Source organism: Hordeum vulgare, chromosome 3H, assembly GCF_904849725.1.
Source record: "Hordeum vulgare subsp. vulgare chromosome 3H, MorexV3_pseudomolecules_assembly, whole genome shotgun sequence".
NCBI classification, from domain to species: Eukaryota; Viridiplantae; Streptophyta; class Magnoliopsida; order Poales; family Poaceae; genus Hordeum; species Hordeum vulgare.
This window is the reverse complement of record NC_058520.1, coordinates 599,507,674-599,579,762: the sequence shown is the minus strand read 5'-3', so window position 1 is coordinate 599,579,762 and position 72,089 is coordinate 599,507,674. Positions and strand designations below refer to the sequence as shown.

General features: G+C 43.0%; 1 protein-coding gene, 1 long non-coding RNA gene and 1 pseudogene across 2 annotated transcripts; 2 read left to right on the top strand and 1 right to left on the bottom strand.

The window, feature by feature from the left end:
• Positions 1–50,085: 50,085 nt before the first annotated feature.
• LOC123440970 lies at positions 50,086–51,219 on the bottom strand. The gene is made up of 2 exons (XR_006630387.1): positions 51,074–51,219; positions 50,086–50,466 (listed from the first exon to the last, which is right to left on the bottom strand). It is a non-coding gene; the product is annotated as an uncharacterized LOC123440970 (long non-coding RNA).
• Positions 51,220–52,375: 1,156 nt separating this feature from the next.
• On the top strand, positions 52,376–53,314 carry LOC123440969 (proteasome activator subunit 4-like). The gene is made up of 3 exons (XM_045117506.1): positions 52,376–52,440; positions 52,551–52,630; positions 52,700–53,314. The coding sequence occupies exons 1-3, from the start codon at positions 52,400–52,402 to the stop codon at positions 52,999–53,001; spliced, it is 423 nt and encodes a 140-aa protein (XP_044973441.1). The 5' UTR covers positions 52,376–52,399; the 3' UTR covers positions 53,002–53,314.
• Positions 53,315–53,614: 300 nt separating this feature from the next.
• Positions 53,615–55,915, top strand: LOC123442190 (annotated as a pseudogene).
• The last annotated feature ends 16,174 nt before the right edge of the window (positions 55,916–72,089 follow it).

The window sequence follows — 72,089 nt, the reverse complement described above, 5'->3', positions numbered from 1 at the left end:
TAATGTATCTATATACTTGGTAAATGATGGGAGGCCTAGCCTTTTGCCGGGTGTCTTGTTCCGTTAGTGCCGCTTTAGTTACCGATTACCGGTATTTGATTCCATAATGATCGCTCCTAACACGTTCGGGGTTGTTATGGGGACCCCGTTGATAAATCGCGTAGTGTTAAGGCTTGTCCGGCAGGACCCAACTTTGGTTTTAATCTGCTAATCACATAATAATCTGCATAGGGAATAGCTACCCCGAGGTTTCTTAATCAACAACACGGGCCAGTGCTCCTCATGAGTGTTGGTCCAAACTGGTCTGCCTGCGGGGCCACCACAAGGAAACTTGAGGTTTGGTACCTGTAACTAGTTCCATCCGGCGTGTCCTGAGACTGAGATACGCGGCTCTTATCGGGGTCGTCGACACGTCGGGAGGTCCTGCTAGTCTTGTCTTGCCTTAGCGGTATATCTTGCGTATAGGAATCCCGGTGAAGCTTTGGTTTTCCCCAGAGTTGAGGTTTTCCTCTAAGGAATCCGACGAGATCACGAGATTCGTGATAGAGGATGCCTTTGTGGCCTGTGTTCGTTTGTGATGGACTAGTTGGAGCACCCCTGCAGGGTTTAATCTTTCGGAAAGCCGTGCCCGCGGTTATGTGGCAACTTGGAATATTTTGTTAACATCCGGTATTAGAGAACTTAAACATAAAATAATAAAAATGCCAACTGTGTGCGTAGCCGTGACTGTCCCTTCGAAGATCTCTCTTCGACCGGGAACACGGTGGGGTTATGAATGCCGTAGGTAGGTGTTCAGGATCACTTTCTGATCAATTATTCACGATCGTTAGCGTAGACCACTGTCACTTCTCCTTTGCGTAAGCTAGCCACTTATTCAATCTTAGGATGCAGCAGCCTGAAACACTTCACCCCTTCCTTACCCAATAACATGACTAGTTCTGGCACCAAGGTCTAGATTGCTGAGTCCCCGTGGCTCACGGATTCCTCCGAAACTCCCAGCAGGTACAGGTACCCCAAAGACAGATGATCCCGACGGCACCCAGCTGGCGTGGCAGTACGACGAGGAGACAGATCGCCTTTACATGAACTATCCAGAGGACTGAGCCGTGGTCGTGATCGTGGGCCTGCAGCGGGTAGCATAGCATTTTCCTTGTTTCGTAGTCCGTACCGGAACTACCCTGTTTGTATCTGCGTTGTACTCTGTATTATTAATAAGAAGACAGTTGAATCCCAGATTGTCTACTGTAATTATTATTATGTGCTATCTTTACTTGCTTGCGAAACGCTTAGATGCGCTTCTTTCCTATTCGGGGGCCTCGACCCCCAGATCGGAAAGGACCGCATCTTGGTCGTTACACTTAGGTACTATAGCAAACTTAAATTATAGTTGTGCTGATGTTGGGTTACTGTATTTTCAATCTTCCATGGCTAATACCCCCCTATACTATCCATAGTTTCATCAAAATAAGCAACCAACACAACAAAAACAGAATCTATTAACAGCAGACCAGTCTGTAGCAATCTGTATATTTAGTATACCTATGGTACTTCAAAAATTCTGAAACATTACGGCAGTCTGAAGAATTTGCGTAGAAATCAGAAGAAAAAAGAATCAACTCAAAAGCTCGTACAGAAACAAAATGAAAATTCTTTTTGTGAGCAGAAAGTTTTTGTCTTTTCCAACATGACCAAACGATCATCCCCAAGACTAATCATAATGGTTTTGCTTGGCACAAACGCAAAAAGAAACACAAAAAACACAATCATAACAGAATTATGAAAGTGTGGAAAACACAAAACAAAAAGAAAAAGGATAGATTCGTTTGGTTGCCTCCCAACAAGCGCTTTTGTTTAACGCCCTTAGCTAGGTGAAAGGTGATGAAATCACGTATAGTCATCTTTGGTGCCCAAACCATCAGTAGCCCTCATCATAGATTCATAAGGCAATCTTATTTTCTTTCTAGGAAAGTGCTCCATGCCCTTCTTTAAAGGAAATTGAAATCTAATATTCCCTTCCTTCATATCGATGATAGCACCAATAGTCCTTTGGAAAGGTCTACCAAGAATAGTGAGACATGAAGGATTGCAATCTATGTCAAGTACAATGAAATCCACGGACACATAGTTCTTATTTGCAACAATAAGAACATCATCGATCCTTCCCATGGGTTTCTTAACAGTAGAATCCGCAAGATGCAAATTAACAGAACACTCTTCAATCTCATGAAAACCAAGAATATCACATAAAGACTTTGGAATCGCGGAAACACTAGCACCAAAATCACACAAAGCATTGCACTCATAGTTTTTGATCTTGATTTTGATAGTAGGTTCCCACTCATCATGAAGTTTTCTAGGTATAGAGACTTCTAGTTCGAGCTTCTCTTGAAGAGATTTCATCATAGCATCCACGATATGCGCGGTAAAAGCTTTGCTTTGGCTATAAGCATGTGGAGAGTTTGAAATGGATTGCATCAAAGAAATGCATTGAAACAAGAAGCAATTATCATAATTGAATTCCTTGAAATCCAAAGTGGGAGTTTCATTACTACCCAAATTTTTGACTTCTTCTACTCCACTCTCCACACCTTTATCATCAAGATGGGTGGACTCCGAATCATTGGGGCGTTTTTCAACCAAAGTGGATTCATATCCAGCCCCTCCATCAATAGGTTTGACACGCGAAAACAAAGATTCAAGAGGAGACACACCAAGAAATTTAAGATCTTCGTGATTTGCATCACAAATTTCAGGTTTAGCTGCCATCTTATTGACTAAGGTAGCCTGCTTGTCAGAAATTTGGCCCACCAATTTTTCAAGGTGAGCAAGTTGAGAATTAAGTGCAAGGAAATCATTGGCCATATCATCAACCTATTTATTCAAACAGACCAAAAAGGAATTTTGCTCTTTTAATTCTCTACGGAAGTAACTATTTTGGTCAAACTGAGAAGACATGAAACCTTTGACATTAGTTTCAATCTCCTCCAATTTTTTGAAATAGTTTGGTTTAGCCATGAGGAAAGGTCTCTCACGAACAAACCTAAGAGCAGGCGGGCGAAAGGGAAAGGCAAAAAGCAAAAGAAAACGGCAAAGGAGAAAGGCAAATGAAAACGGCAAATATGAAGTGGGGGAGAGGAAAATGAGAGGCAACTGGCAACAAAAGTAAATGCAAGAGATGAGTTTGTGAGACCTACTTGGATAGATCTTGATCTCTCCTCCACGGCAACAGCGCCAGAAATACTTCTGATGTCAGCTGTGCTTCCCTGGCAACGGCACCAGGAATAGTCGTGTCGACAACACCAGGAGATGATCTTAGCCGGCGGAAAATACTTGGATATGTAAGCATCTTTGCACTTATCCCAAGAATCGATACTATTTTTAGGCAAAGAAGAAAACCAAGTTTTTGCGTGATCTCGCAGCGAGAAAGGAAAAAGTTTCAACTTAATCACATCACTATCCACATCTCTTTTCTTTTGCATATCACAAAGCTCAATGAAGGTATTGAGATGGGATGTGACATCTTCACTAGGAAGGCCAGAGAATTGCTCTTTCATAACAAGATTCAGCAAAGCTGCGTTGATTTCATACGATTCCGCACTAGTGGCGGGTGCAATCGGACTACTAATAAAATCATTATTATTAGTGTTCGAGAAGTCGCAAAGTTTGGTGTTTTCAGCCATGATGACTTCAACAAACAAACAAGCACACAAGAAAGCAACAAAACCGGCAAAGGCAAAAGAAAACGGCGAAGGAGAAAGGCAAATGAAAACGGCAAATGTGAAGTGGGGGAGAGGAAAACGAGAGGCAACTGGCAACAAAAGTAAATGCAAGAGATGAGTTTGTGAGACCTACTTGGATAGATCTAGATCTCTCCTCCCCGGCAACGGCGCCAGAAATACTTCTGATGTCAGCTGTGCTTCCCTGGCAACGGCGCCAGGAATAGTCGTGTCGACGGCACCAGGAATCCTTTTGTTACGGCTACGCCTTAAGGGACTTCCTAGGCAAATATGCAAAGGATTTCCCCCGTGGCCTTGGAGCCTTGCGTTGGTGTTCCCTCGAAGCGAAGGGTGATGTAGCACATCGGTGGTAAGTATTTCCCTCAGTTTCAGAACCAAGGTATCGATCTAGTGGAGGAGTATCACTAGATCTTGCATAAACACAAAAAGCTTGCTCCCAACGCTATGAAGGGGTTGTCAATCCCTTATAGATTGTTCGCCAAGTGAGAACTGAAAGCAACAAAGTAACAAAGCAAAGTAAAAGCGAAAGTGGAAAAGATAGATGTAAATAGACCCGGGGCCCGTAGTGTTTACTAGTGGCTTCTCTCATTAAAGCAAGTAGACAGTGGGTGAACAAATTACTGTTGAGCAATTGATAGAACCGCGCAAAGTCGTGACGTCATCTATGGCAATGATTATATCTATAGGCATCACGTCCAAAACAAGTAGACCGATACTGTCTACATCTACTACTATTACTCCACACGTTGACCGCTATCCAGCATGCATCTAGTGTATTAAGTCCAAAAGAACAGAGTAATGCCTTAAGCAAGATGACATGATGTAGATGGACAATCTCATATCAATGACAGAGCCCATCTTGTTATCCTTGGCAACTACTTAATGTGTGCCTTGCTGCCCCTACTGTCACTGGGAAAGGTCATCACATGGTAAGAACCCAAAACCAAGCACTTCTCCCATTGCAAGAATCATATATCTAGTTGTCCAAACAAAACCCAAGACTCGGAGAGACTTACAAGGATATCAAATCATGCATATAAGAAATCAGCAAAGACTCAAATATATATCATAGATAATTTGATCACAAATCCACAATTCATTGGATCTCGACAAACACACCGCCAAAGAAGATTACATCGGATAGATCTCCATGAAGATCATGGAGAACTTTGTATTGAAGATCCAAGAGAGAGAAGAAGCCATCTAGCTACTAACTACGGACCCGTAGGTCTGAAGTGAACTACTCACGAGTCATTGGCGGGGTGATGATGATGATGAAGAAGCCCTCCAACTCCAAAGTCCCCTCTGGCAGGGCGCCGGGAAGGGTCTCCAGATGAGATCTCGCGGAAACAAAAGCTTGCGGCGGTGGAAAAGTATTTTCGTGGATCCCCTGATTTTTTGCTGTATTTTAGGGAATATATAGGCCAAAGATCTAGGTTAGGGGGCGCTCAGGGAGGCCACATGCCCTGCCACCACCGCCTCCCCCTGGTGGCGGAGTGGGGGCTTGTGGGCTCCCTGGAGCCCTCCTGGCTTGGCCCACAGGCCCCCTGATCTTCTTCCTTTCGGGAAAAAAATCATTTCGGGGATTTTATTCCGTTTGGACTCCGTTCCAAAATCAGATCTCAAAAGAGCCAAAAACGCAGAAAAAACAGGAACTGGCACTTGGCACTGAATTAATAAGTTAGTCCCAAAAAAGATATAAAAGGTACATAAAACATCCAAAGATGACAAGATAACAGCGTGAAACCATAAAAAATTATAGATACGTTTGAGACGTATCACATCCCCTCTTTCGTCTTCAATCCATCGGTAATGTTACTTGGAGCTATATTTTTAATCACCACATGATATGTGTTTTGCTTGGAGCGTCGTGTATTATAGGAGTCTTTTCTTTTTGTTGTGTCACAATCATCCTTGCTGCACACCTTTTGAGAGAGACATGCACTCATCGTGAATTTGCTAGAATACTCATTGAGCTTCACTTATATCTTTTGAGTTAGGCAATTTAGCTTGCATGTGCTTCACTTATATCTTTTGAGTTTGGCAATTTAGCTCGCATGTGCTTCACTTATATCTTTTGAGCTATATAACTTTGCTCTTGTGCTTCACTTAGATCTTTTTAGAGAACGGCGATGTCATATTTTGAAGAAATAAAAACTCTCGATCTTCACTTATATCTTTTTGAGAGTGCTCTCTCTCTATAACTTTGTAATTGGCTTATGCTATGAAAGTAGTCCTAAAGATGATAGGCATCCAAAGAGGATATAATAAAAACTTCCATATTCAAGTGCATTGATTAGTAAGAGAAGTTTGATTCCTAACAATTAAGTTTTGAGACATGGATTTGGTGATATTAGAGTTATGTTAGTAGGGTGTTGTGAATCTAGAAATACTTGTGTTGAAGTTAGTGATTCCCGTAGCATGCGCGTATGGTGAACCGCTATATTAGGAAGTCAGAGCATAATTGATTTATTGATTGTCATCCTTTGTGTGGCGGTCGGGGTCACGCGATGGTTAACACCTACCAACCCTTCCCCTAGGAGTATGCGTTTAGCACTTTGTTTCGATTACTAATAAAACTTTCACGATAAGTATATGAGTTCTTCATGACTAATGTGAGTCCATGGTATAGATGCACTTTCACCTTCCACCGTTGCTAGCCTCTCTAGTGCTGCGCAACTTTCGCCGGTGAACAAACCCACCATATACCTTCCTCAAAACAGCCACCATACCTATCTATTATGGCATTTTCATAGCCATTCCGAGATATATTGCCACACAACTCCCACCGTTCCATCTCATGACATGTGCCGTCACTTTCATACTGCCATTGCATGATTGTAAGATAGCTAGCGAGATGTTTCAATGTCATACGCTAAGCTAGATCGTTGCACATCCCGGTACACTGCCGGAGGCATTTCCTGTTGGGGAACGTCGCATGGGAAACAAAAAATTTCCTACGCACACGAAGACCTATCATGGTGATGTCCATCTACGAGAGGGGATGAGTGATCTACGTACCCTTGTAGATCGTACAGCAGAAGCATTAGAGAACACGGTTGATGTAGTGGAACGTCCTCACGTCCCTCGATCCGCCCCGCGAACAATCCCGCGATCAGTCCCACGATCTAGTACCGAACGGACGGCACCTCCACGTTCAGCACACGTACAGCTCGACGATGATCTCGGCCTTCTTGATCCAGCAAGAGAGACGGAGAGGTAGAAGAGTTCTCCGGCAGCGTGACGGCGCTCCGGAGGTTGGTGGTGACCTTGTCTCAGCAGGGATCCGCCCGAGCTCCGCAGAAACGCGATCTAGAGGAAAAACCGTGGAGGTATGTGGTCGGGCTGCCGTGGAAAAGTCGTCTCAAATCAGCCCTAAAACCTCCGTATATATAGGTGGGAGGGAGGGGGGCCTTGCCTTGGGGTCCAAGGACCCTCAAGGAGTCGGCCGAGCCAAGGGGGAGGACTCTCCCCCCCCCCAAACCGAGTTGGACTTGGTTTGGTGGGAGGGAGTCCCCCTTCCTTCCCACTTCCTCCTTTTTTTTATTTCTCTCTTGATTTTCTTCTTCTTGGCGCATAGACCCTTTTGGGCTGTCCCACCAGCCCACTAAGGGCTGGTGTGCCACCCTCAAGGCCTGTGGGCTTCCCCGGGGTGGGTTGCCCCCCCGGTGAACTCCCGGAACCCATTCGTCATTCCCGGTACATTCCCGGTAACTCCGAAAACCTTCCGGTAATCAAATGAGGTCATCCTATATATCAATCTTCGTTTCCGGACCATTCCGGAAACCCTCGTGACGTCCGTGATCTCATCCGGGACTCCGAACAACATTCGGTAACCAACCATATAACTCAAATACGCATAAAACAACGTCGAACCTTAAGTGTGCAGACCCTGCGGGTTCGAGAACTATGTAGACATGACCCGAGAGACTACTCGGTCAATATCCAATAGCGGGACCTGGATGCCCATATTGGATCCTACATATTCTACGAAGATCTTATCGTTTGAACCTCAGTGCCAAGGATTCGTATAATCCCGTATGTCATTCCCTTTGTCCTTCGGTATGTTACTTGCCCGAGATTCGATCGTCAGTATCCGCATACCTATTTCAATCTCGTTTGCCGGCAAGTCTCTTTACTCGTTCCGTAATACAAGATCCCGCAACTTACACTAAGTTACATTGCTTGCAAGGCTTGTGTGTGATGTTGTATTACCGAGTGGGCCCCGAGATACCTCTCCGTCACACGGAGTGACAAATCCCAGTCTTGATCCATACTAACTCAACTAACACCTTCGGAGATACCTGTAGAGCATCTTTATAGTCACCCAGTTACGTTGCGACGTTTGATACACACAAAGCATTCCTCCGGTGTCAGTGAGTTATATGATCTCATGGTCATAGGAACAAATACTTGACACGCAGAAAACAGTAGCAACAAAATGACACGATCAACATGCTACGTCTATTAGTTTGGGTCTAGTCCATCACGTGATTCTCCCAATGACGTGATCCAGTTATCAAGCAACAACACCTTGTTCATAATCAGAAGACACTGACTATCATTGATCAACTGGCTAGCCAACTAGAGGCATGCTAGGGACGGTGTTTTTGTCTATGTATCCACACATGTAAATGAGTCTTCATTCAATACAATTATAGCATGGATAATAAACTATTATCTTGATACAGGAATTATAATAATAACTATATTTATTATTGCCTCTAGGGCATAATTCCAACATTTCCTATAGAGTCATCATTGTTATAAGCATTGAGTCGTGAGTAAATAAAAGTGTGATGATCATCATTATTAGAGCATTGTCCCATGTGAGGAAATAAAAAAAAGGCCAAAGATGCCCACCAAAAAAAATGATGAAAAGAGGCCAAAGAGCCCAAACAAAAAAAAGAAAGAAAAAGAGAGAAGGGACAATGCTACTATCTTTTTCCACACTTGTGCTTCACAATAGCACCATGTTCTTCATGATTGAGAGTCTCTTCTTTTGACACTTCCATATACTAGTGGGAATTTTCATTATATAACTTGGTTGTATATTCCAATGATGGGCTTCCTCAAAATTGCCCTAGGTCTTCATGAGCAAGCAAGTTGGGTGCACACCCACTAGTTTTCCTCTTGAGCTTTCACACACTTATAGCTCTAAGTGCATCCGTAGCATGGTAATCCCTACTCATTCACATTGATATCTATTGATGGTCATCTCCATAGCCCGTTGATACGCCGAGTCGATGTCACCATCTCCTCCTTTTTGCCTCACAACCTCCACCACACTCTATTCCACCTATAGTGCTATATCCATGGCTCACGCTCATGTATTGCATGAGAGTTGAAAAAGTTTGAGAAAGTAAGAGTGCGAAAACAATTACTTGGCCAATACCGGGGTTGTGCATGATTTCAATTCGTTGTGTGGAGATGATGGAGCATAGCCAGACTATATGATTTTGTAGGGATAACTTTCTTTAGCCTTGTTATTTCAAAAGTTCATGATCATCTTGCTAGTTTGCTTGAAGTATTATTGCTTTCATGTCAATAGTAAACTATTGTTTTGAATCTCACATATCTTAACATTCATGTCACAAGAAAGAATTTACAAAGGACAAATATGTTAGGTAGCATTCCACATCAAAAGTTCAGTCTTTATCACTTCCCTACTCGAGGACGAGCAGGAGTTAAGCTTGGGGATGCTTGATACGTCTCCAAGGTATCTATAATTTTTTATGATCCCTGCTATTATCTTGTCAACTTTGGATGTTTTGTATGCATGAATATGCTATTTTATATCTTTTTTGGGACTAACCTAATAACTCAGTGCCAAGTGCCAGTTCCTGTTTTTTTCCGTGTTTTTGACCCTTTTCAGAGGAGAATTTTAAATGGAGTCCAAACGGAATAAAATCTTCGGAATGATTTTTTCTGTAACAGAAGATATGCAGGGAACTTGAGAACCAAGGCAAAGGACCCCGGGGGAGGCCACAAGCCCCCTAGCCGCGGCCTGGGGGGCGCCTACCAGGCTTGTGGGCCCCCGTGGCTCCTTTTCCCTACTTCTTCCGCCTATAAATTCCCTAAAAATCCAAAACTGCCAGAGAGAGCCACGGAAATACTTTTCCGCCGCCGCAAGCTTCTGTCTCCACAAGATCCCATCTGGGGATCGTTCTGGTGCTCTGCCGGAGGGGGGATTCGGACACGGAGGGCTTCTTCATCAACACCATTGCCTCTCCGATGATGCGTGAGTAGTTCACCACAGACCTTCGGGTCCATAGCTAGTATCTAGATGGCTTCTTCTCTCTCTTGGATCTTCAATACAAAGTTCTCCATGATCTTCATGGAGATCTATCCGATGTAATCTTCTTTTGCTGTGTGTTTGTCGAGATCCGATGAATTGTGGATTTATGATCACATTATCTATGAATCTTATTTGAGTTTCTTCTGATCTCTCTTATGCATGATTTCATATCCTTGTAATGCTCTTCGAGTTGTGGGTTTTGTTTGGCCAACTTGATCTATAATTCTTGCAATGGGAGAAGTGCTTGGTTTTGGATTCATACCGTGCGATGTCCTCACCCAGTGACAGAAGGGGTAGCGAGGCATGCATCATGTTGTTGCCATCAAGGGTAAAAACATGGGGTTTTCATCATTGGTTTGAGATTATCCCTCTACATCATGTCATCTTGCTTAAAGCGTTACTCTGTTCGTCATGAACTCAATACAGTAGATGCATGCTGGATAGTGGTCGATGTGTGGAGTAATAGTAGTAGATGCAGAAAGTATCGGTCTACTTGTCTCGGACGTGATGCCTATATGTATGATCATTGCCTTAGATATCGTCATGACTTTGCGCGGTTTTATCAATTGCTCGACAGTAATTTGTTCACCCACCATGATATTTGCTATTTTGAGGGAAGCCTCTAGTGAACACTATGGCTCCCGGGTCTACTCCACACCATATTTTAAGCCTTGCACTTTTTACTTCATTGCACTTTCCGCCTTCAGATCTCACTTTGCAATCAATCTTGAAGGGATTGACAACCCCTTTGAAGCGTTGGGTGCAAGCTCGTTTGTGTTTGCGCAGGTACTCTAGACTTGACGAGACCCTCCTTCTGGATCGATACCTTGGTTCTCAAACCGAGGGAAATACTTACTGCTCCTGTGCTGCATCACCCTTTCCTCTTCAAGGGAAAAACCGACGCAAACAAGAGAAGTAGCAAGAAGAATTCCTGGCGTTGCCGGGGAAGGACTTTTGTTGCCGTAGCACTTATCCAAGTAACTATCGCAAACTCATCTCTTGCATTAACTTTTTTTGACTTTTGCCTCTCGTTTTCCTCTCCCCCACTTCTAAAAAACAAAATTTACAAAAATATTTGCCTTTTTCGTTTGCCTTTCCTTTGCTTGTGTGCTATGTGCCTTCAATATGCTTGCATCTTCGCTTGATAAAAATCTATTTATATGGATCCTCATCCACTTGCTAATCTCTTTAAGAGATCCATTTATGTTGAACCAATTGCTAGTGAGTTGCGTGCACTCATCTCTTGCATTTACTTTGTTTGCTAGTTGCCTCTCGTTTTCCTCTCCCCCACTTCACTAATTTGCCGCTGCCGGGGACGAAGATCAAGTCAAGAACTCATCCAAATAGGTGGCACAAACTCATCTCTTGCATTTACTTTGTTTGCTAGTTGCCTCTCGTTTTCCTCTCCCCCTCTTCACCAATTTGCCTTTTTTTGCCTTTTTCCGTTTGCCTTTTCGTTTGCCCTTTTCTCTCGCTTGCTTTCTGTTCGTCTGTGTGGGATAGTCTACCTGTCCTCATGGCTAGATCCACCACTTCGAACGATACTCCTGAGAGCGAAGTTCTCAATTTCAAACAAATTGAGGAAGAAAACTTAAAGGACGCCTGGTATAGGATTTGCAATGCTCAGAGTAGATCTACCCATAAGCAATCTACTACCGCCCTGCTTCGCAGTTTTTATGTGGGTGTTTCTCCTTGGAATAGGTATATTCTTGACACCATCGTAGGTGGAAATTTCTTGGGTAGCCATACAATTGATTCTTACGGAGCTGTAATAAATTTGGTAGGCTCACCCCACTCATGGTTAATGGAACCACCTTAACTCTGGAACATGTGATGCGTAGGCTGGACGTCATTGAAAATAAAGTTGCTACGATCGAACTCATTGAGAATTTGGATAAAAAGATCCACAATCAAATCACTTAGTACGGATCTAAGGTGGGAATGGTTTTGAAAAATTTAAAGGAGAAGGAACCCATAGTTAACGAAAAGCTAGGTCATGATTCCGCTAGGATTGGCAAACTAGAGGATGTTATAACCAACTTGGGTTCCGCTTTTGCTATTGTGCAGAATACTCCAAGCTTTGCCCACAATAAGGTCACCAAGTCTGTTTTTTGTTCCCAAAAATAGTGGTGAATCATCTAGCAAGAAATATGAAAACCTTAAGATGATAAGTGATCACGCTACTTATGGTTTGAGCACCAAAGACGACGATACGTGATTCTATCGCTTTTATGCATATCTAAGGGCGTTAAACAATAGCGCTTGTTGGGAGGCAACCCAATGAATTTATATTTTTCTTTCTATTTTGTTGCATCCACACCATCATAATTCTGTTGTGATTGTGTTTTTTGTGTTTCTTTTTGTGTTTGAGCCAAGCAAAAGCTTTATGACTAGTCTTGGTAATGGTTGTTTGATCCTGCTGGAAAAAGACATAAACTTTTCGCTCACGAGATGATTTTTCATTTTATTCAGAAAGAGCTTTTGAGTTGATTCTTTTTGCCGCTGGTTGATATGCCTTTTGCCCAGGCAGTCGTAATTGTTCAGATTTTTTGAGGTACCAGAAATATACGAAGTATACAGATTGCTACAAACTGGTCTGTTTTTGACAGATTCTGTTTTTGTTGAGTTGGTTGCTTGTTTTGATGAAACTATGGTTAGTGTCGGGGGGTACTAGCCATGGAAAAGTGAGAATACAGTATCCCAACAACAATATAGATGGAATTCAAGTTTGCTACAGTACCAAAAGAAGTGGTAGTTTGTTTTCTTGTGCTAATGTTATCACGAGTTTCTGTTTAAGTTTTGTGTTGTGAAGTTTTCAAGTTTTGGGTGATGTTATCATGGACGATGAGATAAGGAGTGGAAAGAGCTCAAGCTTGGGGATGCCCAAGGCATCCCAAGCCAAATTCAAGGACACCAAAAAGCCTAAGCTTGGGGATGCCCCGGGAAGGCATCCCCTCTTTCGTCTTCAATCCATCGGTAACATTACTTGGAGCTATATTTTTGTTCACCACATGATATGTGTCTTGCTTGGAGCATCTTGTATCGTAGGAGTCTTTTCTTTTTGTTGTGTCACAATCATCCTTGCTGCACACATTTTTGAGAGAGAGAGACATGCACTCATCGTGATTTTGCTAGAATGCTCATAGTGCTTCACTTATATCTTTTGAGCTAGATACTTTTGCTCTATGTGCTTCACTTATATCTTTTAGAGAACGGCGGTGCATGACTTGGTAGTTGGCTTATGCTATGAAAGTAGTCCCAAAGGTGATAGGTACCCAAAGAGGATGGAAAAACCTCCATCTTCATGTGCATTGAGTAGAAAGAGAAGTCTTGATTCCTCTCAATTAGTTTTGAGACGTGGATTTGGTAATATTAAGAGTTATGTTAGTAGGGTGTTGTGAATCTAGAAATACTTGTGTTGAAGTTAGTGATTCCCGTAGCATGCACGTATGGTGAACCGCTATGTTAGGAAGTCGGAGCATAATTGATCTATTGATTGTCATCCTTTGTGTTGAGGTCGGGATCGCGCGATGGTTAACACCTACCAACCCTTCCCCTAGGAGTATGCGTTTAGCACTTTGTTTCGATTACTAATAAAAACTTTCGCAACAAGTATGTGAGTTCTTCATGACTAATGTGAGTCCATTGTATAGATGCACTTTCACCTTCCTCCATTGCTAGCCTCTCTAGTGCCGCACAATTCTCGCCAGTGCACAAACCTACCATATGCCTTCCTCAAAACAGCCACTATACCTACCTACTATGGCATTTTCATAGCCATTCTGAGATATATTGCCATGCAACTCCCACCGTTCCGTCTTATGACTTGTGCCGTCATTCTCATATTTCCATTGCATGATCGTAAGATAGCTAGCGAGATGTTTCCAACGTCATACGCCATGCTAGATCGTTGCACATCCCGGTACACTGCCGGAGGCATTTCCTATAAAGTCATCATCATTGTGAGCTTTCAAGCTGTGAGTAAATAAAAGTGTGATGATCATCATTATTAGAGCATTGTCCCATGTGAGGAAATAAAAAAAAGGAGGCCTAAGAGCCCAAATAATAATAAAAAAAGAGAGAGAAAAAGAGAGAAGGGACAATGTTACTATCTTTTTCAACACTTGTGCTTCATAATAGCACCATGTTCTTCATGATTGAGAGCTTCTTGCTTTGTCACCACCATAAGCTAGTGGGAATCTTCATTATAAAACTTGGCTTGTATATTCCAATGATGGGCTTCCTCAAAATTGCCCTAGGTCTTCGTGAGCAAGCAAGTTGGATGCACACCCACTAGTTTTCCTTTTGAGCTTTCACATACTTATAGCTCTAGTGCATCTCTTGTATGGTAATCCCTACTCATTCACATTGATATCTATTAATGGGCATCTCCATAGCCCTTTGATATGGCGAGTCAATGTGACCATCTCCTCATTTTTGTCTCACAACCACCACCACACTCTATTCCACCTATAGTGTTATATCCATGGCTCACGCTCATGTATTGCGTGATAGTTATAAAAGGTTTGAGAAAGTAAGACTGTGAAAACAATTACTTGGCCAATTCCGGGGTTGTCCATGATTTACATTAGTTGTGTGAGGATGATGGAGCATAGCCAGACTATATGATTTTGTAGGGATAACTTTATTTGGCCTTGTTATTTTGAAAGTTCATGATTACTTTGCTAGTTTGCTTGAAGTATTACCGTTTTCATGTCAATAGCAAACTATTGTTTTGAATCTTACGGATCTGAACATTCATGCCACGTGAAAGAAGTTGCAAAGGACAACTATGCTAGGTAGCATTCCACATCAAAAATTCATTCTTTATCACTTCCCTACTCGAGGACGAGCAGGAGTTAAGCTTGGGATGCTTGATACGTCTCCAACGTATCTATAATTTTTGATGGTTTCATGCTATTATCTTGTTAAACTTTAGATGTTTTGCATGCTTTTTATTTATTTTCTGGGAGTGACTTATTAACTTAGTGCCAAGTGCCAGTTCCTGTTTTTTCCATGTTTTTGACCCCTTTCAGAGGAGATGTTGAAACGGAGTCCAAACGGAAGAAAATCCCCGAAAAGATTTTTTCTCGAACGGAAGAAGATCGGAGAACTTGGGAGCCAAGCCATAAGAGCCCCAGGGGCCCCACAAGCCCCCACCCCGCGACCAGGGGGTCGTGCCATCCAGGCTTGTGGGCCCCCTAGAGGTCCCCTGACCTAGATCTTGCGCCTATATATTCCCAAATATTCCCAAAAAAATCAAGAGACGATCGCAATCACTTTTCCGCCGCCGCAAGCTTCTGTCTCCGCAAGATCCCATCTGGGGCACGTCCTGGTGCCCTGCTGGAGGGGGGATTCGAACATGGAGGGCTTCTTCATCAACACCATGACCTCTCCGATGATGCGTGAGTAGTTCACCATAGACCTACGGGTCCATAGCTAGTAACTAGATGGCTTCTTCTCTCTCTTGGATCTTCAATACATAGTTCTTCATGATCTTTATGGAGATCTATCCGATGTAATCTTCTTTTGCGGTGTGTTTGTCGAGATCCGATGAATTGTGGATTTATGATCACATTATCTATGAATCTTATTTGAGTTTCTTCTGATCTCTCTTATGCATGATTTCATATCCTTGTAATTCTCTTCGAGTTGTGGGTTTTGTTTGGCCAACTAGATCTATGATTCTTGCAATGGGAGAAGTGCTTGGTTTTGGGTTCATACCGTGCGGTGACCTCACCCGGTGACAGAAGGGGTAGCGAGGCATGCATCATGTTGTTGCCATCAAGGGTAAAAACATGGGGTTTTCATCATTGGTTTGAGATTATCCCTCTACATCATGTCATCTTGCTTAAAGCGTTACTCTGTTCGTCATGAACTCAATACACTAGATGCATGCTGGATAGCGGTCGATGTGTGGAGTAATAGTAGTAGATGCAGAAAGTATCGGTCTACTTGTCTCGGACGTGATGCCTATATGTATGATCATTGCCTTAGATATCGTCATGACTTTGCGCGGTTTTATCAATTGCTCGACAGTAATTTGTTCACCCATGGTGATATTTGCTATTTTGAGGGAAGCCTCTAGTGAACACTATGGCTCCCGGGTCTACTCCACACCATATTTTAAGCCTTGCACTTTTTACTTCGTTGCACTTTCCGCCTTCAGATCTCACTTTGCAATCAATCTTGAAGGGATTGACAATCCCTTTGAAGCGTTGGGTGCAAGCTCGTTTGTGTTTGCGCAGGTACTCTAGACTTGACGAGACCCTCCTTCTGGATCGATACCTTGGTTCTCAAACCGAGGGAAATACTTACTGCTCCTGTGCTGCATCACCCTTTCCTCTTCAAGGGAAAAACCGACGCAAACAAGAGAAGTAGCAAGAAGAATTCCTGGCGTTGCCGGGGAAGGACTTTTGTTGCCGTAGCACTTATCCAAGTAACTATCGCAAACTCATCTCTTGCATTAACTTTTTTTGACTTTTGCCTCTCGTTTTCCTCTCCCCCACTTCTAAAAAACAAAATTTACAAAAATATTTGCCTTTTTCGTTTGCCTTTCCTTTGCTTGTGTGCTATGTGCCTTCAATATGCTTGCATCTTCGCTTGATAAAAATCTATTTATATGGATCCTCATCCACTTGCTAATCTCTTTAAGAGATCCATTTATGTTGAACCAATTGCTAGTGAGTTGCGTGCACTCATCTCTTGCATTTACTTTGTTTGCTAGTTGCCTCTCGTTTTCCTCTCCCCCACTTCACTAATTTGCCGCTGCCGGGGACGAAGATCAAGTCAAGAACTCATCCAAATAGGTGGCACAAACTCATCTCTTGCATTTACTTTGTTTGCTAGTTGCCTCTCGTTTTCCTCTCCCCCTCTTCACCAATTTGCCTTTTTTTGCCTTTTTCCGTTTGCCTTTTCGTTTGCCCTTTTCTCTCGCTTGCTTTCTGTTCGTCTGTGTGGGATAGTCTACCTGTCCTCATGGCTAGATCCACCACTTCGAACGATACTCCTGAGAGCGAAGTTCTCAATTTCAAACAAATTGAGGAAGAAAACTTAAAGGACGCCTGGTATAGGATTTGCAATGCTCAGAGTAGATCTACCCATAAGCAATCTACTACCGCCCTGCTTCGCAGTTTTTATGTGGGTGTTTCTCCTTGGAATAGGTATATTCTTGACACCATCGTAGGTGGAAATTTCTTGGGTAGCCATACAATTGATTCTTACGGAGCTGTAATAAATTTGGTAGGCTCACCCCACTCATGGTTAATGGAACCACCTTAACTCTGGAACATGTGATGCGTAGGCTGGACGTCATTGAAAATAAAGTTGCTACGATCGAACTCATTGAGAATTTGGATAAAAAGATCCACAATCAAATCACTTAGTACGGATCTAAGGTGGGAATGGTTTTGAAAAATTTAAAGGAGAAGGAACCCATAGTTAACGAAAAGCTAGGTCATGATTCCGCTAGGATTGGCAAACTAGAGGATGTTATAACCAACTTGGGTTCCGCTTTTGCTGTTGTGCAGAATACTCCAAGCTTTGCCCACAATAAGGTCACCAAGTCTGTTTTTTGTTCCCAAAAATAGTGGTGAATCATCTAGCAAGAAATATGAAAACCTTAAGATGATAAGTGATCACGCTACTTATGGTTTGAGCACCAAAGACGACGATACGTGATTCTATCGCTTTTATGCATATCTAAGGGCGTTAAACAATAGCGCTTGTTGGGAGGCAACCCAATGAATTTATATTTTTCTTTCTATTTTGTTGCATCCACACCATCATAATTCTGTTGTGATTGTGTTTTTTGTGTTTCTTTTTGTGTTTGAGCCAAGCAAAAGCTTTATGACTAGTCTTGGTAATGGTTGTTTGATCCTGCTGGAAAAAGACAGAAACTTTTCGCTCACGAGATGATTTTTCATTTTATTCAGAAAGAGCTTTTGAGTTGATTCTTTTTGCCGCTGGTTGATATGCCTTTTGCCCAGGCAGTCGTAATTGTTCAGATTTTTTGAGGTACCAGAAATATACGAAGTATACAGATTGCTACAAACTGGTCTGTTTTTGACAGATTCTGTTTTTGTTGAGTTGGTTGCTTGTTTTGATGAAACTATGGTTAGTGTCGGGGGGTACTAGCCATGGAAAAGTGAGAATACAGTATCCCAACAACAATATAGATGGAATTCAAGTTTGCTACAGTACCAAAAGAAGTGGTAGTTTGTTTTCTTGTGCTAATGTTATCACGAGTTTCTGTTTAAGTTTTGTGTTGTGAAGTTTTCAAGTTTTGGGTGATGTTATCATGGACGATGAGATAAGGAGTGGAAAGAGCTCAAGCTTGGGGATGCCCAAGGCATCCCAAGCCAAATTCAAGGACACCAAAAAGCCTAAGCTTGGGGATGCCCCGGGAAGGCATCCCCTCTTTCGTCTTCAATCCATCGGTAACATTACTTGGAGCTATATTTTTGTTCACCACATGATATGTGTCTTGCTTGGAGCATCTTGTATCGTAGGAGTCTTTTCTTTTTGTTGTGTCACAATCATCCTTGCTGCACACATTTTTGAGAGAGAGAGACATGCACTCATCGTGATTTTGCTAGAATGCTCATAGTGCTTCACTTATATCTTTTGAGCTAGATACTTTTGCTCTATGTGCTTCACTTATATCTTTTAGAGAACGGCGGTGCATGACTTGGTAGTTGGCTTATGCTATGAAAGTAGTCCCAAAGGTGATAGGTACCCAAAGAGGATGGAAAAACCTCCATCTTCATGTGCATTGAGTAGAAAGAGAAGTCTTGATTCCTCTCAATTAGTTTTGAGACGTGGATTTGGTAATATTAAGAGTTATGTTAGTAGGGTGTTGTGAATCTAGAAATACTTGTGTTGAAGTTAGTGATTCCCGTAGCATGCACGTATGGTGAACCGCTATGTTAGGAAGTCGGAGCATAATTGATCTATTGATTGTCATCCTTTGTGTTGAGGTCGGGATCGCGCGATGGTTAACACCTACCAACCCTTCCCCTAGGAGTATGCGTTTAGCACTTTGTTTCGATTACTAATAAAAACTTTCGCAACAAGTATGTGAGTTCTTCATGACTAATGTGAGTCCATTGTATAGATGCACTTTCACCTTCCTCCATTGCTAGCCTCTCTAGTGCCGCGCAATTCTCGCCAGTGCACAAACCTACCATATGCCTTCCTCAAAACAGCCACTATACCTACCTACTATGGCATTTTCATAGCCATTCTGAGATATATTGCCATGCAACTCCCACCGTTCCGTCTTATGACTTGTGCCGTCATTCTCATATTTCCATTGCATGATCGTAAGATAGCTAGCGAGATGTTTCCAACGTCATACGCCATGCTAGATCGTTGCACATCCCGGTACACTGCCGGAGGCATTTCCTATAAAGTCATCATCATTGTGAGCTTTCAAGCTGTGAGTAAATAAAAGTGTGATGATCATCATTATTAGAGCATTGTCCCATGTGAGGAAATAAAAAAAAGGAGGCCTAAGAGCCCAAATAATAATAAAAAAAGAGAGAGAAAAAGAGAGAAGGGACAATGTTACTATCTTTTTCAACACTTGTGCTTCATAATAGCACCATGTTCTTCATGATTGAGAGCTTCTTGCTTTGTCACCACCATAAGCTAGTGGGAATCTTCATTATAAAACTTGGCTTGTATATTCCAATGATGGGCTTCCTCAAAATTGCCCTAGGTCTTCGTGAGCAAGCAAGTTGGATGCACACCCACTAGTTTTCCTTTTGAGCTTTCACATACTTATAGCTCTAGTGCATCTCTTGTATGGTAATCCCTACTCATTCACATTGATATCTATTAATGGGCATCTCCATAGCCCTTTGATATGGCGAGTCAATGTGACCATCTCCTCATTTTTGTCTCACAACCACCACCACACTCTATTCCACCTATAGTGTTATATCCATGGCTCACGCTCATGTATTGCGTGATAGTTATAAAAGGTTTGAGAAAGTAAGACTGTGAAAACAATTACTTGGCCAATTCCGGGGTTGTCCATGATTTACATTAGTTGTGTGAGGATGATGGAGCATAGCCAGACTATATGATTTTGTAGGGATAACTTTATTTGGCCTTGTTATTTTGAAAGTTCATGATTACCTTGCTAGTTTGCTTGAAGTATTATTGTTTTCATGTCAATAGCAAACTATTGTTTTGAATCTTACGGATCTGAATATTCATGTCACGTGAAAGAAGTTTCAAAGGACAATTATGCTAGGTAGCATTCCACATCAAAAATTCATTCTTTATCACTTCCCTACTCGAGGGCGAGCAGGAGTTAAGCTTGGGGATGCTTGATACGTCTCCAACGTATCTATAATTTTTGATGGTTTCATCCTATTATCTTGTCAAACTTTGAATGTTTTGCATGCCTTTTGGGACTAACTTATTAACTCAGTGCCAAGTGCCAGTTCCTATTTTTTCCATGTTTTTGACCCCTTTTAGAGGAGATTTTGAAACGGAGTCCAAACGGAAGAAAATCCCCGAAAAGATTTTCTCCGTAACGGAAGAAGATCAGGAGGCTTGAGAGCCAAGGCAGGGGGCCCAGGGACCCCAAAAGCCCTCACCCCATGGCCAGGGGGGAGGCCACGGCCCACAGGCTTGTGGCCCCCCTAGACGCCCTCTGCCCTAGGTCTTGTGCCTATATATCCCCAAAAATTCCACAAAAAAATCAGGAGATCATCGAAAGTACTTTTCCGCCGCCGCAAGCTTCTGTCTCCGCAAGATCCCGTCTGGGGCACGTTCTCGTGCCTTGCTGGAGGGGGATTCGGATACGGAGGGCTTCTTCATCAACACCATGATGCGTGAGTAGTTCACCATAGACCTACGAGTCCATACCTAGTAACTAGATGGCTTCTTCTCTCTCTTGGATCTTCAATACAAAGTTCTCCATGATCTTCATGGAGATCTATCCGATGTAATCTTCTTTTGTGGTGTGTTTGTCGAGATCCGATGAATTATGGATTTATGATCAGATTATCTATGAATCTTATTTGAGTTTCTTCTGATCTCTCTTATGCATGATTTCATATCCTTGTAATTCTCTTCGTGTTGTGGGTTTTGTTTGGCCAACTAGATCTATGATTCTTGCAATGGGAGAAGTGCTTGATTTTGGGTTCATACCGTGTGGTGACCTCACCCAGTGATAGAAGGGGTAGCGAGGCACGCATCGTGTTGTTGCCATCAAGGGTAAAAAGATGGGGTTTTCATCATTGGTTTGAGATTATCACTCTACATCATGTCATCTTGCTTAAAGTGTTACTCTGTTCGTCATGAACTCAATACACTAGATGCATGCTGGATAGCGGTCGATGTGTGGAGTAATAGTAGTAGATGCAGAAAGTATCGGTCTACTTGTCTCGGACGTGATGCCTATATGTATGATCATTGCCTTATATATCGTCATGACTTTGCGCGGTTCTATCAATTGCTCGACAGTAATTTGTTCATCCACCGTGATATTTGCTATTTTGAGAGAAGCCTCTAGTGAATACTATGCCCCCGGGTCTACTCCACACCATATTTTCACCCTTATACTTTTTACTTCGTTACACTTTCCGCCTTCAGATCCCACTTTACAAAAAATCTTGATGGGATTGACAACCCTTTTGAAGCGTTGGGTGCAAGCTCGTTTTTGTTTGTGCAGGTACTCTGGACTTGACGAGACCCTCCTTCTGGATCGATACCTTGGTTCTCAAACCGAGGGAAATACTTACTGCTCCTGTGCTGCATCACCCTTTCCTCTTCAAGGGAAAAACCGACGCAAACAAGAGAAGTAGCAAGAAGAATTCCTGGCGTTGCCGGGGAAGGACTTTTGTTGCCGTAGCACTTATCCAAGTAACTATCGCAAACTCATCTCTTGCATTTACTTTTTTTTGCCTTTTGCCTCTCGTTTTCCTCACCCCCACTTCTGAAAAACAAAATTTACAAAAATATTTGCCTTTTTCGTTTGCATTCCCTTTGCTTGTGTTCTATGTGCCTTCAATATGCTTGCATCTTCGCTTGCTGAAAATCTATTGATATGGATCCTCATCCACTTGCTAATCTCTTTAAGAGATCCATTTATGGTGAACCAATTGCTAGTGAGTTGAGTGCACTTGACTATCTCTATGGAGTTTTGCTTGAGATGCGTGAATCTGAAAATTGTGATGAAGAAATTTATGAAGTGATTCACGAGGGCTCCTTGAATGAAAAGCATGATTGCAATGGTTTCACTATGAATTCTATTAATGTCAATCATGCTAAAAATATGCAAAACCCTCAGCTTGGGGATGCTAGTTTTGCTATGTCCACTACTTGTTGCAATGATCATGATTGGGGTAATGATTTTTCTTACGATCTTGAAAATTTGTGTAGCATAAGTATTTTTTTAGGGATCGTTGTCGGTGTCAAAACCGGCAGATCTCGGGTAGGAGGTCCAGAACTATGGACTTTGGATCGATGGGTTGCAGGAAAGAGGGGGAGACGGTATTTACCCAGGTTCGAGCCCTCTTGAGGATGTAAAATCCTACGTCGTGCTTGATTATATTGATGGGGATGATGATTACTGAGTCTACCTCGAGATCGTATATGCTAAACCCTAGGCGAATCAATCTGTCTACATGGACGAGGACCCCCAGCTAATATAGTCACGAGGGGATCTAGGGTTACATACAACCGACCTAGTCTACTCTGCTTGGACGTCACACGAGCTTCGGTGCTTTCCTCCTTGAGTACGAGATGACCACACATCCTGACCATCAATTAATACGGCCCATAAGGCTAACGTCTTCATAGTAAGCTGACTACCTAAGGACCCCTTAATCCTGGACTCATTCAGTAGCCCCCGAACTAGCCTTCAACGCTGATGCGCAGGGTCTTCGCATGGTCGCGCCCAGGGTGTTCGGTTTGCAAGGCGAGTTCCCATATTTCCTCCGATCAGGAAATGATGATTTAGTCCCCGATTGACTCACAGTTACCGAAGCATCACGGGGCCCACAAATTTTAACTCTGCACAAAGATAAACAACAATTCTCGATCCTCGCATACTTTTATAAAGGCAAGCAATTTTAGCTATCCCTGACAGAACCACTTCTTATAGCAATAGGAGGTAACGCCCTTTATAAAAAAAATCAAAATATGTTCTCTGGCTCCATCGCCTCCCAGCATCGCCAAGAAACCCTAAAGCTCCAACACTCCCGGAGTCATGGAGGGTTCCTCCTCACGCCCTCTTGGCCCCCTTCCGGGGGACTGGGCCAGTCACTTCGTTTCTCTTTCCGCCTGCGCGAGCTCGAAACTCAGGGATATCTTCCCCCATCGGACTCCGCACCCACTCGCGTCGGTCTGGCCTCCGCCGATGGCAAAGCCTTCGCGGAAAACTTCCCTTCCCCTCAAAAGGGAGAACTATTTGCTTTGTTTCCGTCCTACTAAGAGGGGTGGGGTTCCCCATTCACCCTTTCCTGAGGGGTTTATTGGAGTTCTACGGGCTGCAGTTCCACAATCTCACCCCCGGTTCCATCCTTCATATCTCAGGCTTCGTGGCCTTATGCGAGATGTTCTTGGGTTGCAATCCCCACTTTGATCTATGGAGAAAGTACTTCTGCATCGTTCCCCGAACTAGAGGAACGACAATTCGGGAGGTGGGCGGAGCCAAAGTGGCGCATGATAACCCACAAGTATAGGGGATCAATTGTAGCATTTTTCGATAAGTAAGAGTGTCGAACCCAACAAGGAGCTAAAGGTAGGAAAAATATTCCCTCAAGTTCTATCGACCACCGATACAAATCTACGCACACTTTACGTTCGCTTTACCTAGAACAAGTATGAAACTAGAAGTACTTTGTAGGAGTGATAGGATAGTCTTGCAAGAAAATAAAGAACATGCAAATGAAAACTAGGGGCTGGTTAGATAAAGAGACAATTACGTTAGTTTAACAAGTGTGGAAAAGTGGTGGTAGGAGTTGCGGAATTGTTCCTAAGCAATTGACTACGTTACTAGACCGATAGCAAGTTTTATGTGGGAGAGGCCACTTCTAGCATGTCATCCCTTACGTGGAATTGTATGCACTTATGATTGGAACTATTAGCAAGCATCCGCAACTACTAACATTCATTAAGGTAAAACCCAACAATAGCAATAAGATATATTGGTCCCCCTTCAATCCCGTATGCATCAATTTCTATGCTAGGTTGAAGCTTCTGTCACCCTTGCCCTCCAATACATAGTCCTATCAACATACTACTAACCCTATGGTGTGATCCACGCGCGCGCTCATATGATGGACACCAAAGGACAGCAACATAACCACAAGAAAATTGAACCAATCATAGCAATTTATCAATCACCGATAGGACAACGAAAATCTACTCGGACATCATAGGATGGCAGCACATCATTGGATAATAATATGAAGCATAAAGCACCATGTTCAAGTAGAGGGTACAGCAGGTTGCGGGAGAGTGGACTGCTGAATATAGATGGGGGAAGGTGATGGAGGTGTTGGTGAAGATGACGGAGGTGTTGGTGAAGATCGCCGTTACACGATGATGTCTCGGGCGGCGTTCCGGCGCCGTCGGGAGAGAGGGGGAGACAGAGCCCCCTTTCTTCTTCTTCTTCTTCCTTGACCTCCTCCCTAGATGGGAGAAGGGTTTCCCCTCTGGTCCATGGTCTCCATGGCGGCGGAGGGGCGAGAGCCCCTCCGAGATTGGATCTCTCTCTCTGTGTCCTTCTGTTTCTGCGCTCCCAAATTCTCACTTTCACCGTTTCTTAAATTCCCAGAGATCCGTAACTCCGATTGGGCTGAAATTTTAATACGATTTTCTTCCGGATATTATCTTTCTTGTGGAGAAAGAAGGGCCCCAACCGCCTTAGGGATTGGTCACAAGCCTGCCAGCCGCGCCCTGGGGGGCGCCTCCTCGGCTTGTGACCTCCTCGGGCATCATTTCACGTAGATTCTTCTTCCCAAAAATCATAAATATACAAAAAAATCCCCGTAGGTTTTTTATTGCGTTTGGACTTCTTTTGGTATGGATAATCGGCAAAAAAAAACATGCAACAAACAGGAATTGGCACTAGGCACTGGATCAATATGTTAGTGCCAAAAATAGTACAAAAAGTTGCCAAAAGTATATGAAACTTGTAGAATATTGGCATGAAACAATCAAAAATTATAGATACGACGGAGACGTATCAGCATCCCCAAGCTTAATTCTTGCGTGTCCTCGAGTAGGTAAATGATTTTTTTTTGATGTGGAATGCTACCTAGCATACTCTTGATCATATAATCTAATCATGGCATGAATACTAAAACACGAGTGATTCGAAGCAATAGTCTATCATTTGACATAAAGACAATAATATTTTAAGCATACTAACAAAGCAATCATGTCTTCTCAAAATATCATGGCTAAAGAAAGTTATCCCTACAAAATCATATAGTCTGGCTATGATCCATCTTCCCCACACAACGTATTTAAATCATGCACAACCCCGGTTTTAGCCAAGCAATTGTTTCATACTTTAGTGTTCTCAAACTTTTTCAACTTTCACGCAATACATGAGCGTGAGCCATGGAGATAACACTATAGGTGGAATAGAATATGGTGGTTGTGGAGAAGACAAAATGGAGGAGGTTGTCTCACATCAACTAGGCGTATCAATGGGCTATGGAGATGCCCATCAATAGATATCAATGTGAGTGAGTAGGGATTGCCATGCAACAGATGCACTATAAGTGTATGAAAGTTAAAAAACAAACTAGTGGGTGTGCATCCAACTCGCTTGCACACGAAGACCTAGGGCAATTTGAGGAAGCCCATCATTGGAATATAGAAGCCAAGTTCTATAATGAAAATTTCCCACTAGTATATGAAAGTGACAACATAGGAGACTCTCTATCATGAAGATCATGGTGCTACTTTGAAGCACAAGTCTGGTAAAGGATAGTAGCATTGTCCCTTCTCTCTTTTCTCTCATTTTTTTGGTGGGCTTCTTTGGCCTCTTTTGTTTTTTTTATTTGGGCTTCATTGGCCTCTTTTATTACTTCCTCACATGGGACAATGCTCTAATAATGATGATCATCACACTTTTATTTACTTACAACTCGATATTTAGAACAAAATATGACTCTATATGAATGCCTCCGGCGGTGTACCGGGATGTGCAATGATCTAGCGTAGCAATGACATCAAAAAACGGACAAGCCATGAAAACATCATGCTAGCTATCTTACGATCATGCAAAGCAATATGACCATGATGGTGCATGTCATGATAAACGGAACGATGGAAGTTGCATGACAATATATCTCGGAATGACTATGGAAATGCCATAATAGGTAGGTATGGTGGGTGTTTTGAGAAAGGGTATATGGTGGGTGTAATGCATCGACGAAAGTTGCGCGGTACTAGAGAGGCTAGCAATGGTGGAAGGGTGAGAGTGCGTATAATCCATGGACTCAACATTAGTCACAAAGAACTCACATACTTATTGCAAAATTCTATTAGTCATCGAAACATGGTACTACACGCATGCTCCTAGGGGAAGGGTTGGTAGGAGTTAACCATCGCGCGATCCCGACCTCCACACAAAGGATGACAATCAATAAATAAATCATGCTCCGACTTCGTCACATAACGGTTCACCATACGTGCATGCTACGGGAATCACAAACCTTAACACAAGTATTTCTACGAATACACATTACTCACTAGCATGACTGTAATATCGCATCTTCATGTCGAAAAACTATTGCAAGGAATCAAACATATCATATTCAGTGATCTACAAGTTTTATGTAGGATTTTATGACTAAACATGTGAATGACCAACTCATGTTAACTCTCTAAATAGGTATAAGTGAAGCATGAGAGTTTAATTCTTTCTACAAAAGATATGCCCCGCTCTAACATATATAAGTGAAGCAAAAGAGCATTCTACAAATGGCGGTTTTCTATGTGTAGGGAAACAGGCAATCCAAACTTCGAATGATATAACTGAAGCACATGAAGCATTCTATAAAGGCATACTCAAAAGATATAAGTGAAGTGCGAAGAGCATTCTATAAATCAACCAAGGACTATCTCCTACCAGCATGATGCATAAAAGAAAAAGGAAAAATAATCACAAAAGATGCTCCAAGCATTTGCACATATCATGTGACGAATAAAAATATAGCTCCGAGTAAAATTACCGATAGATTGTAGACGAAAGAGGGGATGGCTTCCGGGGCATCCTCAAGCTTAGACGCTTGAGTCTTCCTTGAATATTACCTTGGGGTGCCTCGGGCATCCCCAAGCTTAGGCTCTTGCCTCTCCTTATTCCTTCATCCATCGTGGTCTCACCCAAAACTTGAAAACTTCAATCACACAAAACTCAACAAAACCTTCGTGAGATCCGTTAGTATAATAAAGTAAATCACCACTTTAGTACTGTTGTGAACTCATTCCAAATTCATATTAGCATTATATCTATTGGAATCCAACTTCACCATGGTTCATACCCCCCGATACTACCCATAGATTCATCAAAATAAGAGAACAATGCATAGAAAACAGAATCTTTTAAAACAGAACAGTCTATAGTAATCTGAACATATACCATACTTCTGATACTCCAAAAATTATGAACAATTATTAAAATTAGGGCAATTTGCATATCAATCAGCAGCAAAAATAATCAACTCAAAAGCTCTTTCTTGATAGGAACTAAAAATAATTTCTTGAGCACAAAGTTTTTGTCTTTTTAGCATGATGAAACAACTATCACCCAGACTAATCATAAAGGCTTTACTTGACACATTATTTTTATAATACAATTGAATTGTACAAGGGGATAATTATTTTTGCGAGAAACTTCCATGAAAAATTCTACATTGTTTCCATGAGCATGAACACAAGTGTTCAAGGTCGACTCTCACTTCCGCAATGCATCACCTTTTAATCGCTTCTCTTTTTTGAAAAAGTATTAAGTTCCCCTCTATATTTTTTTGTTTTTAAACTATATAAAATCACTCAACAGAAAAAAATGACTCTCAAACTTCCGGATTGTCTCCCAGGCAGCGCTTTCTTTAAAGCCATTAAGCTAGGCATAAAGTGCTCAAGTAATGGATCCACCCGGATCCCAAGGTATATCAAAGCCAATTTTAATTAACAATGATTTGTAATTTAGTAGTGAGCAAAAGGTAACATATATCATGCAATGACGAAGTCTAACTCTCTTCATATGCATTGGCATGCCATAAAAGAACAATTCATGCACATCAAGTAAAGGCCAATACATAGCATAAGCAGTTTCTTGCAATTTTATCGTATTGGAAACATAGAGAGTGGAGATGTAGTTCCTCTATCATAATAATTGCAAGTAGGAGCAGCAAGCACATGCATATTATATTCATCAAAATCATCATATGTAATAGTAGAAGGCAACCCATCTATTTAATCCCTAATAAGAGCGAACTTCTCCGATATAGTGTAGTTGGGAGAGTTCAAAAAGATAATAGGACTATCATAAGTGGGTGCGATAGCAACAATTTCATGTTTAACATAAGGAACTATAGAAAGTTCATCTTCATAAGCATCATTCATATTGGCATCATGGCCACAAGCATAGCAAGCATCAAGTTCATCAAAAAAGGATATTTCAAACGAATCCAAGGGATCATAGAAGTCAACATAGCGTTCATCCTTCGGTAAGAACGAAGGGAAATTAAACAATGTATGAGTTGAAGAGTTACTCTCATTAGAAGGTGGGCATGGGTAGCTAGTCCGCTCTTCCTCCTTTTGTTCTTCGCTCTCCTCGTCATCTTTTTCATCTAATGAGCTCACAATTTCAGCATTTTCTTCTTCCATAGTTTCCTGCAAAATATTAGTTTCTTCTTGGGCAGCGTAGAATTTCTCCATAAATCGATAAATATGGGCATTATATTCATAATTAGTATAACAATAACGAAGCATAACCAAATTTTCAGATCGGTAAGCAGCATCATCATTATCATCACACCTTTTAAACAGAGCTTCAATTTCATAAGCACCCATAAAAGCAACAAACTCTTCTATTTGCTCCACATCATAGTAATCATATATACCATTAGCAGAAGAAGCCACGGTTTTATTAGCATTAAACTTACTAGAAAAGGGAAGGTGTTTAGCCTTCATTCTAGAGCAACAAGTAATATCATATCTCGAGCATAGCTCCCAAGCATACCATTTCAACATATGAATTTGATCCCATAATAGTTTCCCTTTTTAGTCAAGCGATAATCCCTAAAGTATTCACGTTGATCCAACGTGTGTCCCATTATATAATTGAATGGGGTTTTCTCAGGATTATTAAAGAAGTGCATAATATTTTCCACATAACGAGCATCGAGGGTTTTAGGAGGTTCCCCATCTCCATGAGTAGCAAGTACACCTAATTGTTTTGGTATTTCGTGCTCCGTATCCATAAATAAAGATAGAGAACAACTTAGAACAGCAAATAAATCTACTTATTGATAAAGCAAACAAGCACACACGAGAATATTCACCCCACGCTATTGCTCCCCGGCAACGGTGCCAGAAAAAGGTCTTGATAACCCACAAGTATAGGGGATCAATTGTAGCCTTTCTCGATAAGTAAGAGTGTCGAACCCAACAAGGAGCTAAAGGTAGGACAAATATTCCCTCAAGTTCTATCGACCACCGATACAACTCTACGCACACTTTCGTTCGCTTTACCTAGAACAAGTATGAAACTAGAAGTACTTTATCGGAGTGATAGGATAGACTTGCAAGAAAATAAAGAACACACAAATAAAAACTAGGGGCTGGTTAGATAAAGAGACAATTATGTTAGTTTAATGAGTGTGGAAAAGTGGTGGTAGGAGTTGCGGAATTGTCCCTAAGCAATTGACTACGTTACTAGACCGATAGCAAGTTTTATGTGGGAGAGGCCACTTCTAGCATGTCATCCTTTACTTGGAATTCTATGCACTTATGATTGGAACTATTAGCAAGCATCCGCAACTACTAACGTTCATTAAGGTAAAACCCAACCATAGCAATAAGATATATTGGTCCCCCTTCAATCCCGTATGCATCAATTTCTATGCTAGGCTGAAGCTTCTGTCACCCTTGCCCTCCATTACATAGTCCTATCAACATACTACTAACACTATGGTGTGATCCATGCACGCGCTCATATGATGGGTACCAAAGGACAGCAACATAACCAAAAGGAAATTAAACCAATCATAGCAATTCATCAACACCGATAGGACAACGAAAATCTACTCAGACATCATAGGATGGCAACACATCATTGGATAATAATATGAAGCATAAAGCACCATGTTCAAGTAGAGGGTACAACTGGTTGCGGGAGAGTGGACCGCTGAATATAGACGGGGGAAAGTGATGAAGGTGTTGGTGAAGATGATAGAGGTGTTGGTGAAGATCGCCGTCACACGATGATATCCCGGGCGGCGTTCCGGCGACGCCGGGAGAGAGGGGGAGAGAGCCCCCCTTCTTCTTCTTATTCTTCTTACTTGACCTCCTCCCTAGATGGGAGAAGGGTTTCCCCTCTGGTCCATGGTCTCCATGGCGGCGGAGGGGCGAGAGCCCCTCCGAGATTGGATCTCTCTCTGTGTCCTTCTATTTCTGCGCTCCCAGATTCTGGCTTTCACCATTTCTTAAATTCCCGGAGATCTGTAACTCTGTTTGGGCTGAAATTTTAACACGATTTTCTTCCTGATATTATCTTTCTTGCGGAGAAAGAAGGGCCCCAACCGCCTTAGGGATTGGGCACAAGCCTGCCAGCCACGCCCTAGGGGGGCGCCTCCTGGGCTTGTGACCTCCTCGGGCATTGTTTCGCGTAGATTCTTCTTCCCAAAAATCATAAATATTCCAAAAAATCCCTGTTGGTTTTTTATTGCGTTTGGACTTTGTTTGGTATGGATAATCAGCGAAACAAAAAACATGCAACAAACAGGAACTAGCACTGGGCACTGGATCAATATGTTAGTCCCAAAAATTGTATAAAAAGTTGCCAAAAGTATATGAAAGTTGTAGAATATTGGCATGAAACAATCAAAAATTATAGATACAACGGAGACGTATCAGCGCATAGCCACCATAGGGTACATATTGGAACACCAAAGAAGGAGCCCCACAAATGGCCCTCGGAGTGGTTTTATATCGAGGATGTTTTGTTGTTTGAACCAGTTTGGAGAGGCCTTCCTGAATACTCCGTGGCCCCTTTAAAGAAGCGATTCAGGTGGAGGCTGAAGAGCTCTTCCCAAGAGGAGATATCCAAAGTGAGGCGCCTATCCTCCAAGGCCAGGGTACTTACTCATAGCGGGCTAATTATCATCGACGTGATGGTCGCAGTGATTACCTGGTGCGTCCAACCGCTCCAACAGCGCACACATCCTTTGTGGCGCTACAACGGGACGAGCGATTCCACCCCATCCAGAAGGCAAGGACCGGACGACCAGAAGGCCTTGGCAGCCATTCTAGCCGACTTCTTCACGGGGGGAAAGAAGATTTTGCCCGCCTCACCCCCAAGGACGGCTATTCAGCTTATAATCCCATCGAATGAGTAAGCGTGTTCATATTCACAGTCCAGACATTCATGCCTATTATTTTTTATTTATAACTCCTACCCCTTCTTCACATCCCTGGAAGCGCTCGATCGAGATGGTAAATTGTCCTGTCCCCCAGCCTGAGGACTTTGCCCGTGACGATGACCCCCGATTTCATGAAGACCCGGAGCTTTCAATTATCTTTGATGACGGGGTGTTTTGTCAAGAGTGTGTCGACGAGTAGAAGGTGGCCCTTATAGCCGACAACCCCAGGTCCCGTCCATCTTTAGGGAGCAAGATAAAAACGGTTGCCCGACGAGGGGTTGTGCCCTGGGGTCGTCGAAGCACACGTCAGGCTGCTCCTCGGGCCAAGCTAGCCGAGGTTCCGTCGAACGAGAACATAACTCCCGAATAGAAGACGACAAAAGAAAACACATCAGCTGCCCCTTCGGCCAAAAAGTATACGGATCAATCCTTATCCCTTACGGTAGCAATTGTCCTCTTAAATGCTTATGACACTTGGCCGACCAATTCAGGAGATGCACGCAACTTTCCCCGTATGAGGACGACCTCGAGGTGCTGGGGAGTCAACCAAACCCAAGATCATCGACTGACGCAGGAGTCCCAAACACGGGCCCGCTCCCTGAAGGTTAGGACGAGCTACCAGTGACTAATTCCGAATACGAAAGCGCGATGAATCATCGGCAGCGGAAGGAGTCACTGCGCCATCCTGTATTTTCCGAGCAAGAGTTTAATGCTCTCAACTCAGCTGATGCATACCTCAGAGCTGCACGAGCCGGCCTTAAAAAAGTGGCAGGGCAGATTTCCGCCCATCTGCAGGTGAGTCATCGGTGTCCCTATATCCGAACAAAAGTTCCTACCAAGTAGCCCCCGAGCTTTAATTTGGGCGGAACGGCTGAATTAAGGGTCGATTTAACATACTGCCCCATCCGCAAGCTTTAAAGTTGGAAAATGAAATATTGTCAAAGGATTTTCAACTAAGCCAAGCAGATTTACAAGCCAGTAGGGCCGAACTGGAGGATGTGAAGAAATTCACAAGAGAAGTCCACGGTAAGGGGATTTATTTGCGATATGCTAAATTTCCATTTTTTATAATAGCCAAGAAATTTGTTACATCGGCAGAATCAATAGGCCAAATGCAAAAGGATTTGGATGCGTCTCGAGAATCTTAGCGGTATGCCAAAACTCTGCTTGATTCCGGTCATCGCGTATTGAAGCGATGCCGCGAGGAAAACAACAATCTCAAAAAAGAGAACAAAAAACAAGCTGAGGAAGTTGAAAGTTTGAAAACTCAATTGGCGCAAACTCGAGAAGTGAATCAGAAATTGAAGGGAGAACCATTTTGTAAGTAAAGCTCCGAATTGTAAGTGATCACGGTTTTATTGCGTTGATCATGAAAATGTGTGCCTCTTTTTGTTAGGTCTCTTAACTAGGCATCCTCAAGAAGAAGCCAGCTTATTAGGGGGGACCTGTTGAAGGAACTTTCCATTGTTCATGAGCGGGCTCGAAAGGCTATGCGGAGTATGGTCCGGGCTTTATGGCCAAACCAAAACCCTCTGCAAGGATGGCTTAGCTTGCCGAGTTGTTTGAAGGAGCACGGAGCCGCTTCGAATTGTGGAAGACTTCGGCCTGTTGAGAACGAGCCCGGGAGGCGTGGGCTATGGTGAAGATCCACTTTGCCCATCTAGATCCAGAGCACATGGCCCTCGTTGAGTGATGACCCACAAGTATAGGGGATCAATCGTAGTCCTTTTGATAAGTAAGAGTGTCGAACCCAACGAGGAGCAGAAGGATTTGACAAGTGGTTTTCAACAAGGAAATATCTGCAAGCACTGGAATCGTTGGTAACAAGTGATGGTGTGGTGAGATGATCCGTAGCAAGCAACAAGTAACAAAAGTAGCAACGGTGCAACAAAGTGGCCCAATCCCTTTTGTACCAAGGGACAAGCCTGAACAAAGTCTTATAGAAGGAAAAACGCTCCCGAGGACACACGGGAATTTCTGTCATGCTACTTTCATCATGTTCATATGATTCGCGTTCGTTACTTTGATAGTTTGATATGTGGGTGGACCGGCGCTTGGGTACTACCCTTACTTGGGCAAGCATCCCACTTATGATTAACCCCTCTCGCAAGCATCCGCAACTATGAAATAAGAATTAAGACAAAGTCTAACCATAACATTAAACTAGTGGATCCAAATCAGCCCCTTACGAAGCAACACATAAACTAGGGTTTAAGCTTCTGTCACTCTAGCAACCCATCATCTACTTACTAGTTACCAATGCCTTCCTCTAGGACCAAATAATGGTGAAGTGTTATGTAGTCGACGTTCACATCACTAGTGGAAAACGGGCCTTTGGCCGGGACCATTTAGTCCCGGCTTGCCTCTGGGCCGGGACTAAAGACCCGGCCACGTCGCCCCAATTCTCAATGCCTCCCTCGAGGCTTTAGTCCCGGCCCGTAAGGAGCCTTTAGTCCCGGTTCGTGTCCCAAACCGGGACTAAAGGGCTACGCGGCGGGCAGTGGTGGTGGCAACCGTTTGTATCCCCCTTTAGTCCCGGTTGGTGGCTCAACCCGGGACTAAAGGACTAACACGTGGCCTGCCGTAGTGGTGGCGACCGTTGGTATACCTCTTTAGTCCCGGTTGGTGGCTCAACCCGGGACTAAAGGCCTAACACGTGGCCTGCCGTAGTGGTGGCAACCGTTGGTATACCTCTTTAGTCCCGGTTGGTGGCTCAACCCGGGACTAAAGGCCCAAACAGTTTGCATCCCGCGTCATTTCGGGCGATGAAAAGCACGAACCGAAGCGTATAGTCGCCATTATCTCTGTTTCTTCTTCTCTCTCGCGTCGCCCTCTCTGTTCTTCTTCTCTCTCGCGTCGCCCGCTCTGTTCTTCTCCTCTCTTCTTCCCTTCTCTTCTTCCACCATGCCAACTAGCTTTCATGAGGTGCTCGCACATGGCACGACCAAGCTCCGTGTCGTGTACACGAACCTGAGCAGGGAGGTGCCGTTTTTTATTCAATAGTTGAAGGAACGATGGTTTAACCACGCAGCGGATCATGAGAAGTTCTTGGGGCTTGATCTGGAGTACACAACGATCAACGCGGTGTTGCCGTCATCCAACTATGCTTCGCATGCGAGGTCTTAATCTTCCAATGGGCGAGGTAAGTTTTGAGGCTTTCTTTGATCCAAGATAATGACATTGTAAGTTTATTTGTTTCAATCATAGTTGGTTCCCTTCAAATAGTTGTAGTGAAACAATTTTGATTAGTTGAAGGGGAGCACAATCTAATTGGAATAGTGTTCCATAATCTGAAAAATCGTATTAGAATCAACTAGTGTTTAATATGTTCCATTGGAATCATAGGTGGTTCGCTTCAAATAGTTGTAGTGAAATAATTTTGATTAGTTGAAGGAGAGCACAATCTAATTTGAATAGTGTTCCATAATCTGAAAAATCGTATTAGAATCAACTAGTGTTTAATATGTTCCATTGGAATCATAGTTGGTTCCCTTCAAATAGTTGTAGTGAAACAATTTTGATTAGTTGAAGGGGAACACAATCTGATTGGAATAGTGTTCCATAATCTGAAAAATCGTATTAGAATCAACTAGTGTTTAATATGTTCCATTGGAATCATAGTTGGTTCGCTTCAAATAGTTGTAGTGAAACAATTTTGATTAGTTGAAGGGAACACAATCTGATTGGAATAGTGTTCCACAATCTGAAAAATCTGATTGGTTCAATATGTTTCATTGAAATCATAGTTGTAGTGATACAATTTTATGCAGTGTTCTTTGATCCAAGGTTATGAAAATTGAATATAGCTAGTGATCTCTCTAGGTTCCATTGGATAGCAATATGATATGTCATAGTCATGAAAATTGCATATAGCTAGTGATCTCTCTAGGTTCCATTGGATAGCTATAGTGATCTCTCTAGGTTCCATTGCATATGTTCTATTTGAATCCTAAAGATAATTTTCTCTTTAGTTGTAGTGAAACATGTATCCTTATTGCAGCAGTATGTAACATTTGTTCCATTTTAATTTGTTTCTGTTGCAGGAGTGACAAGCATTGTCCAAAACTCATGGAGTTCCTTCGCAGCGGTATCACTTTTGCTTCCGTTGACATAAGGAACGACAAGCTGAAGATGAGGCACAGCTTCGGTATTGAGATACCAGCTGGTTGCCTCGTTGATCTCCAAACGATATTCGGGCTTTGACATGACAGGACTTCGATGGCTCATATGGCAGTTGCCTTGATCGACGATTCATATGCTGATATGAAGACCAGTTTCCCAAAGTCTCAGCACAAACTTTGGGAGAAGGGCCCACTTGATGATATCAACATTGAGTATGCAGCAAAAGATGCATACGTTTCATACGAGTTGTACCACAAGATTCGAGTCGTCCACTATGGCCAGCGTCACCTCGAGGAAGGTGGACATTCTGATTTAGATGATTCAGACGAGTAGTGTTCTGAACGTCGAACACTTGTATATATATCTATGGTAGCTATTATTATGTACTGTTTGGACTAGTATCATGTACTTCTTGGACCAATTTATATAGGTCTAGTTTCTGTTTGTGCCATTATAGTTTCCAAATTTGAATGGTTTAGCCCTTTCTAACTTCATTTGCTACTTTTGAATGGTTTAGCCCTTTCTAACTTCATTTGCTACTTTTGAATGGTTTAGCCCTTTCTAACTTCATGGTATCATGCATTTCGACCACATATATATACAAAAAGTCTTTAGTTCAAATAAGTTCAAAAAATGAAATCCCTTTTGTAACAGATCTGTTTTTGATTAAAACAGTCATTTAAAAATGAAAGACCATTAGACCCACGTGGCGTGCAGCGGAACCACGTGGCGTGCCGCGGAACCACTTTTGTTGTGGGGGTCGCTTCTCCTTCTTCGAAACCCTGCTACTTCGAGAGAGATTGTCCGTTTTGTACACGAACTGCATGCAGTTTTTGTCGTAGCCCTCTCAACTTTTTAACACATGCTATGTGGGTGAAATGATGATAGCATGCCAACTTTCAACATTTTCAGAGTTCATTTGTAGTGCTTTTCAATTTCAGGGTCAACTAGCTCAAAAAAAATAAGTAAATGCACGAAATATACCAATTGAAGTCAGAAATTGTTGAAATTTTGTGATGTGCCTTAGAATGGTGCATTTTGAACACACAAAAAGTATGGAGTTCAAATAAGTTCAAAAAAATGAAATCCCTTTGTAAGAGATGAGTTCTCGTTTCAAACGCTGCTACTTCGAGAGAGATTGTCCGTTTTGTACACGAACTGCATGCATTTTTTGTCGTAGCCCTCTCAACTTCTTAACACATGCTATGTGGGTGAAATGATGATAGCATGCCAACTTTCAACATTTTCAGAGTTCATTTGTAGTGCTTTTCAATTTCAGGGTCAACTAGCTCAAAATAAATAAGTAAATGCAAGAAATATACCAATTGAAGTGAGAAATTGTTGAAATTTTGTGATGTGCCTTAGAATGGTGCATTTTGAACACACAAAAAGTATGGATTTCAAATAAGTTCAAAAAATGAAATCCCTTTGTAAGAGATGAGTTCTCGTTCGAAACGCTGCTACTTCGAGAGATAATAGTTTAGATAGTCAAAATTATTAATTATGAAAATAAAAAATAGTTTTGCATTATTTATTCAATTTGAAACACTTCTCATTATCATAGTTTTGTCAAATTCTCAAATATGTAAAAAGAATTTTTAATAAACATAGTTTTTAATTGAAAATAACAAAATAGATAATAGTTTGGATAGTCAAAATTATTAATTATGAAAATAAAAAATAGTTTTGCATTATTTATTCAATTTGAAACACTTTTCATTATCATAGTTTTATCAAATTCTCAAATATGCAAAAAGAATTTTTAATAAACATAGTTTTTAATTGAAAATAACAAAATAGATAATAGTTTGGATAGTCAAAATTATTAATTATAAAAATAAAAAATATTTTTGCATTATTTATTCAATTTGAAACACTTTTCATTATCATAGTTTTGTCAAATTCTCAAATATGCAAAAAGAATTTTTAATAAACATAGTTTTTAATTGAAAATAACAAAATAGATAATAGTTTGGATAGTCAACATTATTAATTATGAAAATAAAAAATAGTTTTGCATTATTTATTCAATTTGAAACACTTTTCATTATCATAGTTTTGTCAAATTCTCAAATATGCAAAAATAATTTTTAATAAACATAGTTTTTAATTGAAAATAACAAAATAAGTTAATAGTTTGGATAGTCAAAATTATTAATTATGAAAATAAAAAATAGTTTTGCATTATTTATTCAATTTGAAACACTTCTCATTATCATAGTTTTGTCAAATTCTCAAATATGCAAAAAGAATTTTTAATAAACATAGTTTTTAATTGAAAATAACAAAATAAGTTAATAGTTTGGATAGTCAAAATAATTAATTTTGAAAATAGAAAAAAATTGAAACTATATGAGAAATCATGGACAAAATTCGACCTGAATTCACTTTGAATTCAGATTGAATTTTATCCACAATTTCGAATATAGTTTCAATTTTCAGTAAGTTTAGGCCCGTAAGCCTGCTTTAGAGAGGAGCTCGATGGAGAAGCTGCGGCGGGGCTTAGAAACAAGTGTTAGTCCCCCTCGCTGGGCGAGGTGGGACTAAACTTAACGTGCAGCCGAGGAGGGGCTTTAGTCCCGGGTGGAGCCACGCCCCGGGACTAAAGACCCCCTTTAGTCCCGGGTGGAGCCACGCACCGGGACTAAAGACCCCCTGCTTCCCGCCTCTTGGTCTGCCCGAAAAGAGGCCTTTAGTCCCGGGGCGTGGCTCCACCCGGGACTAAAGGGGGTCTTTAGTCCCGGCTCGAGCCACACACCGGGACTACAGATCCACCTATTTAAGCGGGACTTCGAAAATTTCCAACCCAATTCGTCCATTCCTCTTCTTCTTCCTCTCGTTCTCCTGCCCGGCGCAGCACAGCGACGAACTAACCGACGCCGTCAGGCTGCCCGCCGTCCTGCTTGCCGCCGCCTGCCATCCTCCTCGCCGTCGGCCGTCCTCCTCGCCGCCGCGCCGTCCTCCTCGCCGCGCGCCGTCGACACCTCCGGCCGGTAAGCCCCCCGCCCCCTCCTCCCCAACACTCTGGCCAGTATAGAAGAAAAGAAGAAAAAGGAGAAGAGAAGAAGAAAAAGGAGAAGAAAGGAAGAAAAAGGAGAAGAAAAGAAGAAAAAGAAAAATATTTTTTTGTCATTTAATTCCTATTGTTATTAGGTTTGTGCTAGATTATTAGGGTTAATAATATTTAGAATTAGGTTAGGGTTACAAGAAGAAGAAATATGAACAAAAATAAGAAAATAAGATTAGGAAAAATGAAAATAAGAAGAGGAGGAGAAGAAAAGAAGAAAAAGTGTATATTGTATAGTGTATATGCTTAAGTGTATAGTGTATATAGTGTATAGTGTATAAGAAGAGGAGGAATTTTGCTATAGTGTATATAGTGTATAGTGTATAAGAAAAGAAGAAAAGAAGAGGAGGAGAAGAGAAGAAAAGAAGAGGAGGAGAAGAAAAATGAAAATAAGAAGAGGAGGAATTTTGCTATTGTATAGTGTATATGCTTAAGTGTTAATAGTGTTTCTTAGTTTATTTTTAGCCAGAAAATTAATAGAACTAGTTTATTTTTTAGTTTATTTTGCGATGCCTATCTCGCATCCTCGTCGTGGACTCGGCGGAGGACACCTGCTTGATCAGAGGGGCCCTGTCCGGGACTGGGCTTCGCCCGGCTGGTATTGGGAGGTGCTACCTTCCGGGCGGCGTAGGTTGGTGAGGAGCCAGCCCATCTCGATCACCGTCGCCGGACTTGGGTCGTCCGTCTCCGCCGCCGCCCGCACATGATACTAAGCGGAAGCGTGCCAGCAAGAACGCTCCGTCGATGATTTCTAAGCGACGGAGCTCCCCAAAGCGCAAACCGTCGCTCCTCCCAAAGGTACCTCATGCTAATCTTCCTATCAGACCTTATGATCGTACCCCCGAGGAAAACGCCAGGATAACAAAGGAACAGCATGAGGCGTAGATGAAAAAGAAGGAACCCGAGCCCCGCCCGGAATACACCGAGAAGCATATAGCATGGGCAAAAGACTTCATAACCCTTCCATCACAGTATGACTTACACTATAAGCCTGATGACTATACACGCACATTGCAGAAGGAAGTGAAAAAGAGCAGCTCACATGCAAGTGCAAGTGGGAGCAAATCAAGTTCAACTACAAGCAAGAAAAAATCAGACGTTCCTCAGCTTGGACAACAGGCCAAACAGTCGATCCCACCCCTCAAGGTGTTAACCGAGAATGTTCCCCCTCCGGTGCAGGGGTAAGCTTTTGAAAGAGAAAAGTAGTTGGCGGATGAATGTGGTATCGCGGTTGAAGATTTGCTGGCGTCCCAAGACGACAGGATAACCAAGGCTGTGATAGCCCCTAAGCCACAGTTTGTCATGGGAGAGCCTTTGGTCAGCAAAGATGATCTCCCAACCAATATGCGTTACTTGCATAAATGGTAGTTAAGTGAATCGAAGAATGGGAGAACGATGATCGTGCTGAGTGTCCCACGGGAGTACTACGGCCGCTCCGAAGAAATCCATATCGACTTTGATGAACTCTTCCAGATGTACAATGGCGACGCCCTCGACAAATCGCTTATGAGTTGCTATTGTCTGTAAGTTTTTCAATTCGTTGTCTACATATAACTTGTTTAGTTATTTCAATTCATTGTCTATATATAACTTGTACTCTATTATGCAGAATGAAGATTCTGGAGTGTAAAAGTAAGAGCATCCTAAATATTGGGTTTATTGACCCAGATAAAATACATATAGCGACGCTAACTGACAAACCCAAGGAGACGGAGGAAAACCTTCTAAGGTTTCTAAGAGATCAAAATTTCTGTGACCACATACTGTTTCCATACAACTTCAGGTGAGGGTCTTTCCTCTGTTGTGTCCATTCACTTATAAGTGTAATTGATAAGTTACTGACACACACATATATATATACATGTGCAGCTTCCATTGGATTCTGTTGGACATTCAAATTGATAAGGGAAGAGTTAATGCCTTCGACCCATTATCGAGACCCTTGGAACAGTTCCAAAGCCTGCAGGACATGCTCCAAGGGTAATTTTAATCATTCTTGCGCTCTATCGGTCTCTTTCGATGATTTTCTGATATATCAATTAATGAAAAACTTAGCAAATCATTATCCTTGTCGGGCAGGGTTTGGAAGCGGTTCAAGTGCGTGACTCCCGGTAACTTTCCTGAGAAGCTGACCTTTAGAGCGGCTCAGGTAAGTAGTAGTATGATATACTTCTATTAATTTTCAATACATTTATGATGCTAGATTATTATTTTGATTATATATATTCTATTCTCATAAAGTGCGACCAGCAGCCACGGGGAACGCATCTATGCGGATACTATGTTTGCGAGACCATTCGCACGTTTACCTCTGAGTTCAAGGATCACAGATTCGACGTAAGCAATGAACTTTCACACCTCTATTTTTACCCGTCATTCTTTGTTATCATGATTGATATTCATATTCATCTCCTCTTCTTATATAGCACACGGCCATGAGGATGAAGGTCCTACCAGAGCAACGCGCGATTGCTGTTGCAGAGGAGCTTGCGGGATTTCTGAGGACGGAAGCTATAGAAGACAAAGGACGATTTAGTGTAGCTAAGGGCCATTACTGATGTTCGTCCATGTAATCGAATAGACGGGCTCTAGTCCCAAGAATTCAGATCTCCATATAATTGTATATATATGATCGCTTGTAAGATAAGTTAATCTTATATATATATATATGCATAATTATTTCTATTTAAATTATATGAAAACTAATTCCCGAACACCAAACGAGGCATCACGTTAATCTCCCGAACACCTAAACCCTAAAACCCTAAAACCCAAAAATAATTTCATTCAAAAAAAAACCCAAAAACTAGCAAAATCTGAAAATCTTTAGTCCCGGTCAGTGTAAAGAACCGGGACTAAAGGGCCTGCCCCTGGGGCTCTACGAGGCGCCCACGTGGAGCACCTTTAGTCCCGGCTTGTAAGAGGGGCGGGACGAATAGGTTAGGCCTTTAGTCCCGCCCCTTTAGTCCCGGTTGGTGAACCGGGACTAAAGCCCCTTACGGGCCGGGGCTAAAGGCCCCGTCCCCACTAGTGCATAACACCACTAGAGGAAAAACAACATACAACATATCAAAATACCGAACGAATACCAAATTCACATGACTATTATTAGCATGACTTATCCCATGTCCTCAGGAACAAAAGTAACTACTCACAAAGCATAATCATAATCATGATCAGAGGTGTAATGAGTAGCATCAAGGATCTGAACATAAACTCTTCCACCAAATAATCCAACTAGCATCAACTACGGAGAGTAATCAACACTACTAGCAACCTTACAAGTACCAATCGGAGTCGTGAGACGGAGATTGGTTACAAGAGATGAACTAGGGTTTGGAGATGAGATGGTGCTGATGAAGATGTTGTTGGTGACGAGTCCCCTCCGATGAGAGGAGTGTTGGTTATGACGATGGCGACGATTTCCCCCTCCGGGAGGGAAGTTTCCCCGGTAGGATCGTCCTGCCAGAGCTCTAGATTGGTTCTGCTCAAGTTCCGCCTTGTGGTGGCGGCGAAACCATGAAAAAGCTCCCTTCCGATTTTTTTCTGGACGAAACCCTCCATATAGCAAAAGAGGGGGGCAAGTGGGCCAGCAGGGTGCCCACAAGCCCCCATGGCGCGGCCTGGGGGGTGGCCGCGCCGTGCAGGATTGTGGCCACCCCCTGGCCCTCCTCCGGTACTTCTTCGGCCGAGTATTTTTTATATATTGGAAAAAAAATCTCCATTGATTTTCACGGCGTTTGGATTTGCGCAGAATAGGTATCTCAACTTTGCTCCACTTTCAGGCCAGAATTCCAGTTGCCGGTATTCTCCCTCTTCATGTAAACTTTGCAAAATAAGAGAGAGAAGGCATAAGAATAGTACCTGGAAGTGAAATAGCAGCTAAAGAAGCGATAAATATCAACGTGAAAACATGATGCAAAATGGACGTATCAACTCCCCCAAGCTTAGACCTTGCGTGTCCTCAAGCGAAAGCCTAGCTCAATAAATATGTCCACATGTTTAGGGAGAGAGGTGTCGACAAAACAAGATACGAACATGCATGCATCATGATCAAGATCAGAACAACAATACGAACATATAATCTCTCATGCTAAAGTGATAATTCCTTCACAAAGTAAAGCATGGATCAAGAACCTTACCGAGAAGTAACAACCGATAGCCTTTAGTCATTGAAGCAATTGCAGTTTATCACAACATCAGAAAGAGTCAAATAAGAGCTTGTAAAGAAAATCCACATACTCAATCATTCTTTCGTTCTCTACAATTGCTACAACTCACGTGGTACTCATGAGATCAAAGTTTCAGCTGGACACAGAGAAAGATAGGGGCTTACAGTTTTGCTTCCCAACTGCTTACCTCAAGGGTAATGTCAACAATAATAATTCATGAATGCCTACCTCCAAGTTGACATATGAATATAGATCTTTCCCAAGAATATGACGTTAGCCAAGATAATGGTGAAATAAGGAATTGGTGAAGATCACCATGACTCTTTCAAGGACAAAAAGTAAAGGTACAAGATAGGCCCTTCGCAGAGGGAAGCGGAGGTTGTCATGCGCTTTTGAGGTTTGGATGCGTGTCCTCTTAGTGCGGAGGAACGTCACTTTATATTGCCCCCTGTGATAAAGAACTTTATTATGAAGTCTGTCGCTTTTATGTCTTCTTCATCACAGGTTCGTATAAAGCTTATTTTCCACACACTAATAGATCATACATATTAGAGAGCAATTTTTACTGCTTGCACCGATGACAACTTACTTGAGGGATCTTATTCAATCCATAGGTAGGTATGGTGGACACTCATAGCAAAACTGGTTTGAATATTTATGGATGCACAAGTAGTATCTCTACTTGGTGCGGGAGTTTTGGCTAATATGAGGTGGAAGCAATCGTCACATGCTAAGGGATCTCTAATCATATAACATTGTTCAGAGCCAAGCAAACACAATCCATTACGTTGTCTTCCTTGTCCAACATCTACTTCTAGGCATGCAATAGTTTAGTGAGTGTTCACAATCATAGATGGTGTCAGAGATGATATATTTATATGTGAACCTCTCCTTCCTTATCACTTCCTATTAATTGCGACAACGACCAAGTTCTACGTTTGCCTACCCTCAACAAGTTTCAATCCTCATTCTTTTTATATGTGAAGCCATCACTTCCCATAAGATCACTACATGATCTTTCATGCTTTTGTTCTATTCTCACTCTTTTGATCATGGCAAGAGGCAAAGCCCTTCAACTAAGACACTCTTTATTATATGGCTCACGAGAAAAAATACATCGGGGGTGACACAAAGCAAAACTCAAGACTAAAACACTAATACTTTACTCAACTAGAAAAAGAGAAAACTGAAAAGGAAAACTAAAACAAAGGTAAAAGCAAAAGATGTGACGGTGATACGATACCGGGGCAACTCCCCCAAGCTTGGAAAAAGCCAAGGGGATTGCCCATACCAATGCTCAGTTGTCTTCCTTTGGTGGTGATGGTGGAGTTGTTGAAGCGGTCTTTAGCTTGTCTAGTTTCCACTTGAGCATAAAGTTCTGCTCCCTCAGATCGTCATTTTCCTCCTCCAGCTTGAACACTCTTTGGCAAAGCTCCTGCTTACTCTCCTGCAAGAAACGAGAAGGGATAAACAAGGTCTTAGGCTTCTTCCTTTGGTCAGGGAGGCTTGACTTCTTGAACTCCACATGAGTGCGTCCAGGTTCAGGTAGAGGAGCCTCCTCTTCATCAGAACTCGTTTGTTCCTTCGCCTTTGGATCATAGTCTTCTTCCTCATCAGTGGTCCAGCCATATGGTTCCAAGTCCCCATAGACCTTGGGGTTAGCAAGGTAATCTGCCACATAGCTCTCCCCTTCTGAATCCTGAGAAGACATCTTGACCTAGATCTACGGCAGAAAACGGGCTCGAAACGCAAAATAGAGGAAATCTGCGTGATGCAGGGTCAGACCAAATGAAAGTATATATAATGATTTTTTTTCAGACCAGAAGGAGCACCCTGCAAGAAAACGGAGTCCGGGAGGCGCACGAGGTGGCCACAAGCCCTCACGGCACAGCCAGGGGGTGGGCCCGCGCCGTGCAGGCTTGTCGCCTCCTCGCGCACTTTCCGGACTACTTCCAATTTTTGTATGTTTTCAAATATTCCAAAACGGAGAAAATTTCCTAAGGGGAATGTTTTGGACTCTGTTTTCTTACCGAATCTCATACCTCTTCGTTTTCGGAGTCTGAAACAGGCTGATAAATATCCCTTACGTGTTCTTCCGGAGTTATGGTATTGATGATATTGCTTTCAACATTTATGGGAGTACCAGAGATATAATGCTTGATTCTCTACCCATTTACCACTCTCGGACAATTACCTTCCGTGTTGTTGATCTTGATAGCACTGGAACGATATACTTCCTCAACAACATAGGGACCTTCCCATTTAGAGAGAAGCTTGCCTGCAAAGAATCTTAAACGAGAGTTATATAGCAAGACATAATCGCCTACATTGAACTCACGCTTTTTTATCCTCTTATCATGCCTCCTCTTAACCTTCTCTTTGAAGAGCTTGGCATTCTCATATGCTTGAGTTCTCCACTCATCAAGCGAGCTAATGTCGAATAACCTCTTCTCACCGGCAAGTTTGAAATCAAAATTGAGCTCTTTGATTGCCCAATAAGCCTTATGCTCTAGCTCAAGAGGTAAGTGACATGCTTTCCCATACACCATTTTGTACGGAGAGATGCCCATGGGATTCTTATAGGCAGTTCTATAAGCCCACAATGCATCATCGAGCTTCTTCGACCAATTCTTTCTAGACCCGTTGACAGTCTTTTGCAGAATCAGTTTAATCTCTCTATTGCTTAGCTCTACTTGACCACTGGACTGAGGGTGATAGGGAGACGCAATTCTATGGTTGACATCGTACTTAGCAAGCATTTTATGAAAAGCACCATGAATGAAGTGTGAACCACCATCGGTCATTAGATATCTAGGGACTCAAAATCTAGGGAAGATAACTTCTTTCAGCATCTTGATAGAAGTGTTGTGATCAGCACTACTAGTGGGGATAGCTTCTACCCACTTAGTGATGTAATCAACAACAACTAAGATGTGAGTATACCCATTGGATTTTGGAAAAGGTCCCATATAATCAAAGCCCCAAACATCAAATAGTTCAATGACAAGTGAATAGTTCATAGGCATTTCCTGACGTTTGCTAATATTACCTATTCTTTGACATTCGTCACAAGACAAGACAAACTTACGGGCATCCTTGAAGAGAGTGGGACAATAGAAACCTGATTGCAATACCTTGTGTGCAGTTCTATCTCCCACATGGTGTCCTCCGTAGGCCTCAGAGTGACACTTCCGTAGGATCTGTCCCTGTTCATGTTCAGGTACACAACGTCTAATAACACCATATGTCGTGGTTTTGTCACGACAGATGTTCTCATGAGAGAACTTAGGTGTGAGGCCATCACAACCATGTGGCGGCTTGAGAGGGGTTGGTCGAAATCGAGAGACGCGAGTTTACCCAGGTTCGGCCCCTCCGATGGAGGTAAAAGCCTATGTCCTGCTTGTGTTTCATTGATGAAGACGATGATCTCGATTACAAGGGTGCAGACTCGCCACCTCTAATCTCGTGGGTGTCTAATCTGTCTATCTCATGATTTGTCTTGTCTAGATCTAAGTTGTGAATCCTGTCCCTCTTGGGGCGCCTTACCCCTCCTTATATAGGTGGAAGGGATAGGTTTACATGTAGAGTGCTACTAGGAGTAGGAATAGGACTAGTCTCTCTTGAATCCTAATCCGGGTCTTGTTTCCTTTGTGAGGGAGTCTCTCCTCTTCTTGGGCCTTCTCTTGTGAGCTGGCCCTCCTGGCCTCAATATGAGCCACCTTATGCCAGGGTGTACGACGGGCCTTGGGCCTTCGTCATTTATCTAAGTCGCCTGTGGGGGCAAGTATGAGTCGCCCGCCAGGTCACTGCTGAGTCGCCGGTGAGTCGCCAAGTCCTTGGCAGGTCATACTCCAAGGCGGGTTACACTGCGGGGTATATCCCCGATATTAGCCCCCAGGTTAGCTTGAATTTATTCATGGTAAGCTCCTGAAATAAGAATAATAAATAAGTTAAGCGACCGGCTTGCTCCTCTGTCCGACTTGATTTACTGAAGTGGCTCCTCGAAAAATACGAGTTTCTTCTTCATAATAACGAGCCATCTTCACAATCATCTTGGTGGTTCGTGTCCTTTGTAATGAAGTACATATGCCATCGAGTCGGCCTCCAATGATTTGGCTTGATGAAAATTTGGGGAATAAGAAATCCACACAATGTTGAACCAGCTTCTCTTGCTTCGACGGGTTATGATCGACAATGGCGGGTCATGATTGCTAATGGCGGTCATGATTATTGGCGGTGTCTCGTCAAACAACTGAACTCCAATTGACTATGTCGAATTATTGGGGATAAAGAAATCCGTATGATGTTGAGCTGGTCTTTCAATGCTTCAACTAGATAAAAATATGCTGAACCGGTCTCCCAATACTTCACCTCCATGACGAAATGAAATGTGCTCTTCAATTTTTTTATATATCCATATTACCTGTAGCCCCCAAGGGCCGGGTCATCAGTGTGTGATGGGCCGGGTCTTCAATTTGAACGTCATGATCAGTGAAACAACTTAGTGTTGTAGCCCCCAAGTGCCGAGTTGTCTTGCCTGCGGCAACCTGGGACTTTAAAAATTATGATATGAATAGTGTAGCCCCCAAGTGGCGGGTCGATTGCTTGCGGCGACTCGGGACTTCCATGTTCTCCTTTGAAAATAAAACATCATATGATGTAGCGCCCAAGGGCCGGATCATTATGCAATATTGAGCAGGGACTTTGTAGATCTGACTATGGAAACTTGAGCGGTAATGTGTAGCCCCCAAGGGCCGGGTCATTATAAAAATGATGAGCCGGTTCTTCCTTGAATCCATACTTGAATAAAGAGCGACCTGTAGCCCCCTAGGGCCGGCTTATCTCCTAGAAATAGTTGGGTCTATTGATGATGTGATGATTTGAAAGAGCAATTTGCATTAACCCCCAAGTGTCATGGTGCATGCTTGCAGCGACAAGGGACTTGCATACTTTGATGTAATCTTGATTTGAATAAAGTAGCCCCCAAGTGCTTGGTTGTGTGCCTGCAGTAACTCGGGACTATTCCTTTCATTGTATAATAAAATCATATCCACTCCATGAACTGATGATGCCTTTGTGATAAAAGAAATCCTTGACCGTGGTTGCAATGTAACCCGACAAATATATCCTTGAGAAATCCATATGTTTGAGAAATCCATAAGTGTTGTAGTTTACTACAGAGCACAAGTTTTAAGAAATCCAAGGGCCGGTCAATTAGATGACTCAACATTATATGTGATAGGGAGGCTCTTCGATAATAGTCAATTCTTCCGAGCTGGCTTTAAAAAACCCCAATCATTTAACACTGGTTATGATAAACCATGATGAAAATCCAGCCATATTGGCTATTCAATGATTTATTTGTACCTGCAATAATTTATGCTTTGACCCAGTTTGAAGACCGGCATGATATGTATGCATGATGTATGATGCAATGCAAGATGATGCATGTGTATGACATAATAGTGTTGGTTTATGAGACTTGAATCTTACTTCAATGAAACTAGCTTGATAGCCACTGGTTTATCATCGCTCTCTGTAAGCCGGCACTCACGACCAATCGATGTTTTAACCCGGATAAGTTCAGGTTCCATATGGATTGACTTATCATGAAACGGAGTACACGGGATTCGGAGTAGCATCATGCAGACAGACAGATTTAACCAAGTTTCAAAGAAGGCGGCTTAATAGCCCATGGAATATCCTCGCTTTTTGTAAGCCGACACTCGCGACGAATCGATGTTTTAACCTCGATAGTTCAGGGTCCAACTGGATTGACATATGAGAGTACACGGGATTCGGAGTAGCATCATGCAGACAGGCAGGTTTGACCAAGAAGGCGGCTTATTGGCAAATGGAGTATCCTCGCTCTCTGTAAGCCGGCGCTCACGACCAATCGATGTTTTAACCCGGATAAGTTCAGGGTACAACTGGATTGACTTATCATGAAACGGAGTACACGGGATTTGGAGTAGCATCATGCAGACAGGCAGGTTTAACCATGAATTCTTGTCATTAAGCCGGGCACCCATGTTTGAACTGCGCATCGTGGCGATTCATCCTCTTGGGCGACTTTAAGATACCTGCTAATGAAGCGGGGCACCCATGTTTGAACGGCGCATCATGGCGACTCGTCCTCTTGAGCGACTTTAAAATGCCTGCCAATGAAGCAGCAGCCCCTGGAAGTGGCTTAATTTTTCTGTAATGACCCGTGGGTCTTGAATTATTCATCCCAATTGAGCGTGCCGAGCCATGTCCATGTAGCCCCCAAGTCTTAAGTCGACTCAAGGAGGCGGCTTGAGAGTCTTCATATTTGACTTTGGCATAAGCCAGCATAATGCTGATGGTTGTGCACGTCTGTTGAGCGGTTCACGTGAGTGAGCACTGTACCGATATGTTGATGTCGTTCGGACCGTGAAGGCGGCGTCTTGCATCCGTCTGTTGGGCGGCTCGTTTAAGCGAGCACTGCACCGGCGGGTTGATGTAAACCGGATCATGGGGACGACCTTTTGCACATGTCTTTGGCTGGCTTGCATAGGGGAGCACTGCACCGCCCTGTTGAGTTGAATGCAAGAGCTGTCTGGCGATTTGATATGGACGCGAGAATCGGTCGCAGTGTTGTAAGCCATCTTGATTGCGCGGACGTGACAGCTGGCCGCGTCATTGTAAACCGTCTTGATGTGTGGATAGGAGAGTTGGCCGCATCATTGTAAGCCGGAGCTGATAGCGAATTGACCATTGCGTTCTAAGCATGTGCGCGAGTCATTTGAGCAATGCAACACAGATGAATACCGGTTCAGAAAAATGTTGCTACGTGCTTCATCTCCATATTAACACTAGTAACAGTGCACGTGCAACGCACGTGTCCACAAACATGAAGTTCAAGCGAGTATAAAAATTTAAAATCATATTATTCGATGACCGCCTTATTATCTCTAAAGAAAAGAGGAAAGGGGGAATACAAACCTATCAATTATCTTTTGTGGATGTCATGTGAAGTTCGAGCACACCAAGTAAAAATCACAATTGTATAGGTACATGTTAGAGATAAAGGACAATCGACTGGATGAACAACTTCTTCATAGAGAAGATAATGTCATAGCCTATTTAGTCTATTTTATAGTAAAAATGGAATCAAACATCCGATGAAGATTTCAGAATGTCTAATTTTCTTGGATGATACAAGTGAACATGGTGGAGATACAAACTTGGAGCGAAGATACAAAAAAAACAAATCAGTCTTGGAAAAAATTAATTTGTTCCTTCTTGGATTCATGCTGCTTTTCATCTTGACAAGTTGAAGGACTGATGATGGCGGTAAGGCCACCCATGGGAGTTACAGCGGGCATCGTAGGTGGAAGAGTATATCGATAATGGCGACAGTTTTGCCCCACTCACTTTCTTGCGGCTTATCCTAAAATAGAACTACGCTTCAGAGAGATTCCTATTACGTATATTGTTGTAGAACATGTCGAAGCAAAAAACAAATCAATAAAGCATTAGATTCATAATAAAAAATACAAAGGAATTTAATATTTTATAAACCAACTTAGTTCTGGCAAGATTAGACATGAGCTAAAGATGTCATCATGGTATCAACATCTTAGCACCGGAGAAAGTCTACTACTACTGTAGGATGGAAAATTGTACAATAAGGAATAGCGTGAGCAGATTAGTGGCTATAAGAATTATTGGTTCGCGAAGCTAACCAACAAAGAGAAAAAGTATCCATTTAGAACAGCATGCATCTCCTTTATGTGCTACTCCATCCGTGCCTACATATGCTAATTGCAATGTTGGTCGCTTCAGACCCATATAGATAGCCTAAAGGGAGCAGTTTCGGTTTATCTATATCAAGAAATGAACAAAAGATTCCTCTGCAAATAGCAAAAGAACTCCGGATAAATCTGCCCCCATCATCACCAAAGAAATAAGGTATCAAACAAACTAAGGAAGGCAACAAAATGTTCATACAAATCTAGCTAGATATGAGCATCATAGGAACAAACAAAAATTCCCATGCAAAAACATAAACGAGGTAGCCAACAAACCTAGGAGGACAACAAAGAATCTCTTTTGTTGGAGCCCAGCTAGATCCTAGATGTAGACATCTCTTAAACCCAATTTGCAGGAACCTGGCTAGATATGAATATATGAGCAAGTCATACACTAATTAAAGAGTGTAGAAACCAATTATGCAGTACAATTCAGCAAATAAAGATGGCTCATTATTTTATGGATAAGATCCATCAATCAGAAAATGGAAGTAGAAAACCATATGAACTAAAAGCTTCATAACTGTTTGTTGGCCAAATTATATCAGATTGTGACCCAAAGAAAGAGGGGAAGTAAATTGTGATGGTTAAAGATACCTGAACTTCTTTCCTTTGTATCCACATGCAGTGCAATCAGTAGCCATCTCCATTCAAGAAGTGCAAGTGTCTCACCGGCTCAAATCGATCCATGAATCTTACATAATCAAGACAGTTTGTTAAATCTAATGACCGAACATCATTTTTTTTACTAAGATGTATAAGTGGGATAGTGTATCAAAATAGGGTCATACGTGTGTTATACCTAATATATGCAAGTATATTAGACTTGCATAGCTGGGAACTGGAAGATGTCATTAAGCTAAAATAGTAGCAAAGCCACTGAATCAGAAATACAACACATACATCATGCTGATAAAAATGTAAAGAGCCGACGAAGCTTACAACGGCAATGCCACCAGGAATAACCACGGAAACCTCATCTACACATTTAAATTCCCACCAGTTGTAAGACACACAACTCTCACATATGTACATTCAATAAAAATGTTTCAAATAGTTAGTTCAATTTAGTTATAAGGAGAAGTGCTGACCTGCAATCCAAGATAAGCAACAAATGCAGAGAGAGCTCAAGCACACACAATTCAAGATCTGCTGGAGATTCCATCCAAGCTACACAGTGGGAGATCTCGGCCGACTCCATGACAGTGCTGACCTGCAATCCAAGAAGATAAGAGGAGCAGCAATCTCACAAACACACACACACACAGAGGGGGGGGGGGGGGGGGGGTGAGAGTGAGACAGGTCGCTACTCCGGTGAAGGGAGATACTGAAGTGTTAGGGTATGTGAGTAAGTTGTTTTTCTTATTTTTGTCATTGTTCTCTTTGCCCGAGTGTCCCCTTGATACCCTGTTATTCTGTTCTTTTGGCAGGAGATGAGAAGGAGCACCTAAAAGTAACTCTATTGCGCATTCATTCTGCATTGCAGGGTGTAATGTCATGCTTACCTGAACTGCGTCCATCATATAAAGATGGGAGGTCCAGGTAGCAGTGCCCAGTTTCTTTATTGCAGGATCTTCTGGTAGCACCATTGGCAGCCCAGAGATGCGTGAAAAGGCTGCAGAACTTGTGCACATAGCTTGCAGGTAACATACATTCGTACTGCATCCAGTTCTACTTATTAATCATTTGAAAGTTTATTTGCTTTCAGCACTTGCAAGTTTTTTTTGTCTCAGCATTGACAATTCTTTAACAGGTACTTACTAAAGGAAAGAACTGATGATAGTATTCTCCTAGCACTTGTAGTACGTGTGATTGATGCTTTGGTAAACTATGGTATGCTAGCTATCTTAGAAACCTGCACACTGTACTTTTGACTGTTTACATGACAGTGTACTGCTGTAGGTAGCTTGGAATATGATGAATGGTCAAGTCATGTTCAAGCTTGGAAGTTAGAGTCTGCTGCCATCATTGAGCCTCAATGCAACTTTATTGTTCCATTCCATGCTCAGGGCAAAAAGAGGTATATATTGGTCCTACACTCTAGTAAAAAAAACATTGATAGTAGCAACACAAGGAACAAAAAAACAGTGCAACTAAAACACAAGCATTCAGCTGCTTATATGGATATCCCTATAGGGCTTATCATTTTTTTTAGATTCTACTGGGCCTATCATGGAAAAAGGACAGTGAGAATCGCATCATAGACCTCTAAAATAGCCCAATCATGACGCTCAAGTCTCTAACCTAACAGAGGTGTAGCATAGCACTCGGGAGTCTCAGAAGTCAGGCCCCAAACTTGCATGGGCATGGTACATGTCCCCAAACTTGCATATAATCTAGCATGTACCCAATAAGCATGTACCCAAACTCGGGAGTAGCTAAGCACCATTTCTCCATCAATAAACGGTACAAGAAGATATAGCAAGTGTTACCCCGTCGCTGATTAGAAAACAATGATTCCTTACTTTTTGGTTCCATAGTTGAGACAAGATAACAACTACTTATATAGGGAATAAGATAAAATTTGCTAGTGAATATTGCTGGGAAAGTTCCAGTTAAGCGATGCGTGCAAGTACAAATTAAATATGTAGGGGGAGGTCGAATCTCGTCTTATTTATTCTTTTTTTTATGTTATCTTGTTAAGGAAAGGAATAAATAAAGGTTATCTAGTCTCCCTCTCTTGTTGAGCCTGTTCATCAAAGGAGATAGGTCCCAAGTTGGATTTTAACAGGGTTTTGACCAATTAGCATTTTCACCGGATAATATGCCAATGAATCAAGAAAAAACAATGAAGCATAGAAGCAAAAATGCAGCAGTATGCCAGGAAAAATAAACACTGGTGCTGAATATGCCAAACAGAAACTGCCAAACCTGCATTTCAACCAAATCTCAGCACCTGCACCTTCAGGAAAGAAAGTCCTAGAGGCACGTACTAAGCTGGTGATGGTCTCGAAGTGTTGCTGTCTTACTTTCCAGCCCTCAGGGCCCATGTTTCTGAAATAAACATGACATTCACCATGTTAATTCATATAGTTCTTTCGACACCAGAAAATATGTGTGTGTTCAGAACTGTACTTCTTGAAATGGGTCTATATCAATGTCTCGTAAAGTGGCCTCCATTGCACATCAAGTGAAAGTCTCTCCGCATGCTTTTTGAAAAGCCCGATGAGCAAACCTCCCCATTTTATCTGGTTACAAATTATTTACCAACCAAAAGAGTATATCACCAAAGAACAAAAGATCTTAACTAAACATATATAAATCATCTTAGCTTAATGACCACCATTGGACCTAATGAGACTTAGGACCCGCAACGTGAAATTGTACTGTCTGTGAGGTAGGTACTGCAAGCAACGCAGCAGCTACCACGGTTTTCAAGAGGAACACTTGCAAGTTGTGACAGGCAGGCAGAACTGGTCATCAGTACAAGTATAAGTTTTATTGATCAGTGTTATCCATGCTAATACCGGTGCGACTGCTATGATTTGTAATATATCATTAAGAAACCTGTTTCACATGCTTCATACTCCCTCCGTTTCTAAATATAAGTCTTTTAAACGATTTCACTAAGGGACTACATACAGAGCAAAATGAATGAATCTATCGTCTAAAGTATGTCTATATACATCCGTATGTAGTCCTCTAGTGGAATCTCTAAAAAGACTTATATCATGGAATGGAGGGAGTAGTACTATTAGCATGTTTCTAGTATTCCAAGTTAAGCTATAAGCAAGAAGCAAAATAAATACTGTGTTAAGAACCCAGGAAAAATAAACTGCATTTACATGTGTGATGTTCGTGCCCATCGCTTTACGGTTATCTAATCTGAAGTTTTGTTACATTTTACTGTGACATACGAACACTGGAGTACAAACATACATGCTAATTAGAATAAAATTTATCAAGGTTGCACAATGAAATGCAGTATTGGGAACAACCAACCTCGTTATAAATTTCCAAGTATGATACACGAAGAAGAAACTCCCGATTCAGGGTCTACAAAGTAAAGCCAAATTAATACAATGATTTGGTCGAACCATCTAGGGTATTGATTCGAGTAGTACCTCTTGTATTATGTCAAACGCATCTTTCACAGCCAAAGGTATAATCCATGGGGATCTTTGATCTCCCTGCTTATAGGTGCAGGACCAGCATGCTGCGCCGCACGAGGTCACGAGCACCGCGCCCACGGCGCCGCCGGAGGACGCCGCCCGTGACGCCGAGGAAGCCGCGGCCGTCAAGATTCAGTCGGCCTTCCGATCGTACCTGGTACGTGACGCTTCGTACGCCCTATGAAATGGAAGCTGCGGCGTGGTTGATGGGGAGCGATGAAATGAAACCCATGCGCAGGCGAGGAAGGCACTGTGCGCGCTGCGAGGGATGGTGAAGCTGCAGGCCATCGTGCGGGGGCAGCTGGTGAGGCGGCAGGCGGACATGACGCTCCGCCGCATCCAGGCGCTCGTCGCCGCACAGAGTCGCGCGCGCCGAGCGGCTGCGGCTGCGGCTCCTCGAGGGCGGCACGCCGCCGGTCGCCGCAGCATCACTACTGCTCCCCCGGAAGCCACTGTCGTTGGCAATGCAGGAGGCGGCCAACAGGGGCTCGGAGGAGAATGGGAAGGGCGTCGGGGGGGGGGGGGGGGGGGGGATGGACAGCGGCGCACGACGCAGCAGATGCTGCTCGACGCCGGCGAAGGCGGAGTTGTACTACGACCAGAAGGCGTCGCCGGGGCCGTCGGGGATGACGTCGGACTTGAGCGTGCGGACGTTCAGCGGCCGGTTCGAGGAGGAGCACTACTCGGCCTCCTTCTCCACGGCGGGGTCCGAGGCGAACGCGCGCCACCACGGCAAGGCCCATGGCGCGAGCTACATGGCCAACACGGAGTCGTCGCGCGCCAAGCAGGCGCGGTCGCAGAGCGCGCCGCGGCATCGCCCCGAGGCGGCCTCGCCGTCGCGGTCGTACGAGCGGCCGCGTAGTGGGAGCGGCGGCCGGCGCAGTCCCTCGACCCGCGGGACCTCGCTGGGGCGAGGGCGAGGGCGAGCGAGGCGGGCGGAGCGCGGGGGGTTGGATCGGGGCTTAACGGCGTGGGTGGGCAATTAGCGCTAAGGAAACCTGGTTAGTTTCGTTAACAATGTTTCTAAACCGTTGATTACATGATTAGATGGCTGAGATGGTGAGTTGGATCTGCCCTCTGGTGTTTTTATTAACGGAGATGTTACCTTTGTAGTGAATAATTGTCCTGGAATTAAAAATATTGTAAAGAATAATTGTTTTTGAATAATATAATACGTGCTGTAAAACGTAAATAAGATAGATAACACCTGTTTTACGAATGACGCGGACACTGCTGAGATCATCATCAGAATACGTGCAGAGCGTACAAACACCCTTGGGAGTGTCTAATGAAGCCAATATCCGATGTCCTGCATGCCCCAGTGGCGTCCTGATTATCCACATCATACGGCGCGAAGGACCAGGCCATCCGAGGGCGCCGCGGGAGGCCAGCGGGCAGGGCGGCCCAGCGATGATGACGGTCAGGCCAGCTCTTGTCCAAGACCTCCTTCACGTGCAACACGCTGGCATGACGCATGCAGTGCAGCGGAGCCAGCTGATGCGGCGCGGGAGTCAGCGTCGTGTGGCGTGGCGACGATGGTAGGTGCGGCGGGTGTCAGCGACTTGGACGCGCAACGAAGGCAGGGTAAGCGCGGAGGTGAAGCCAGCCTGGCACGGGCGAGTCAGCGTCATGTGATGGGAGTGGCGGCTGTCGAACAGAGCCCGGGTACCGTCGCCATCGTTGTAAGCGGATGCGGCGGATCAAGGCGAGGCCACCGCGTCCATGCAGCCAGATCAGCAATGCAGTGTTGCAGCGAAAATTGATCTTCGGATCGGTTAGGGAACATAATCTGCCGTAGATTTCACAAATTTACTGAGGCTGCATTGAGGCTGCATCTGAGCACAGCCGGCCATGGAATAAAATAGTAGCTGGTCCATTTGATGCCAAGGGCTTCACGTGGGAAACAGCCATCCTAGTTTCAATATGATAGTGCTTTCTTAATGCAACCTTGGGTCTTGGCATGATCCAACGTTTCCTCGGTTTTTGGATACACCACACACACCTTGTTACCTCAGGACTCGATCCCATATTGGACTGGGAAACATGGCCGTGTTCTTTTTGACTTGGCGATGCGTGACTATGACAGAGTTCGACTCAGATCCGGAAAACGAGCCTAGGCTCGGCGGTTTCCTGCACCGGTTGCAAAGAGAAAACTTCCTGTCGGTCTCGCGACTTGCTATGATTTGACAAATTGCAGAACGATGATGACAGACAAACGGCATTCTTAACCCCTTTTGCAATCAATTTTGGCCACATTCTTTTTTCTTCTTCTCCTCCATCTGTTGGTGTGGTTGATCGATAAATTTGGCGGCTCTATCCAAAGTTGATCAATGCCGGCTCTTCTTCACTGGACGAACTGTGAACTTCTCGATCCATAGTAGAGATCCCTTCAAGAACACAATATCATCGTGCGATTAGCCCCACGATGGGCGCTAACTGTCGTGGTTTTGTCACGGTAGATGTTTTCGTGAGAGAACTTAGGTGTGAGGCCATCGCAACCATGTGGCGGCTTGAGAGGGGTTGGTCGGAATCGAGAGACGCGAGTTTACCCAGGTTCGGCCCCTCCGATGGAGGTAAAAACCTACGTCCTGCTTGTGTTTCATTGATGAAGACGATGATCTCGATTACAAGGGTGCAGACTCGCCACCTCTAATCTCGTGGGTGTCTAATCTATCTATCTCATGATTTGTCTTGTCTAGATGTAAGTTGTGAATCATGTCCCTCTTGGGGCGCCTTACCCCTCCTTATATAGGTGGAAGGGATAGGTTTACATGTAGAGTCCTACTAGGAGTAGGAATTGGACTAGTCTCTCTTGAATCCTAATCCGGGTCTTGTTTCCTTTGTGAGGGAGTCTCTCCTCTTCTTGGGCCTTCTCTTGTGAGCTGGCCCTCCTGGCCTCAATATGAGCCGCCTTATGCCAGGGTGTACGCCGGGCCTTGGGCCTTCGTCATTTATCTAAGTCGCCTGTGGGGACAAGTATGAGTCGCCCGCCAGGTCACTGCTGAGTCGCCGGTGAGTCGCCAAGTCCTTGGCAGGTCATACTCCAAGGCGGGTTACACTGCGGGGTATATCCCCGACACCATCTACTCCTTCCTTATAAAGGTGAGGATCATCCCAAAAGTAGTGTCTCAAGTCAAAGAAGAATTTCTTCTTTTGTTGGTACGTGAAACTAGGTGGTATGTATTTGGCAACGATATAGTTCGCATAATCAGCATACCACGGTGCACTACGTGAAGCATTGATGACATTCAATTGCTCAGCGGGAAAGCTATCATCAATAGGTTGTGGGTCATCAAGAATGTTCTCCAACCTAGACAAGTTGTCTGCTACTGGGTTATCAGCACCCTTTCTGTCAACAACGTGCAGATCAAATTCTTGTAGCAAGAGAACCCATCTGATAAGTCTAGGTTTAGCGTCCTTCTTCTCCATAAGGTACTTAATAGCAGCATGATCAGTGTGAATAGTGACTTTGGAATCAACTATGTAAGACCTGAACTTTTCACACGCAAATACGACTGCTAAAAATTCCTTCTCCGTAGTGGCATAGTTTCTGTCTAGAGTTTTACTAGCGTAGTGAATAACATCCAACTTTTTATCAACTCTTTGCCCTAGAACAACACCAACAACATAATCGCTAGCATCACACATGATCTCAAAAGGCAAGTTCCAATCAGGTGGTTGAACAATAGGTGCAGTTACCAAAGCCCTCTTAAGTATTTCAAAGGCTTCCTCACAATCATCGTCAAAGACAAAAGGGATATCATTTTCAAGAGATTGGTAAGAGGCCTAGAAATCTTAGAGAAGTCTTTGATGAACCTTCTATAGAAACCAGCATGACCAAGGAAACTTCTTATTCCTCTGATATCTGTGGGGTATGGCATTTTCTCGATTGCATCAACCTTAGCCTTATCAACTTCAATACCTCTTTCAAAAATTTTATGTCATAAGACGATGCCTTCATTAACCATAAAGTGGCACTTCTCCCAATTCAAGACAAGATTGGTGTATTTACATCTCTGTAAGACTCGATCAAGGTTGCTGAGGCAATCATCAAAGGAAGACCTGTAAATGGAGAAGTCATCAGTGAAAACCTCAACAATCTTTTCACAAAAGTCAAAGAATATAGCCATCATACATCTTTGAAAGGTGGCAGGTGCATTACACAAGCCAAAAGGCATACGTCTATAAGCAAAGGTACCGAAAGGGCAGGTGAAAGTGGTTTTCTCCTGATCAGATTGTGCAACTGGTATTTTGGAGAAACCAGAATAACCGTCTAGAAAGCAGAAATGTGTGTGTTTGGACAACCTTTCTAGCATTTGGTCGATAAAAGGCAAAGGGTAATGATCTTTCCTAGTGGCTTTATTCAACTTCCTAAAATCAAACACCATCCTATAGCCAGTAATAATCCTCTGTGGGATCAACTCATCCTTATCATTAGGGACAACGGTGACGCCTCCTTTCTTAGGAACGCAATGCACCGGACTCACCCAATCGCTATGAGCAACAGGATAGATAATACCCGCTTCCAGGAGCTTTAGTATTTCTTTTCTTCCTACTTCTTTCATCTTAGGATTCAATCTCCTTTGATGATCAGCAACTGGTTTGAATTCAGGATCAGTTTTGATCTTGTGCTGGCATAGAGTGGGACTAATGCCCTTAAGATCATCAAGAGTATATCCTATAGCAGCATGGTGCTTCCTCAGAGTTTTTAGTAACTTCTTTTCTTCATGCTCTGAGAGGCTAGCACTAATAATGACAAGATATATCTCTTTTTCATCAAGATAGGCATACTTAAGAGTATCAGGCAATTGTTTAAGCTCGAACACAGGATCACCCTTTGGTGGGGGTGGATCCCCAAGCAGTTCAACAGGCAGATTATTCTTAAGAATAGGATATTGTTCTAAGACAACTCTATCTATTTCATCCCTTTCATCCATATGCATATCATTTTCATGCTCAAGCAAGTATTGCTCTAAGGGATTAGTAGGAGGCACGACAATAGAGGCTAAGGCAATAATTTCATCCCTACTAGGCAACTCCTTTTCATGAGGTTGTCTACCAAACTTAGAGAAATTGAACTCATGTGACACACCTTCAAAGCCAACAGTGACAGTTTGCTTCTCACAGTCAATATGAGCATTGACGGTATTGAGAAAAGGTCTGCCAAATATGATGGGACAAAAGCTATCTTGAGCGGTAGCAAGAATGAGGAAATCAGCAGGATACTTCGTTTTACCACACAAGACTTCAACATCCCTAACAATTCCCACAGGGCAGATAGTATCTCTATTGGCAAGCTAAATAGTGACATCTATAGGTTCTATCTCAACAGGTGCAATCTCATCTTTGACTTCATCGTATAAGGATTGAGGTATTGCACTAACACTAGCACCCAAGTCACATAAACCATGATAACAATGATCTCGTATCTTAACAGAAACCACAGGCATGCCAACAACAGGCCTATGTTTGTCTCTAGCGTGAGGTTTAGCAATTCTAGCAGCATCTTCACAAAAGTGAATATTATGTCCCTCAACTTCTTCAGACAGAAGATCTTTGATAATAGCAATGCTAGGTTCAACTCTAATTTTCTCACGGGGTGTAGGTGTTCTAATATAGCCTCTACGTATCACAGTTGAAGCTTTAGAATGATCCTTTATCCTAACAGGGAAAGGTGGTTTCTGAATGTAAGCACTGGGTACCACAGGATCATTATAGGCAATGACTCTCTCTTCAACTGGAGTGGGTTTAACTACGTTGACTTCTAAAGGAGGATGAAATTTAAACCACTTCTCTTTGGGGAGATCAATATGAGCAGCAAAGGATTCACACAATGAAGCTACTATCTCAGAGTCAGGTCCATACTTAGCGCTAAAGTCACAAAAAGTATTTGTCTCAACAAAGGATTTAACGCAATCAAAAGTGAAATTCATACCTGACTCCTTACCTGCTTCAAGCTCCCAATCTTCAGAGTTGCATTTAATTCTCTCCAATAAATTCCATTTGAAGTCAATATCTCTCTTCATAAAAGAATCGGTACAAGAAGTGTCAAGCATGGTGCGGTCGTCATGTGAAAGCCGAGCATAGAAGTTCTGAATGATAATTTCTCTCGAGAGCTCATGATTGGGGCATGAATATAGCATTGATTTAAGACTCCACCAAGCTTGAGCGATGCTTTCTCTGTCACGAGGCCAAAAATTGTAAATATAATTCCGATCACGATGTACTAAATGCATAGGATAAAACTTTTGATGAAATTCCAATTTCAACCGATTGTAGTCCCATGATCCAGTATCACCACATAGCCTATGCCATGTCAACGCCTTATCCTTCAAAGATAAAGGAAAGAACTTCTTCTTGACCTCATCCTCGGGCATACCTGCAAGCTTAAATAAACCACAAACTTCATCTACATAGATCAGATGCAAGTCTGGATGTGATGTTCCATCTCCTGTAAAGGATTAGCCAACACTTTCTCAAGCATACCCGAAGGAAATTCAAAGCAAATATTTTCAGTAGGTGCAGCAACTTGAGGAGCAACTCTTTGTGCTTCCGTTCGAGGTGAAGATACCCCGAACGAGCCCCTCAAAGGATTAGTATCCATAGTGACAAGTGACAATAAATTTCAGCACACTATATGAATGTTTCCTTACCGAGTTCCACTTACCAAAGGCGCTTCACTCCCCGACAACGGCGCCAGAAAAGAGTCTTGATGACCCACAAGTATAAGGGATCAATCGTAGTCCTTTTGATAAGTAAGAGTGTCGAACCCAACAAGGAGTAGAAGGATCTGACAAGTGGCGCCAGAAAAGAGTCTTAACAAGAAGAAGCCAGTTCATTAGGGGGGACCTGTTGAAGGAACTTTCCATTGTTCATGAGCGGGCTCGAAAGGCTATGCGGAGTATGGTCCGGGCTTTATGGAAAAACTAAAACCCTCTGCAAGGGATGGCCTAGCTTTCCGAGTTGTTTAAAGGAGCACGGAGCCGCTTTGAATTGTGGAAGACTTCGGCCTGTTGAGAAGGAGCCCGAGAGGCGTGGGCTATGGTGAAGACCCACTTTGCCCGTCTAGATCCAGAGCACATGGCCCTCGTTGAGTGATGACCCACAAGTATAGGGGATCAATCGTCGTCCTTTAGATAAGTAAGAGTGTCGAACCCAACGAGGAGCAGAAGGATCTGACAAGTGGTTTTCAGCAGGGAAATATCTGCAAGCACTGAAATTGTCGGTAACAAGTGATGGCGTGGTGAGATGATCCGTAGCAAGCATCAAGTAACAAAAGTAGCAACGGCGAAGCAAAGTGGCCCAATCCCTTTTGTAGCAAGGGACAAGCCTGAACAAAGTCTTATAGAAGGAAAAACGCTCCCAAGGACACACGGGAATTTCTATCATGCTAGTTTCATCATGTTCATATGATTCACGTTAGTTACTTTGATAGTTTGATATGTGGGTGGACCGACGCTTGGGTACTGCCCTTACTTGGACAAGCACCCCACTTATGATTAACCCCTCTCGCAAGCATCCGCAACTACGAAAGAAAAATTAAGACAAAGTCTAACCATAGCATTAAACTAGTGGATCCAAATCAGCCCCTTACGAAGCAACGCATAAACTAGGGTTTAAGCTTCTGTCACTCTAGCAACCCATATTCTACTTACTACTTCCCAATGCCTTCCTCTAGGCCCAAATAATGGTGAAGTGTTATCTAGTCAACGTTCACATAACACCACTAGAGTAAAAACAACATACAACACATCAAAATATCAAACAAATACCAAATTCACATGACTACTATTAGCATGACTTATCCCATGTCCTCAGGAACAAAAGTAACGCTCCCGAGGACACACGGGAATTTCTGTCATGCTAGTTTCATCATGTTCATATGATTCGCGTTCGTTACTTTGATAGTTTGATATGTGGGTGGACCAGCGCTTGGGTACTGTCCGTACTTGGACAAGCATCCCACTTATGATTAACCCCTCTCGCAAGCATCTGCAACTACGAAAGAAGAAATAAGACAAAGTCTAACCATAGCATTAAACTAGTGGATCCAAATCAGCCCCTTACGAAGCAACCCATAAACTAGGGTTTAGGCTTGTGTCACTCTAGCAACCCATCATCTACTTACCACTTCCCAATGCCTTCCTCTAGGCCCAAATAATGGTGAAGTGTTATGTAGTCGACGTTCACATAACACCACTAGAGGAAAAACAACATACAACATATCAAAATACTGAACAGATACCAAATTCACATGACTATTATTAGCATGGCTTATCCCATGTCCTCAGGAACAAAAGTAACTACTCACAAAGCATAATCATAATCATGATCAGAGGTGTAATGAGTAGCATCAAGGATCTGAACATAAACTCTTCCACCAAATAATCCAACTAGCATCAACTACAAAGAGTAATCAACACTACTAGCAAACTTACAAGTACCAATCGGAGTCATGAGACGGAGATTTGTTACAAGAGATGAACTAGGGTTTGGAGATGAGATGGTGCTGATGAAGATATTGATGGTGATGAGTCCCCTCCGATGAGAGGAGTGTTGGTGATGACGATGGCGACGATTTCCCCCTCCGGGAGGGAAGTTTCCCCGGCAGGATCGTCCTGTCGGAGCTCTAGATTGGTTCTGCTCAAGTTCCGCCTCGTGGCGGCGACGAAACCATGAAAAAGGTCCCTTCTGATTTTTTTCTGGATGAAACCCTCCATATAGCAAAAGAGGGGGGCAAGTGGGCTAGCAGGGTGCCCACAAGCCCCCATGGCACGGCATGGGGGGGGGGGGGGTGGCTGCGCCGTGCAGGCTTGTGGCCACCCCCTGGCCCTCCTCTCTGGTACTTCGTCGGTCCAGTATTTTTTATATATTGGGAAAAAATATCCGTTGATTTTCACGGCGTTTGGAGTTGTGCAGAATAGGTATCTGAACTTTGCTCCACTTTCAGGCCAGAATTCCAGTTGCTCGTATTCTCCCTCTTCATGTAAACCTTGCAAAATAAGAGAGAAAAGGCATAAGAATAGTACCGTGAAGTGAAACAACAGCCAAAGAAGCAATAAATATCAACGTGAAAACATGATGCAAAATGGACGTATCATTGAGCCGGCAGGGCCAGATGGGAAAGAAATTCCTCTACACCTGGTGTACAATAAAGTGATGCCCATCGCATGCCTGTCGCAAGAGGACTGCACTTTAGATGCTATAATAGATCATCTCGACCAGCCAACAAACGTGTGATCATATGTAATGTTATATTTGTGTGCTAAGGCACTTCCCTTCATGTTTTGAAAATATTGTCTTTAACCGGCCATCGACTTCCACCTCCCCTGTTAACAACTGGGGAGTGTTTCGTACTTTGTATCCTATGATAATAGGAATTAGTCCGATAAGCACGCAATCCGGCCATGTGGTGCTAACAGACAAAGAGTAAATAGGGGGGTTATGTTATATTATGACGAGATGTAAGGAAGATCTTCCGGAAAAATAGTTCCTTGATGGGTTCCTTCTTCCGGGCTGCTACATAAGCTATAGTCGGAGTATCCATTTCTCCATGTAGTATGGACAACTGTTATACGCGACGAAAAGTGCCGATTAGATGGGCATCATTCTAGCCGACCAAGTTGTATCTAAAGAAACGCTAGCTTTTGGCTTTACCCGTCTGAGCTATGGATCCGGGAGAACCGGTCATAACAATCGCACACTACTAGGAGAAAGCCTAGCAGTAGCGTTGGTTTTTCCCTTACCAGTAGCGCTGGGGGCAGCGCTACTGCTAACGCGCTACAACTAACCTATTAGCAGTAGCACTAGATTTAAAGCCCTACTGGTATCTATGTTAGCAGTAGCGTTGGAATATATAAAGCGCTACTACTAAGCCAGCGCTACTGCTAATATTCCAGCGCTACTGCTAATATTCCTGCTTTTAATATTTAATTCCCATCGTATTTATGCCCCCTCTACGTATTTGTGCATGCTCTAGACAATAGTTTCATTGTATCATAATAAACATGCATTATTCTCTTCATATCATACACATAAAGTAGTCTCGTCATTTATACCATTATCATCATTATCCAACATATATATCGTTATCCAACACAAATATCATCAAATCTCGAAAATAGGGATACACACAAATCATGGCACAAAAGTCATGTCATATAAGTCATCATCATCTTACGGACTCATCTAACAACTCACCATCATCTTAATCATATACCAAGTTAAAATCTCATTAAACAGAAAAACATCATAATAGTCATCATATGCATGCATCCTAATCGATCATGCCAAGTTAATATAAACCAGAAAAACTTGTCTCTCATAAGACCCAATTCTCGCTCCTAGGTATAATGTCATAAAACAGAATAACACCTATGTCTACGTGATGAAGCATAGAGATCCAACGGTCTCCAACTTGTGGCTTGCAATCCTTCTTTATTTCTCTCCATGCTTCAATTTGGTGCCTTTTTGATTTGCGGTTAGTCAAGTATGGAGCATCAAACTCAACTCTCAACGGACTTTTAATTTTCATATGACCTTCTGGGTGCATCAACAGAGGCACTACATCATTTGGCAGTTGCTCTTGAAGAACATAATAATAACCTAGTTAGCAATGTAATCAACACAAGGTGTGCAATAGTAGAGCGTACTTAATTAGCAAACTCTTACCAAGATATTTCGGCGAATGTCATCCGCCCTCAACCTATGCACCAGTGGCATGTAAAAATGTATAATTTGGACCAATTCCCAAATTATACAGGAAGTTATTCGTACCAACCAGGACACTAAAAAGAAAGTAGAGAAGAACATCCTTCTTCTCCCAAGGTAGATGTGATCCATACGTGTAGTGTGTCGTGTCAATTAATTTCCGTAATTCAGTCGAATCACCGAAAGAAGCTGTAAATTATAACTTAACAAATTTAGTATACGGATGAACACCAACTATTTCTGAATATAGAATGCAAATTACTTGACAAATACGGTTGAGGAACTCACATGGAGGTAAAACAGGAAGCATATCGACAACCACCCAAATATCGATGTTGCCTGGCATATTATCTTCAGGACGAAGATCGAAGGTTATTTCCATACCCTTCTGAAATCCATATGCCTTGCAAAGATCTTGGCAATTTGGGCACCCTATTTCCGTGTGAAAAATTGAATTCATTACTCTGATCAGAAATGTGTGACCATGTATAGTCTTCAGGTTAGCTCTCCTCGTCTCCATACTCTCGTGGTCTGCGAAATCGAGCCTCTCCAACACATATCTTCTTGCATGGCAAGGGAGGAACTAGTTGAATTGTATAAAACAGAAATTACACATTGAACCAAAGAAACAGAAGTCATGCATGCTTAATTACGAAAAAACACTTGTCATCGTTGCGTACCATAGAATCTTCGAAGGTCTCGTCAAGCTTGATGTTGAAGAACATGTCGTCTGGCAAGTGAGGAATGTCGCACAAACCCCTATAGTCGCCGCAATATTCACACCCCCAATAATCATCGTCAGACATTTCCTGTTTTCTTGTGGTAATTTAACTTATAATCGGTGGAACATGTTTGTAAATGCATAAACAACAACCGTGACACTATATCGAAAGAATTGAACTTCTATATATAAACAGAAGCATGAATAATAAAAGGGGACTATATTTGGTCAGAATGTTGATTCATTCCCCTTTCCGGCAATTCCTGGGCACTCAATATGTCCTAGTTTCTAGCACAAGTCATGCCGAAATTCATGGAAATTTTCGGCATGGCCTTTGCTAAAAAGTGGAAATATGGAACGCGTGAAATTTCCCGGAGCGGAAATGAATCAGTATTCTGGCAAAACATAGGCCACTCGGACATTCCGGCAAAACTGAGGATATTTTTAATTCATGTGACCATGGCAGAAACGAACAACATCACTGAACGGAGTACTTAATTAACAAAAAACAATATGTGATTAATTAACACAAACTTAGCAAGGAAAATTAATACCAATAGGAATCAAATGACAAAAAAATAGATTTAACCTAGCACACTAGCTAGCCTATTTCTTCTTCTCCTCATCTTCTTCTTCCTTTTTTTCTCCTCCTCCTCCTCCTCTTCTTCTTTTTCTTCTTCTTCTTCTTCTTCTTCTTCTTCTTCTTCTTCTTTTCTTCTCTGCTTCTTCTTCTCCTCTTTTTCTTCTACTGCTCCTCTTCTTATACTTCTCCTCTTATTCTATTTTTCCTCTTCTTCCCCTCTCCTCCTCTTCTTATTCTCCTTCTTCTTCTTCTTTTCTTCTCCTCCTCTTCTTATTTTCCCTTTTCATATTATTATTTTATTCTTCTCCTCTTTCTTTTCTTCTCCTCCTCCTCTTCTTCTTCTTCTTCTTCTTCTTCTTCTTCTTCTTCTTCTTCTTCTTCTTCTTCTTCTTCTTCTTTTTTCTGCTTCTTCTTCTCCCCCTTTTCTTCTACTTCTCCTTTTCTTCTACTTCTCCTCTTCTTCAATTTTTCCTCTTCTCCTCCTCTCCTCCTATTCTTATTCTCCTCCTTCTTCTTCTTTTCTTCTCCTCCTCTTCTTATTTTCATTTTTCCTTTTCTTATTTTCTTCTTTTTGTTCATCTTGCTTCTTCTTCTAACCCTAACCTAATTCTAAATATTACTAACCCTAATAATCTAGAAATAACCTAATAACAATTTATAGCAATTAAATGACAAAAATAAAATAAAGTAAATTCTAAATATTTTTCTTCTTCTCCTCTTTCTCTTCTTCTTCCTTTTCTTCTCCTCCTCCTCCTCTTCTACTTCTCCTCCTCTTCTTATTCCTTTTCTTATCCTCCTCTTCTTCTCCTGATCTCTAACTACACCACAACATGGGGAGGAGGGGGCGGGGGCGTCCGACCCGTGGGACAGAGGTATGGAGAGGAGGGGGCGGGGGCATCCGACGCGAGGGATAGAGGCATGGGGAGGAGGGGTGGGGGGCTTACCGGAGTGGCAGGGTAGGGGGGGTCAAAGGCGCGCGCCGAGACGGGTATGGTGGGCTCCGGCGGGCGGCGGCGATGACACAGGAGCGCGCGGGGAGAGGGGGAGAGGGAAGGAGTGGAGGGAGAGTTAGGGGATTTGGTAGCCGACACAGGAGCACGCGTACTAGTAGCGCTGATTCCCCGAGAGCGCTACTGTTATTCTACTTAGCAGTAGCGCTTTTCCCAACTGCACTCTGCTACTACTACTACCGTCGGTGGGCTTGTCGGGCCATGTTTAGCAGTAGCGCTGTTTACAAATCCAGCGCTACTGCTACACCCATGAACAGTAGTGCTTGTCAGATCCAGCGCTACTGCTAAGTAGCAGCAGCGCGTGCCATATTCCAGCGCTACTACTAGCCTCCTACCTATAAGATTTTTCCTACTAGTGGTAGCGGTGCTCCCTCTACTCTCTAACCGAACATATCGGGAACGTATAGAGTGAGCACAGGAGCTAGACAACCTAGCATTGCAAAAATCTTAAGTCCAACTTATGCATAAAATGGCAGTAATCGATGTTTGAATCGAAGTGTATATATAAACAAGTAGGTATGTAGAATACATTGAAAGACTTCTTAAGGAAGCCCCGAGGTGCTATTGGATCATCCCGTTTAACAAGATGTTTTGATAAATTCTTGAGGCACTTCGGTTAAGCCGAACACTCCCCGGGACCAACTACTAAGCCCTACAAAGGAAAATAAAAAAATTGGGCAAAGAAGGAAAAAAACAATGATGGAAAAAAGGTAATGACTTTGGTCTAGCCGTAAAAACGCCGAAGACGAGCTGCATTCCACGGGTTCGGCTCGAGGCGGTTGTCCTTCGAGATGTGCAGGCGATAAGCTCCTCCTGTTAAGACTTCCTCAATTATAAAAGGGACCTCCCCCATTTTGGGTGAAGTTTATGCTTCTCCTTCTCGGGCAGGCGTAGGATGAGTTTTCCCATGTTGTATGCCTTTGCTCGAACTTCTCTACTCTGACAGCGCCGAGCTTGCTGTTGATAGAAAGCAGATCGGACCAGAGCTAACTAACCTACTAACTCAGTACCCCCGGTGCCAATTTCTGTCTGCTGATGTGTTTTTTGCACGGGCTTTTACCCAATCTTCCGAAGCCCCAAATATCACGAGAAAAATATATAAAAATCAGCGCACCAGAAGCTTCACGAAGCACGAAAGGGGGCCAGAGGGGGTCCAGGGGCCACCCTGGAGACCTGTGGGCGCGACCCACCCCTAGGCCGCGCCAAGAGGCCACCTGGGTGGGTCCCATGCCCTCTGGTGCCCTCCTTTCGCCTATATTTACCCCTCGACGAGGAAAACCCTATACGGGATCCAGAATCGCAAATTTCTCCATCGTTCCGCCACGGCAGCGCTTCCGAGATCGGGAGCGTCCGAAAACCTGTTCCCGGCACCCTACCAGTGGGAGGATTGACCTCCAGGAGCTTCTCCACCGCCATGGACGCTTCCCGGACATGTCGTGAGTAGTCCTCCTTGGACCATGAGTCCATGACCAGTAGCTATGTGATGTCTTCTCTCCAATCTTGTGCTTCCATGATTAGTCCTTGTGAGCTGCCTTACATGATCAAGGCACCTATGTAATTTTCATGCTATTGCTATGCTCGGTTTGATGGGATCCGATGGATTATGAGATTATGTTCAGATTGTTATGAGTTATATATTTGATTATCCTTTTATATTATGTTCTTTAGTGATTCATGCATGTTCTCCGTTGCTTTGTATTGCTTTGGCCGAGTAGTAGATTGCAACTCCAAGAGGGAGCGTTATGCATGATTGTGGGTTCATGCCCCCTGATGTCTAGCTTGAGTGACATAAACATGAGACTAGGGGATGTGATGTTTCCACCAGGGATAAAAAAAACGGTGCTTGTGACCATGGTTGCAGGGATTGTTTACCTTACACATAGTTCGTTAATGCAGTTGTCCGTTGCTTTGAGTTTACACTTTGGGTGGGGCTCGCAACTTAATACCAGCGAGATGTTCTGGATAGATATATCAAGGTGGATGATTTGTAAGTAGATGCTGATGAATAAACGGTCAACTTGTCTTGGCGCACTGCCCATTACTATTGAGCCTCTAACTTTGAAGTAGCATAATTAGCATTGCGGTGCGTTCATAATTCTGTCAATTGCCAAGATGTAATGTGTTTACCCAAGGGTAGTTGTTTATCGCCTCTTGGGAGAGAGACATCACTAGTGAACATCATGTGACTCCGGTCCATATCACCACCATTGCTTACACCTCCATCATTTACTACTTTCATTTACTTTCTCGTTGCAATCACTACTACTATTCCCGCTTGTGTTTTGATCCTTTGTAAACTACAAGGCCGGAGAGATTGACAACCTCTCTGTACTCGTTGGGAGCAAGGTTATTTGTGTGTGTGCAGGTCCACGTCTTCTGCTAGCGCTAGGGTGGGAGACACCTACTTGTTGATCCTAGGAGTCCTCCTGGTTCGATAAACCTTACAGTCTCCGTGTAAGGGAAAACTTGCTGCTGACTACATCTCAACCTTCCACTTGGGGTAACCAACAAGGAGCGAGAAGTATGTACATCATCTTGTCATCAGTTCCTCGAGAGGAGCTAAAAGTCTTGTTAATATAAGGTCTCTTCGGGGGTTAGTGGTGAACTCTAGGCTCCCGAACCTGGCTTCTTGACCAGGGGTGAAGTTCGTGACCTAGTCGAGGTGGCTGGCCGGATTGGCATGCAGAACGACTCTTCCAAAAGCGAAGATCTATTAGAGGACGAAGACATCCGTGTTGATGATCTCCTCGCACTAGTAGGAAAAACCTTACATGTAGGACCCTGTTAGTAGCGCTGGAATATAGCACGTGGTGCCGCTACTTAGCATTAGCGCTCGCTGTGCCAAGCGCTACTGCTAAACGGGACCCAATGAGCCTACCAACAATAGTAAAAAGCACTACTGCTAAGTAGAATATCAATAGCGCTCAGCTGGAATCAATGCTACTTTTATTGGCCCCACTTAGCAGTAGCGTTGCTCCAGAAAAGCGCTACTACTAAGACCATTAGAAGTAGCGCCCTTTGGAAAGCAGCGCTACTACTACGCGTGGCTGGTGGCAGCTTTTAACCCACACCCCCTCTCTCCCCTCCCCCCTCCTTTGCCCTCTCCCCTCCTTTCTCCTCTCCTCTCTCCAAGTCACTTCTCTACCATTGTTGCACTTCTACTTTCTTCCTTGTACCTCTCTTCTCTCCCCATTAATGCCCCCTCCACCCTAATTCTCCTCCATAAATGACCTCTTCTAACTCTATCTTCCACGTTTATTTGTCTTTCGCTCCTTCCATACATATAGATCTAGATAGATCATCTCTCTCCCTCTCCACTAGTTAGCTAGAGTCATCTCTCCTCACAACAACTAGATCTAGCTATTTATGTAGCCATGCATAATCTCTCTTGGGATATACATGAGCAAAAGTTTGTGCACTTCAATAATGGGAATATGTGTGTTTGCGATATGAAGGGATTTGTGTGTGTGACATGCCCCGTGAGTTGCTTATGTTTTGCCAAAATGTCGATTTATTTCTGTTTTGGCGAATTTTGAGAAAACTCAATATGTCTTATTTTTAGGCAAGATCATGCCAAATTTTTATATGACTTTGATGCATGAATGCATTTTGTTTATCACCCTTTTTCTTGTTATACCATGCAGTCATGAAGGTAAGTGGAAGGAAGGTGGAGCGATACTTGCAATCCGTGGTGATGGACATGTATGCAAATAAACAGACTGGGATTAGATGTCCGTGTACAAGATGCACACAAGGAGTAATTTTGGACCCTTTTGATCGTGGCAGTTTGAAGGCCCACTTGCTGATCAATGGTTTCATGGATGACTATACTCGGTGGATAAGTGAAGATGATGATGATGAGGACGTCAACATGGTAGGGAATAACGACATGGGACTAGACGAAGAGATAACGTCCACATGCCACCACCCTCGGTTCTTCTCCAGGAGAGCTAATCTGGAGGCTGTATTGGCCTCCGGAGAGGGGAAATCGTCGCCATCGTCATCACCATCACCACTCCATCACCCTTCCATGACTTTCCCTTTCATGTGTGAGTAATTCCCTGCTGTAGGCGAAGGGGGTGGTAGGGATTGGATGAGTTAGATCATGTAATAGTTCATCAGATTGTTAGGGGCACGTTGCCTATCATCTACTATA

Coding starts and splice junctions, on each gene's coding strand:
- LOC123440969 (XM_045117506.1), top strand. CDS start 52,400: ATGCGTGAAAAGGCTGCAGAACTTGTGCACATAGCTTGCAG. Junction 52,441..52,550: donor CTTGTGCACATAGCTTGCAG/GTAACATACATT, acceptor ATTCTTTAACAG/GTACTTACTAAAGGAAAGAA. Junction 52,631..52,699: donor TGATGCTTTGGTAAACTATG/GTATGCTAGCTA, acceptor GTACTGCTGTAG/GTAGCTTGGAATATGATGAA.